Consider the following 72,089-nt stretch of genomic DNA (forward strand, 5'->3'; position numbering starts at 1 on the left):
AGTTGGTAGACTATTAATTGCATTCGGGCGTGTTCATGCACTACCTATTAAAAAACGCATTATATTATATCTATACGAAGTAAGTGCATTATAATATATATATGTGGTACCTACTGTAATATTGTTGGCTTTTTTGCGTGTTTTTGTCCTTGAGATGGTTAAATTTTTTTTAAAAAAAAGACGAGTCAAAGTTTTTGAAAAATCAAGCATAATAATACCCCAGGTCTGTAAAAAAATCTAGTCTTATATATTATTATTACTTTAGGATAGAGAATATAAAACTTGAATTCACATATTAAAGAAGATCGTTACGACTCTATGAGTATAAATTATAGGTAATCAGTATACTAGGTACTCGTATGAGTAATTTGTATATTTTTATTATCTAATATCATAATTTAGTATGAATAAATGAAGTTATATTTGCATTTACTATGATTTTTTTTAAGACTAGTGAGTAGGTAGCGAAAAATTGAATTTACAATTTTAGAGTCACTCATAAAAGGTTGAGAGCACTGCAGTTTAATTAAATCCATTTAAACATAATATCTAGTATTAAATTAATTTAGTATAGGAATAGGAGGTACCAAACCAAAAAATGTGTGATTTCTAAAAGTCAAAATTTTGTTTCATTTTTTACAAGGTTCTCTTCCCTTTTAAACTTTATAGGAAACAAGAATATGTATATAGGTACCAAACATAAAATATGAACCCGTTAAACTCAATTAATAACATATTTAGTAGACAAGGCCGTAGTTTATCGTAGCCTAACAGTCTTTTCGATAACGTATTATATTAATACAATTAATTGACTATCAGAGTAACACCAATTAAAATAATGAACCATCAAACTGTATACAAAAAATACTACTATAAATTGTAATGAATTTATTATGATTATATTATACTCAAATTAATGACACGAATGATACGAAATATAGGTAGGTACCTAACGTAGAGGATCCAGAAGTCTCCCAAGGGAGAGGCGAATTTTCAAAAATTAAATTACCTTTTTTTAGTCAAATATTATAATAAATAATAACGAGATACGATAAATATATAGCTTAGTCTGTGTTACCTAACCACGTAGCACCTAAATGGCTAAATATATACGTCGAATTGCGGGCACCCATTGGTAAAATTATAGAGAGGGAGCAAAATAAAAAAGTGGGTAAGTGGATGTTGCTCTGCTGTACAGTAGGTTATATATAATAGGATATAATATCAATGTATAAGAAAAACGATTCTGAGCGAAAACGGTTAGTCAGTCTATGATATTACCAAGTATATTTGATGATATTATTGAGAATAAAGTAATTTATATATAACCTATTTACGTGAAGCCTTGTTTTCAATTTTCAATCCTTAGCTATAAAAGTTGAACATTTTATAAATTTTTAACTACAAAATAATTATTAAATTATAAATTTGATAAATTTTGTCAAAATTTGAACTTTAAATGCTTATAAAAAAAATGTGTGCCTATGCGTATTTTTAATATTTTTCAACTGCTATTAGAACGATATATTATCAGGAGCCTTATATTAAAATTTCACGCTTTTTTACCCAACAAATATTTTATTAATATTTATAGAAATATAAACTAAAAAAATTGAGAACTGACAATGTACGTAAACAGCTCAAAAAGAATCAAATTATTTTCAAAATTTTATCGTGTATAGAAAATGTTCATATAATCATTCAGTGAAATTTTCAAGTATTTACAGTCATACGTTTTGTAATTACAACAAATAAATAGGAAAATCGTTACACGAGAAATCGAGTGAATATCAAATATTGTAAGAATATGAATTTCAAACGCTCATAAAAATTTAATTTCACTTTCCGGTAAACATTTTTTTTTTAATATAGGTAGATAAACTTATGAAAAATCTTGTATTACATTTTCCAATCTTAGATTTAAAAAAGAAAATTTTTTATGAATTTCTAACTAAAAATAATTTGCTAATTTTCGTGATTTTTTCGTGTTTTGTCAACATTTGAACTTTGAATGCTTATAAATAAAAACTGTTACTAAGGATTTTTAATATTTTTCAAATATCATTGTAACAACTTAATAGGAGCTTTGTATTAAAGCTTTTTTACCTAACAAATAAAGTTTTATTGACATTCATAGAAAAAAAACCTAAAAAAGTTGGAAACTGAGTATGTCCGAAAACAAGTCAAAATATTTTAAAAATTTTTTCATGTATAGAAAAGGCTAATATAAACATTCAGTCAAAATTTCATGTACCTACAGTCATTTTTTTTAGAGTTACACCAAAATCCAAAATCGATTTTGTCAAAAACCGATTTTGCGTAAAAATTCCCGTTTTTCCTTAATTTTTATTTTGTTTTTTTGGGCGCTTTTGAAAACTATTGGGAATTTTGACCTCCTAAAAGTACCAACTAGATTCACTTTCCCATCAAACATGATACTGATGTTGAAAATCGAAGCATTATTTCGACTACTAATCGTGTACACAGACACAAAAATAAAAAAACGCACATCATTGTAAAATCAATACATTCATCGTTCCGCTCAGAATAAAATTTCTCAAAAGTAGGTAAGCAATAAGGTTTAATGAAATTTCAATTCTTATTTCATATTCTAATAGTGATCAAGAAAAACAATTTATTTTTTGCTGTCTAGGTAAATAGGTACCAACCTGATAATGTTTATTATATTATAAGTTCAAGTGCTCCATCTTGTGCCCCCATCGGGACCAATGGGCCCCTGGTGTATTTATATCATATATACCTACCAGTAACCAGGGAAAACTACAAGTACCCTCGATCCTCGTTTCCAATTTCCGAATCATCGCTGCCAAAAATAAAACCAGATAAATTATAACTCTCATTTCCCATTTACAGTGGATTACTGGATAACTCGAAAGCCCCACCTTTTATAGGTAATCACCTTACTGCCAGCTGACTTACTAGGTAGGTACGATGCTTCCAAATCATTATGTTTCATTAATGTATCTTTTAAATATGATTTATTATTATAATAATCAAACTATAACAACATCAGTCATATACAAGTTTACAACGACGTGAAATAATAATAAATTTATAGCAATTAGCAAATACTTTGAAATTACAATACTGGAAGTGGCCCTTACTTTGTTAGATAATTTATGATTTATCCCCATATATCAGTGCTATCAGAAAATAAATTGAAATAAATATACATTACACCTTACACTGTCTTATGATTTATGTTACGAGAGAAATGTTTAAGAAACTAGAAATCTTTAGAAATAATAATTGTGATTAATAATAAAGATGTCATGACAATAATAATTGCGCTTTACGCCTATACCTGTTATAAAACTTTTGGAAATCACTGGTTCTGGGGGACTGATTTTGACACTAGTAAATTAACACTGGTCTTCCGGTATATAGATATTATTATTTTAAAGTATTTGGTATTTTGGTTATAGCTGTTGCAGTCAGTCTTCAGAACAAGAAAAGTACCGGTAATTATAAAAGTTAAAATAATTCTTCGTGGTTAGACAAGGTTCTACAATTTCCGCATACCTACTACATATAATTATATATTATGTTTACAGAGTGATTCACCAAGCATGCGCTATTTTATATTTTAATTATACCTACATATTTTATAAGAGCTCTGATTTTTAGAATTTTTTTTTAGTTATTTTAATATTATCATTTATCAGTAGCTACTATACTTTTCTGACCATATATTATGAAAATATTAATACCAATATACCATAAAATAATTAGTTCATTATGTTTAATAATTCAGAAAACAATCGTTCAAAATATTGAATTTGGACTTAAATAGGTAAATAAAAAAAATTCACATAGGTAAATGAAAAACCTCCACTTCTTAAATGGGCATAGGAGTGCGCATGTAATTATTATAAATGGCATAGGTACTGTATGATACTGTATGATACTGATGTCATGATAAAAAAATAAGAATTTAAAAAAATGAAAATTAAAGGATAAAATTGGGTCACGGAGGCGAAAATGCTTAGTGAATCACTCTGTACCTACCTATATATTATAAGTTATATAATATATACCTAGCTACTATCCACGCTGTCGTGCCACACTGCAGGGAAGTACTGTAAGACCCAGTCCTTGCTGTTATTAATTATAATGCAATTTATTCACCGAAGACATTCACGCAGTACGACACGAACCAAACAGTACTTACATAGCCTTACTTTGCTAATTACAAAAATTAAATACCTAATGATAAAACAAAATAATAATTAAAATAAAATTACGAAATTCTGACCACAAAACTATCCGATGCGGGAAAGAATCTCGAAGGCTGATTTATATTCATATAGTTATGAAATCAATTTTTACACAAGATAAATTAACAAAAGATAAGAAAGAAATCTATCAAATATTCAAATGTATTATCTAGGTATATTTATTTATTTATTATTTTGGGTTGAGGCTTCGACCAGTGGCGTAATTGCGGGGGGGGGCACTTGCCCCCAGAAATGTTTTGAAGGCAAAAGTATCATTTTACCTCTCCAAATAATCCACATTTAAAAAATATTCTTAACAAGACTGTTAACATATTATTATAGTATTAAAATATTTGTTTCCTCAAATTACTTTATAAAAGTTTATATTTATTTTAGGTTTCTCTTGTTGAATAATATTATGTGACTATTATTATCCGTGATTCGTGAACACATTATTATCTTGAAATCGCGATTATGACTGCAGGAACAGCCGAACGAGAGGTTAATCCCCCCCCCCCCTAGATTTTTATCCAGTTACGCCACTGGCTTCGACAACTGAGGTCATTAGCCAGTAGCCTGTGGAACTGTAGGGGATACTGTAGGTTTTGAACACGTGAGTGTTTGTTTTTGGTAGAATTTTGAAGTGGGCACCCGTAGGTATCTGCCATGCCCGGTGGGGGATGGCGGCCACTCTATCCGAACACCATGGCTGCCCGAAGAAAAATGCCACCCGTGGACGAGTTCGAATCGGCGATGGTGCGCGTCGCAACCGACGCCTTAGTCCGCTCAGCCACTCCGCCCCCCCTCATATTTATTATAAATATGAATTTATTTATGTAATATGTAAATATGTAGGTAATACTAGACAGCTAGGCATACCAATATCTATGCAGGTATATACATATAGTACATAATTTTGTAGGTAATATTAATAATATAATATTATAGGTATTAGGTACTAAATACTATAATACCAGATAGCATAGGGACTCTCTTAACTTTTCTGATAGGTATCTCTAAAAACAATAGGTATAGAATAAAGAATATAATAAAAAAAGGTGGACAAGTGGGTACCACTCTGCTGTACAGTAGTTGTAATGGATGTGTTATATTTGAATACAATGATAAACCATTGTATGCGAAAAACGATTCTGAGCAGTTAGCGTAGTAGTCCTTATAATATTATTATTTTTTATTCGTTGCTATAATGATAGACAAATCGTTAGAAATGAAAATCCCATTTTTAGCGGTTTTTCGTAATTTGTCGATAGTTTTTCTCGACGCTTTCTAAAACTACTTGGAATTTTCAATTTTGACCTCACAAAAGTACCAAATAAGTTAATTTTTCTATCAGAAAAGATGCTGATCTCAAAAATTGAAGCATGCTTACTAACCGAGATGTTTCTGGACAGAAAAAAAAACTCACATCATTGTAAAACCAATACATTATTTCGCTCCACTCAGAATCTAAAATTAAAAATTAAATTTACAACATTTCAGACAGGGGGGTTGTGCGTGAAGTGGTCATCCATTGATGGAACTTTATGACATGTAGAATATACTATATACATATAACGCATAATACATATTAAGATATAGTTTTTTAGAGAAGACGTTTCTCCCCCTTTTTTTTATTATAATGCCAACTATAATATAGATAATAGTATATTTTACACATTTCCATTTAAAGTATAATTTATAATATGCTCTTAGAAGTTAGTACAAAAAAATCGTTGGGGTAATGCCACGTGCGTATTATGAAGTGCACATCTTAGAAAATCCAGAGAGAAAGTGTACTAAATGGTCTTTCAATCGTAGGTACATGTTGCATGATGGTCATGTAAATTATGATATATTTTTTAATTGATGGAAAAAAGTCGCAATCTTTTTTTTCTATAAATGTCAATAAAATGTATTTGTTGGGTCAAAAGGCATGAAAAAAAATTAATACAAGGCTCCTCATATTATATTGTTACAATTATAGTTGAAAAATATTAAAAATAAATAAGAACAAATTTTTAAATTTTAAACTTAAAATGCTTATAAAAAAAATTGTGCCCATGTATTTTTAATATTTTTCAACTGCTATAGTAACAATATATTAGGAGCATTATATTACATTTTCACACCTTTTCGACCCAACAAATCACATTTTATTGACAATTACTTATAGAAAAAAAAAACTAAAAAAATTGTAATTATATTGTGTCCGTATACAGCTCAAAACAAATCAAAATATTTTGAAATTTTTATCAAGTATAGGAATTGATAAAATAAAAATATGGTGTAAATCTTAAGTATCTGCAGTTATTTGTTTTTGAATTACAACAAAATAAGAAAATAGCTACATGAGAAATCAAGTGAATATCCAATGTTGTAAAATCATGAACTTATTCAAACGCTCATGAAAATGTAATTTAACTTTTTTGTAGACATTTTTTTTTTTTTATAAAAGTAGGAAAACTTATAATGTATCTTGTATTACATTGTCAAATCTTAGATAAAAAAGAAAATTTTTTATGAATTTCTATTTTGTCAAGATTTAAACTTTAAATTCTTATAATCCTCAAGCAAAGAGTCACTAGTGGGTGACTTCTTATTCACGTTTACCATGTTATTTATTAACTCTCTTATCACATATACTTATTATGCTAAGTAACTAGTATAGATCGTATATTTCTTATAATAATAAAAAAAACAATTCTTATAAAAAAAAATTGTGACTGAATTTTTAATATTTTTCCATTGTACTTATAACAATATATTAGAAGCCTTGCATTAATTTTTCAAGCTTATTTATAACAAAAACTAAAATAGATATTGTCAAAAACCGATTTTGCGTAAAAATTCCCGTTTTTCCTTAATCTTTCTGTTGTTTTTCCCGGTGCTTTTGAAAACTATTAGGAATTTCAATCTCCCGAATGCACCAACTAGATTCTATTTCCCATGTGATGATAGACACAAAAAAACACACATCTTTGTCAAATCTATAGCTCCGCTCAGAATCTAAATAATAATAATAATTAATTGATTATTTTACATTTTTTCTTCACAGTTACTTTGCTTACAAGTTACAAGTTATCAAGTTACAATGGTTTAAATTTGAATACTTAATTTTGTGGCTAAGGTGGCTAAGGTGGCTAATGGTATTCGATTAACGATTTCTATTACAATAAAATTAGAAATCTGTAATTAACTTAGATTAAAGAACAAGTTTAGGTAGGTGCTTAACGTTAATATTAATACCTATAAATGATATTGACTATTTATGTAATATTTTTAATTATTCTTATACAGCTAAATATACGTCAGGTAATTTTAGATTCTGAGCGAAGCGATGAATGTATTGATTTTACAATGATGTGTGTTTTTTTTTATTTTTGTATCTGTCATCACCTTTTAGGACAGTAAAAGTGCTTGGATTTTCTTCAACAGTAACTTTTCTGATAGGAAAGTGAATCTAGTTGGTACTTTGGGGGGTCAAAAGTAAAAATTTCCCAGTAGTTTTCAAAAGCGACGTGAAAAACAAAAGAAAAATTAAGGAAAAACGAGAATTTTTACGCAAAATCTGTTTTCGAGAAAATCGATTTTGGTTTTTGGTGTAACTCTAAAAAAAATGACCGTAGGGACATGAAATTTTGACTCTTTTTGAGCTGCTTACGGACATTGTCAGTTTTCAATTTTTTTAGTTTTTTTTTTCTATAAATATCAATAAAATTTTATTTGTTGAGTAAAAAAGCTTGAAAATTTAATAGAAAGCCCCTAGGTTATTGTTTCAAAGGCAGATGAAAAAAATTAAAAATCCTTAGTCACAGTTTTTATTTATAAGCATTTAAAGTTCAAATTTTGACAAAATACGGAAAATTCACGAAAATTAGCAAATTATTTTGAGTTGAGAATTCATAAAAATTTTTCTTTTTAAATCTAGAATAGGTAGGGCGGTAGAGTATCGTTGACAAACAGACAAAATAATAATAAAACAGTTCCACTCGATCAAAAACCAATTAAATTTTATAAGCGCTTATATTATTAAGTTACTAGTTATTAAAGGTAAGTACTAAATACTTGTACTTAGGTATTAGGTAGTTGTTAATAATAAATGAATAACAAATATAGAATGCAGATCATAAACATAATTCGTTTACAATTATTCTTATTAATATGTTTTTATTTTGCCAATATCGAATATAATATTCGTACAAATGTACAATATTGCATAAACTATAAAGTATAAAACTTTTTAAATTATTTTATAACTTATGCATTGTATTTTATAGGTACTCAGAATAGTCAAAAATACAATCATACAATATAATATTTATTTTATAAATATGAATTTTCTATAATGGTATAATTCTTTATTATTAAGTACCTGTAAATGTTAATTTAGTAAAAAGTTTTTGTAGTTTCAATAACTTGTTAAAATCAAAATATTTTATTAAGTAGTAGGTAAATATATATTGTATAGGTACTATATTCAATTTTTATATATATGTATATTTCTTAACTTTATAAAAGAAACTATACTCTAATTAGTAATTTCTAATATTACGTTTAATATATCAATATAGTTTAAAATGATAATTAAGATTATAATTTCTATACAAAGACACAAAGTACATAATGACATTCATATTTAAATATTATTATTATTATTATTATTATTAAACAAATTAAATATTACTAAAATATCAATAAAAGACACATAAATAATTTAAATATAGATTAGGCAACACATATATAATATATAATCCATAAATTATTTGTTAGTTTAAATATATATAAATACATTTTGGCACAAATCATGTAGTATAAAATAATCCTTTAAGTTATAATTTTGTAAAAGTGGGAAACATTTAATTATGATAACCACAGGCCAATGAAATTAAAATTAACTAAGTTTTTTATTCATTAGATTCTATTATGAAATTATATGAATTTGATTACCTATAATAAAGAGTGTTAATTCTTATAACAGTAAACACTTATTATCTTTAAAAGCATGAACGTTTTTAAAAAATATTTTCTTTACATAATTTGAAGTCAACATTACAAAATGTCTGAAAAACAGACTGTTTTTTTTTTTGTAATAATTTTTTAATTTCCTATTCTGAACAAAAATATCTTTCTGAGAATACTAAATTCATAAAAATTGAATTTTAAAGTACCTAGTTATTTAGTAGTCGGTTGTCAATATTTGAAGTTTTGATGAGTGAAATATGACTTTTGAGTAGTGAACCAAAATTTTTTGGAGTAACCCTGCAGTGGTACCCTACCAGTAGCAGATCCTAAAGTCACTCAAAGGAAGGGGGGGAGGGAATTTTCAAAAATTAAATTACTTTTTTTTAGCCAAATATTATAATAAAAATAACGTTTAAAAGACAGCCTAAGGGGGCAAACGCCCTTTGGCCCCGCCTTTTATCAGCCACTGTACTGCACTAATTAACAATAAACATTAAATAGTAGATAGGTACCTATAAGACATTATAAGTTATAACACTTTAATTAACTGGTTAAAAATTTAATTATTAAACAAAGAAAGTATTTCACTCATAAAAAAAATACCATACCTAACCCTACATATGTCAATCAAAACAGTAAAAAATTTTTTTTGAAATCGAAACAATTAAATTGTTTACTAAACCTTTTGTTTGATAGTTATATCAAGTTATGTAAAAAAAATATTTTTGCAAATTTAATATTTGTTGAGGTAATGAGTAATTTTACTGTTAAAAGCATAGTCCAGTACATAAGTATATATTTATATATTATATACATCGAGTTTTATAATTTTTGTGTGTACTTCAATAATATATATTAATTTTATAAATGCTATAAACTATAAATTGCATTAAATAGAATTAACAAACATGATTATCTAGTATCTTTAAGCTGAAATTGGAACAAAATATTGGAACAAAATACCTATTTTATCACTCATTAGTTTTAAATTGTAGGTAATAAACTAAATTATTTTATAGTGAATTTTCAAACTGTGCATGAACAATATATTGTGTTTAAAAAATGTAGGAACAGAAAAAAAATTGAATTTGAATAAAAATATTATAATAATTTAAAGATACCTAATAAATACCTAATAGGTACAATAATGTATCATGTATATATTAAATAATTCAAATAGTTAAACATCTCATTGGTTATGGTGATTATTTGAATTTTAATAATTAGATTGGCGTCAATTTAAATAGAACTTTATACGGATCTCAAGTTAATTCATTTTTGTTAAAATGCTTTTATTTTTGAGCATAGGCGTGCGCGGATAGGATTTGAAATGTAATTAAAAATTATATTATGCTCACATTATTGTTTAAGGTAACTTTAGATTATAATTGGTCCTTAATAATAATAATTGTATATAATATAATAATATATGATATTGTTGTTTTCAAGTAAAATTCATTTTAGTAACCATCACAGTCTTTTCATTAGAATAAATCTGATTGTTTAATGTCAATAAGAATTTAATAATTATAATTTATAATTAATTAGACGCAATATCTAATTAATAACAAAATGGAAGTTTTTGTTTAAATAAAACCAAGGTTAAGGCTAATGCGCACGCCTATGAACTTGGAGTTCTCTCGGATCAAGTTTTGTCAGAACCAACTAGATCGCTAGATCCAATGGAGCTAATAGTCGAGCTGGAACCATGATGTGTGCCCGAACTTTGCACCGACATGGTTCTTTCAGCCGTTACGGTGCCAATTGTACTACTGATGCCCATCAGTCCATGATAATTACCCATTCTCAAGGCCCTCTTCAATTTGTCGGGATCGACACAGGAGGGGTCTGCCTAGAACAATAACATCATGAGCACTTATTCATGAACCAATAGAACTTGAGTAGGTACTATAATAATTATATTTTAATGAAATTTGTTGCGCACCTGATACGCTAATGATGTCATGATCACTTCGTATGGAACCAGTTTTAAAGGTTCCACTTCATTCATCAGTACATTAGCCGGTATTTTGTGGTATTGAATAGACGACATAAAATTTTCCACAAAAACTTCTTTCCAGTCAACATTTGAATTTGTATCACCATATTTCATTGTCCACATGAGTGCGGCCTTAATAATACAATTATATTGGGGTTATTGATATTCTTGAAAAAAATTACTTATGTTTCTATAATATAAGATACACAGCTATCATAAGGTACCTGAAATTTAGTGAATTCGTCTGCCTTTAGTTCATCTCTGCTTAATATCAACCGGACCACGTGTAGTGGTAATAGAGCGAATGATCCAAGGTTTAACACTTCGTTTCCATGTTCGTCAACAAACTCCAAAACCTATTCAACGTACGTGTTAAAAATTGTGTCAACCAAATATGGTGAATCTTTACAACAGAAAATATAATAAGTATAAGTTACCTTCTGAACGAGGCTTTTAGTACATTTGTATTGAATATACCGCTCTGCTGATGACAAGAGTGCGCAGACCGTGTCAACATTTATGCAGCACTGAACGAAGCCTGTGCACGCCTTCCGTAGATCTTCCAGGCCATAATAATCCGCTGCATTCAGTACTCCTATAAGCATATAGGATATCATCAAAAATACAATTTATTTTAGTAGTCGTTTTTAAAATACACTTATACGCTAGAGCAGTAATAAAGTCTATACAACAGTATAAAACGCTCCTGTGAAATATAAAAATGTATAAATATAATATATATAAATTGTAAATCTTTAAAATTTAAATGAATGTATATTTTAAATAGACGAAAAACACTTAAAGGTGTTCAAATAGTACCTACGTATATAGGTTATTACAATGCATATTTAACTCAACTCACCCAATAATGTTCTGGGTTGCAAAGTTACACAACCAGTATGAATATATTCAATAAGTTGGCGAAATACGTCTGGTTCAAATTCATCAACTACGACTGTTTGATGTTGATTCGATTGAGTCTAAATAATACATATTATGATAATATAAAAAGAAAACACTATACAAAATTGAAAAAAAAAAGGGTGTCGGGTAAGACAGAAATATACCTAATTTAATATTTATTACTTTATAGTAGGCACCTTACTTTAATGTTAAATCAAACAACAAATTTTAATCATACTTGTGTATTGGCATTTTTTACATTGAGAAGCGGTTCACTGCTTCGTTTTAGAAATGTAGGCCGTCTTAGTTTTGTAGTCTCTTTAGGTAAAACTTCTTTTTTTCTTTGAGGGCTCGGTGGCTGATATAACATTTTATGGAATACTCTAAAAGTACAATATTTGATAAACAATATATTAGTTAAATAAAAAATGTTTTTTCAGAAAACTTTTATATTTCATTATATTAAATTATATATTGTATTACATGCCACATGGTCTATAAAACATATTAATTATTTATTAGTTAATAATTATATATATGTATAGACTATAGGTACCTATATATTATATATATTTTATAAAATTTTTAACTACAACGGTGACGGTAGCGATAACATTATAACAATGTCATAAACATTAAAAATATTAGTCAGTTAAGCTCACCGATTTAACTAGATTTAACACCCCCGTGGCCCATCTCATAAAAAAATTAACTTCACTGCACCTAAAGTATGACTTATGTGAGCCCAGATCATTGATTAGAATATATACATAATTATTATAGTATATTTAATAGATGGCCAAAGTCCTGCAGACTTAATATGAAATATATTTTTTTTTTTTACTACAATCTTTATTAATTTTAACTTTTAACTAGAAACCCTGAAGTTTAATTATTTTCTATATGATAATTATTAATTACACAAATTTAATTTATTTCTCTACTGCGAATTACTTAAATAGGCTTATTTTAACAAATAGAAGATAATATGATTGTATTGCTCAAGCATGTTACCAATCGGCAATCCCCATTTTCATCTTTAGGCTTTAGGTCACGTATAAAAGTGAAATATAAATATTGTAATATTTTCGGTATTTAAAATATCACACACAAAATACTGAAAAGTAATGATAACTGATAAGTAATGATGATTAGTATGATACAATAATATAAATTACAAAATATTTTCACCAACATTTTTTACAGGAAGTTTACTAAATTCGTTTAAAAATCCATGTGTTTTTGGTGTACATGCACGTGTTCTTATATTATAGTATAATACCTAGAAAAAAAATGATGGCGTTTTCTTATAATTCTGACCATCACTGCCAAAGACACCTCTGAGTTATATAAACAAGATAATAATAATTCTTAGAATTTTATTATATTGTGTTGACTGTTGACATGTAGTAAAATAATTAAAAAACTATTATTGAAGTATTAAACATGGTGTATTGTTTTTCATTTTTATACTTCCACACTACCACGTTGTTGTTTTGATCTCTGTTCTATTGGAATGCATACGTTATGATCATTTTAAAGTGAACAGTTTAAAAAAAGTCATAACTTACTTAAAAATAATAATATCAATACAAGCTTACGTGGGGCCCTAGATAATAATCATTACCTTTAAATTTTATAAGAGGTCAATTCACTCTAATTTATTTTTAAACCAACAGAACTATACGTGTTTTTCTCACGTTCTTCTTTGCTATGTTAATGTTACTTTAATGTTACGCACGCACTTGTAAGACGCGTAACATACCAAATTTACGTTCAGAAATTCAAGTTTTATGCCGTTAGCTTAAAAATTAGAGTGAATTGATCTATTATGAAACTTGATGGTAAGAACATTATCTATGTTTCATTGCAAGTTTTTTTACGATAATTTAGTTTTTGAGTGAGTTATAGCGTGTATAATAAATGTAAATTAAAAATTTTCATAACTCACTTGAAAACTGAATTATCGTAAAAAAAACTTGCAACAAAACACAGATAATGTTCTTACGATCAAGTTTCATAATAGGTCAATTCACTCTAATTTTTAAGCTAACGGCATTAAAAACTTGAATTTCTGAGCGTAAATTTGGTATGTTACGCGCTTGTAAGACGCAGACAACAATTCTGATTTTTGGAATTTTTAAGTATATTATATGTAGCAAAGACTATAGTTATTGATAAAAATATAAGACTATATTACTAGGAACTGTGTATTTTCAATAACATGTATTTTACGTGACGTTTAAAATTATTAAAAACTATATAAGGCTTTATGACGATTTATGACTACTTTAAGATATACAAACAATTTACAAATTTAAAATACTCATAAGCTCGCTTTAAAATTAAAATATAATGAAAAGTCCATGAGGTTATCTAGATAATAATCTTACCTTAATATTTTATAAGAGGTTAATTTACTCTAATTTTTAAATTAACGGAGCTACATATGTTTTGCTGAGCGTAAAATTTGGTATGTTACTCACTTGTAAGACGGAGACAACACATGCGGGTATCACGTCCTTTTAATAAACTTCTTTATAAACATAAGTATTTAAATAGCAAAAACAGTTTAATACCTATAAATCTATGGTATCCTATATCTATGACCTGTGCATATAATTTTTGTGAATCAGAAATTTAAACGAAAACACAGGATTAATACAATGCCTATTGCCTGATCTCGCTTAGAATCTTAAAAATAGTGTAGATACTATATCTATATGCGATAATCTATACATAATATTATAATGTATTTCACAACTATAATTTTTTTTTTTATTATTAATTATAAAAAACTATACAAAGTACATGACAAAAGACAAAATACTACATTTATGATTTATCATCGTGGTAATTACTAATTTGTATCTACTATTTTTGCTATACGCGGTGTAGTAATATTTAATAAAAGAATGACAATTATATTATTTTAAGCTGAACGTATATGATTTTATATTTGTCTTTCCTTCAAATATGGCCATCACCACATCATAAATAATACATTTATGTGAAATAAAAATAGTATTTTAACTATAAGACTATAACATAGGCCCATAAAAATATTACGCCAACGAAAATTGTACGCCCGCGGATCAATCCCCGTCTTCACTTTCCTAGTTCCACTTTTGATGACATAAAGATTTGTCTAAATAATGTCTCAAAACTATTTAAACATCATTTAAATTTACAAACAATTTTTTTATTTTTTTTGTCCAATTCGAAGTCAAATTTTAATAAAATAGAAAACCAACATGTCATACCCTTAAAAATATTATACCTTCTAAAAATTTTTTAATAGGTGATTTTGCTCTAAAATTACTCAAAAATTATAAAAAAACTACTTTAGTAAAAGCGTTTTGTCTATGTTGTGCGTGGGTCTGAGAGAGTAAACAAATATTGTGCTGACATCCTCTTAAACGCCTTTGGTTTAGTTGTTTCTATCGATTTATTTTTGTTTATATTAGTGTCAGACTTAAAATACGTATTTTTCCTTTTTACAAAGAACTAAACGTTGTATGTTATTGTTATATTATTTATGCAGCATTGCAGCCACCAAGAAGTGGATTTTCCAAATGTTCGACTATGGATATCATCTGATTAAAATCATATCATACCATTGGTTTTTATTAATTAAATCTAACAAATATACTCCCGTAAAATATTTAATGTATGTAGGTACAGTATAATACATAAATATAATGAATTTTTAAAATCAATATCATATTATATTCAAAAGCTTTTGAAATTAGATCCTCTTAGTTCTGCTTAAACAACCATAATTTAAATATTATATATTGATATAAATTATAAATACATATTTATATTAAAATAGTAGCTACATATTATAATATTTATTTTACATACTATAGGACAAAAATAATTAAAAATGTAACTATCTTACCGACTCCTTGCAGCTAAGACTGCTTTTACAGCACACACTGGTTCTCTCGTATCGCCGACCAAAAAAGTTACATCACATAATTCGGGCATACTGGCCAGGAACGCCATATCGTCAGCTAGGCCATTTTTGTTTTCGAACACACTCTGGTCAAGCTCGTCATCGGTTGATTCCATGTCTCCTTGTAGTCTCATTATTTAACACATATCTATAAGAAATTAAAAAACCAATAATTTAACTTATAATAGGCAACAGCAACAAACTACAATAGTTTTGAACTTATTTTAACCCACTTTGCCTCTTCCCGCCCAAAATTCATCGAATATTTATCTATAATTTATAGTACATTAAGCGATTACTAGTTATTATTAATCAGTGGAGTTTTTCTGTTTTCGTCACCTTAAAAACAGAATGCATCTACGAATCAATACTTACCCAATACCCACTATACGTGCACTATTCAAAAATTAGGTGTGGCTCACACTAAAGTTAAATTGTACCTACATTTTTAACTCTTGTTCTTAAGTGTGGAAAAAAAAGTAGGTTGGTCATAGGTTTAGTAGGTACCTGTATACATATTGTTGAATAAATGTATATTGTATACTAGGCCTCCACACGAGTTTTACTCAGTGAGGCCTAGTAATCTTTACCGATATTAAATAAAATAAAAAAAATAAATAAATAAATACAGGCAGTCTAGCTAATATTTTATAAAATGTTCATTCTTTATTAACTAATAACCAATTATGTATTATAGCACCACATTTTCAACCAATATAAGTATAGGCGTTTAGGTAGGTTATAGACTTATATAACTTATAGTTAAAAAAATGCGTAAGTTGGGCAATTTTTTTTTAAGTACATTGAGGATTATAATAAGACAATCATAATATTTTGGTTTTAGGTGAGTTACGTTCGTTTTCTCAATAATAATTTATAAATGTATAATAGATCGTAATTAAAGGTTTTAAAAATAATAAAATATAATATACAAGTTAATAATAATAGGTACGTAAAATATTGTAAAAGACCAACGTAAACAAACACAGATATTGTTCTTGCTTTAAGTTTGATAATATAGGTCAATTCACAGTATAATATAAAAATTAAAAACTAACAACATACAATTGAGATTCTGTTCTACGAAAATTTAATATGCGGTTATTATTTTTTACAAACAATACAATATGATACATTGATATTTTTTCCTTTAGGAAAAACTGGAGTTTTGACGCTGACGCATATCAGTTTTCGACCAAATATTTATTATTTAATAAACGAATAACCGTAGTTACTTAAAATATTCATCAAGTGCTTGTGGCATAATTTACAAAAAATTGTTTGCTCTGTCAAAAAGCGTGAAAATTAAATACCAATAAAGTTTTTTTCATAAGCATTTTAAGTTAAAATTTTGACAAAATTCATCAAAATCAGGAAAATGTACAAATTATTTTGTATACTTAAAAATATATAAAATGTTGAATAAAAAAGGTATACCTCATTAGGTACTCATTAGTCACTAGTATACTGAAACAAAATTAAAGCACAATTTTTTTATAGATATTTGATGTTAAAATTTTGATTAAATTAGATATTTAAACGAAGAATAATGATTTTAGTTAAGTATTTTGTTGTAACTCAAAAATATTATTCGTGGGGACTTGAAACTTTTATAGTGAGTTTTTCGTATATTATTGTAATATCATACTATATTAATATATTAGGCAGTGACATTTATGTTTAGATTAATTTTAAGCGTATTTATATCGTAAAACACATATAACGTTCTATAATACTAATACCTAGTAAAATAAATTAAGTATAATAGTATAATAGGAATACCGAATATTAATAGGCATATCATTATAAAATGTACTTAGTAATATAAATGCTGACAATCGCCAAACCACCGAGACAGCAAATGTTTTACTAAAAATATTATTATAATATTATCATTTCAAAATGCTGTCTGGGGCATATTCGTTCGGAATGATTGTTTTTCGTATATTCAACGAATGATAGTTATATTATTAAATTCAAATTTAACAGATAAAATTGTTTAAACTACAGTGACTTATCAATGATGTGTTAAACACTTACACTCGACACCTACAACTGTACTGCAGTACCTACTACAGTGCATAGGCGCAACTTAGGATATTTGTCTGGGAAGGGCTAAAATTGTATCAGCAACACAAACTCTGATAATTAAAATTTCAAACTAAAATGTGATTAAAAACTGGGTGAGCTACCGATAAAACTGGGGGGCTTATCCCCCCTAATTGCACCTATGCTACAGTGTAGGTACAGTAGAAGTTGGAAAAAAATCCACAGTATAAAAGTGACAGGCACTCTAAATTGAATACAAATATAAATAATGTAAAAAATGTAAAAAAAAGTAATAGGTATTAAGGGAACAAATGAGGACGAGCATGTTAAAATCACTATCTATATTGTAATGCAAATAGGTAGGGGACATTCAATGTCATCCACAGGAATTTGTCAAGGGGTGGGGTGGGAAATAATTTCACTTTCAATTTTTCTTTCCACAATAAAGCACGCCCCGATTTCCCCCTATAACTTGCTAATTGCTACACTATATAAGAAATAAAATAAATTAATTGTAGCAGAAAACTTTTTATTTATTATTTATATTTTATAATACGTATATATTTCAAAATTATCATATGGTCAGACTGATTGCTTGTAAACAAGTGATAGTATATTTTTATTTACCATAATAAATACCCATTGTGTTTTTTACTTGATAGTTGATAATATTAATATTATGAATCATAATAATATGATCAACATTCAACACTGAAAAGTGAACACATTGAACACAATCACAATTCACAACCACGGATAAAAAAAAACAATCATTATTTAGATATTAATTAGTTCTTGTACCATAAATTGGCCAGTCTTTAATCTTTATCATGATTTTTGGTGTAGCGTTTATATAATTAATTGTGTCACTCAATTTATTTCAGGACTTGGGATGTAAAATATTGCTGTTCAAATATTTTAATACTATGTGGATTTATAGATACCATATTTATATTGGACACTAGTCTATACGAGGTGTAAGTATTGATCTTATAATAATATAATACATAATATATCAGTATATATCAGAACACCAAAATTTAGGTCAGTTAAGTATAGGTAACGTACATGTAATTTGTAAGTTATACGTGTTTTTATCGTAGTCAGAATATTTTTTAAGGTTGGGCTTAAGAAGTTAGAATGTACACATACATTTAAACAATAGCATTTTGAGATTCACCTATTTAGCATTAAGTAATCATCCTAGGTAAAACTTGTATTTAAGACTAAATGGAATAACCAATCTATGTCTAGGTAAAGTAATTGCAGTACATGCTTTATAAGTAACTAACTAATTTTTATAATTTTAAGTATTTGTTTTTTTATAAGCATGTGAAAGTACTATTTATTTAGTGGGAAATCTCTGTTTAACAATTAATATTTCAAACTAATGTGTTTATATAAAAATTATGTTTAGTACATATAATTCAAACTTAAGCTAAGGTGGGATATATTATTATTATAAAGTTTAACGTTTGATAATGGTGTGTAATAAATAAATAGTTATAAGTGACTAAGTGTTTACAAATTACAGTAGCTGGGTTCATATTAGTGGTATACAGGGCTTGTAAGTTAAACAAGGGCTTAAAAATTCCTAAACTAGCAGGCACTTATGCACTAACTGGAAAAATATGCCTTAAAAGGTTCAAAAATATGCATTTATACGCACTAAATATAAACGGATTAAAAAATGAATAAATTATAATCAATTTTTGAAATCGCAAGAAATATCCATTCATAATTTGGCTATCTTCCTGTATGCGCTCTACCCCAGATTGCGGTCTACCTGCGATTATCGGACGATTGTTGTATGCGCTCTACTATAAAATTTATATCTTTATTGTTGAATGGTAATAAAGATTAGAACTCTCTTTTTCTACATCATATCATATTTTTTGATCGTATAATATTAGTCGTTGGGTGACAATACTTGAGTTCATACACGGTTTTATACTTTCATCACGTTACGTTCAAAATGTTAGCAATAGAATTTTACAAAATCATACAAAATGAAGAAACAGTTACTAATTTTTTAATTGCGAAAAATCTATTAGTAAATCTAGAAAATATATTATGCAATAAATGTGATAGTAATAATAATAATTACAGGTATCTCATTGAAACGTGGTGGAGAGGAATTAATAAAAGTGACACATTTAACGCTTTTCTGAGGGACATGGCACAAGTATTTTAATATTTATTTAAAATATTATTTAATTTTTTTTATTTCATTTTATATTTATTATTTATAATTATTATTGAAACAAATAACGAGACGGCGACAAAACAATGACGTGCGTTGATATTATAATATAATCATTTTCATTACTTTATTCATAACAATTTTTGTTCGTTATTAAAACTACTTTACATCATCCCACTTATACTTGAATATATTGTCTATAAATGAAACATAGTTGTAGGGTGGAAAAACACAGTAGAGCGCATACTGCAGTCGCAATGCTGCCGGTAGAGCGCATACAGGAAGATAGCCCATAATTTTAAGTTTTATTTTTAATCATTTTACGTTATGACAATTCCCGTACATTTTACACCGTAAAAAAATATAAACTATTGCATTTTTCATCAAATTTTGGTTTTTTATAGTATTTTAATAAAAAAATTGTATGTAAGAATAATAAGATAGTAAGCACAAATTAAAGATATACCTATATTTTAATTTGTGATAGCTTATACAAATATTTTAGATTGCATAGGTATTAATATATTTGGATCAAACAATTTTTGGTAGACAACATGTATTAGACTAACTACTTGTTTCCATTTTATTTCATATTAATTACCAAGTATTACCTATTTGTTTTTTATTTTTTTCAAAAATTTCATAAATATTGTGTTTTTTTTTAAAAATATATATAGAAACTTTAAAATATATTATTGGGCTGTTTGGCTTATTGTAACAATAATTTTTTTAATTAAACAGCCTTTCCCATTGTAAAGACCACCATGGGTGAATATTTTATTGGATTTTAGGAAGGGGACTAAAATCTTACTACACAAAACGAGCCAAAGCCCAAAAAAAATTATTATTTTAATTTTGGGGGTGCCAATCTCCAACCACATTAATCAATGGTAAATTAAAAAGTACTACTTTTTAGGACACACCCTTTTAGAGTATGCATTTATCACAATTGGATTGCTTAAAAACCAATAAAATTCTCTACTTATAACATTAAATTAGGCTAATAACATTTATTTTAAACACTGGTATGTGTGTTAAATTATTTTTAATGTTTAAATTATAAATTGAAACCTCTTAGTATTTTTCATTTTAGTACTTCGGGATTCCAATTTTGTAGTAATAATTTCTATATAACATTTTAAAATCAGTTTTTAATTTATAACTCGACTTAATTTAGTTTCTTCAAATATTGTTTTAACATATTTCTTTTCTTTTCAGCAGTTATCAAATAAATAAATAAGATGGCCCAATTGGCCCAATCGACTACAGTTGAAACTATTACTATCACTAGACCTTTAAAAGTAAGCTATTTTATATTATTGATATGTAATGAATTCTATGCTGGGTAAATACATATTTTTTTAACAATTATATATCTTTAACAAATTGAGGTCTGAGATTATTAACTAATGTGATTGTAAAAGTTTAGTATTTACTATTAGAAGAGGATAGTATTGTAGTTTTTGCAATATGACTAATTACTTTTGTGCACAGGGGATGTGCCTGGTCACCTTATGATATTTTATAATTAGGGCCCTAAAAATTAAGGCCCTAAACCTGGGCCTCATTGGCTATATTTTACCTGTTGTAACTACATAAAATGTAATTTTTCTATTATATGTGATAAATTATTATTATTTTTATGATTATTATATATTATATAAAAATAAATTAAATTATTAATATCAAAACATTCATAATAATTTACTTGCCTTTTTAGAAGGGGGACCAAAAATATTGCAGTTGGCATCACCTGAAATTCAGGTCTACGCATGCATATGAATATATTGGTAATTTACTTGGTTAAATAAATATGAATATGATTTTCAAATGTCCTTCAACAATATGATATAAAATGCATAAAAATAACTTCGGATTGCTCATAATTAAAAAGTTCTAAAAAAATGGGTTTACTATTTCTTCTAGACAATTTCAAAAACTACAAACATTATTGAGTAAGGCTTTTACTCAAAGCAATCAATTATTGTCCACTTTGGATTACAACCAACGCATACAGTTAAAATATTATGAAGATGACAGTGTACCATACTACCATATTGATATTATGCTACTTTAGTGTGATATAATGTGATGACTTCATTCAACTGGTATTTTAGCTAATTTACGATTTAGCACATTTTTACACATATCTATTTTGTGATTGTTAGAATATGGTGTACCCTTAAATAGATATAATTATAAATTATAATTGAGAGCCGTGGTTTTCGGAACGTCATCATAAATAAAATAACTGTGCATAATATGTATAATTATAATATAATAATATAGATATCTACTACTACTGATACTACTACTACTACTACTAATAATAATAATAATAATAAATTGTATGTATTAATTATAATAGTGATAATACTGACTTTGGACCAATTTATTTCCGTCTATAATATATCGTTGCTGCTGCAGTCGTCAATAATGTACAAATTATTGTAAATAGTTCCAGTTATGATGCTGCACGAGTCTATAAATAAGTGTATGAATACGCGGTATGCGTCCGTTTTAGTTCGATCCGTCAGTGGTGTATGGATGGTAGTTGCGTGACGGGTGTAATGAATATAATATATATAGATATGATATGGGGAAGAAAAAAATCACAAATTTACGTTAAACTTTGTGCAGTTGCCCTAGATAGGCGTGGGAGGCGTGGTTGAAATGTATATTATTGAGAGACTGGAAGAGATATGCGAGTGAAAATATTATGTTTATCTTGGACTTCGCTGATGGAAATATAGGGCACGGTAACGATGCAACGCGCGTAGGCTGTAAAGTTTTTATATATATATATATATAATAATAAAGTACAATATCTAATACGTGTATTATGATCACATATATATATATATATATATTTAAGGTAATAACCAGTAACCACCCTTAGCGGCCGTGTAGTCATCGCGGCGGCGCGTTCGGTGGCCCCGTCTCATCGATCGAGCCCATCTGCGTCGGCGTTCGTCGAAATGGCTTCTTATACGCGCGAATCGCCGCTAAATGCAATCTGGGGGTTGCGGGTGGGGTAAACTCTCGAGCGTGCGCGTGCCAATCGCCTAGATCCGCACAGGGAGGGACAATATTATACATTTATACTGTGTGTTATTGTACGTATGTATGTGTGTGTGTGTTGTGTGTGTGTGTGTGTGTGCGCGTCTACGTATATTCTCGCGAGTGTTTTTATTGACGTTCCGGATATAGGTAGAGTCCCATAGAGAAATCGAACGTTCATAGATATTATTATACACGGAAACCGAACGCGGGCTGAAGGAAGTAAATTTTGTTCTCGGAATAGCCGCAAATACGTATTGCTGTATTATCCTGATCGTTGCTTTTGTGCACGTGCTCGCGGAATAATACTGACACGCGTATCTTATAATATTATACCTACTATAAGATTTTACTCTTTGTCTCTTTATCACCCCAAATTCGATATATTTAATAATATAATCCTCTCTATCTGAATACGCGCGTCATATTAAACACGCTCGCGTGTGTGTATAATACATCTTACAATCCATAAAATCGCTCTGGGCATTTTGCCCAGAAACACGTATACAAGACGGGCCCGCAATACGGCGGCAAGCTGATCCTGTCACGGACGGCCGTGGATACTACGTGGCAACGGCGCCAGGAACTGTCGCTCCATCCGGCGACGGCGACGGCTGCAGAAACGGAAGACTGGCACGGCAGGTCGATGCAGTCCGACAAGGGTTACAGTGCTCAGGTTAGGACGAAGTATAAAGGGCAGGAAGAGCTATTAATATTTACTCTTACGTACAGACCTACTTGCAATTATTATCGGTAAAAAGGTATAATAGGTACATAGAGTGTCAGAGTGATGGTGGGTTAAGATGGATTGGGGTAACAGGTCATGCAGTTTCCTCTGTTTATAAGATCCAAAGTCCCACTTATGCATTTTGGGACCAGGTGCTAATTTTTTGGTGGAGTCCCTTAACTACACTAAATTCAGTTATTTTGCTATATTGTTTTTTTTTAAGATTATTAATAAATTATTTAATGTTGATTGGTATAAATAAAACGCGTATAACTGTATAAAATGTATATATAGGGGCCCCTAATTATGTCTGAGACCGGGGCTGCAGGGGGCCCCTCAAGTTGTGCTCTGATAGGACCAAAAGCGTATGAAAGTTATTGTCTGTATGACCACAAGCATGATGGTTATTGTTTTTAGGATCAGTTTATAATTTAGAAACCCACACATGGAAAATATAATTTTTGATTCGAGCATTTCAATAAGTCATTTGATATTTCCCTTGGTATTTATTCTATTGAAATAGATCCTTACTGTCAGTACCTACTGCTGTGAAATAACATAGTAGTCTTATCACTCTTATTTGATTTTAAAAGGAAACTAAATTTATTAATGAATATAGGTAGGTAAATATTTTGTTCCTAATAATAATAATTGATATTGAATTTGTTTGTTAATTATTTTATGTTTTAAATATATTTTTTTAATTCAGGTACTTGTTGATTGTAGTTTGCAACAATAAATTAAAAACCAAAATATTAAAGTGCTAAGTAAATAATAGTATATGTATTTATCCAAAAAATATGTTTTTATGTTAAAAATAATATTTATTTTTTTTTTATATTTCATCACAAAAACAACTCATGATATTATATCTTGTTTGTTCGATTTTAGGGCTTTTATAAATAATATTATGTTTTGTTTTCATAGGTGATCGCTTTGATATGTGGTCTAATTGTAATTGTTCTGATGCTACTGACGTTGACGTCCACTGATTGGTTATTGTCAGCCGGTTGGCGTCAAGGTTTGTTTTCTCATTGCATTGCGGTCAATGCTCCTACACCGTTACCATTTAATGTACCTGATAACGGTCCAGATTGTTATCCAACACGTGAAGTTGGTATGTATCAGGTTTAATTTTGTTCACCTGTTCAATTTTAACTAATTGTTTGTAATAACTTAGGATACATAAGAGTAGCTGCAGCTTTGTGTATAGTTACGTTGGTCACAGACATAGTGGCTACTCTTTTAACGGGGCTTGGGTTGAGAAGCAAAGATCAACGAACCAAATACAAATTCTACAGAGTAGCTGTTTACGTTATGTTACTTGCATGTATGTATACCTCAAGAATCTTTATAATTGCATCATACAAACCATTGTAATTAACTCTAATATGTTTTGTTTTCAGTATTATCCTTATTGATAGCGTTGATTGTGTATCCAGTATGTTTTGCTGCTGAATTAAATTTAGGTAAGTTGTCGACTTATAACTACTGTTGATTTAACTTTAATTAATTAAATTTGTGTATTAATAAAACATTTTAGGGAACCGCACTGTGTGGGAGTTTGGATGGGCCTACGGCGTTGGATGGGGTGCCGGAATATTTTTGTTTGGTGCTGTTGTATTGCTGTTATGCAACAAAGAATCCGAAGAAATCTACTATAAAGAACGTAAAGTGACTTCGTCCGCCTAGTGTGCGGCGCCCCTGCCTGACGTAGTACTTTAGTGACCTTCCGCCGTTGGTCAGACGACGGGCAGGGTGATCTTATTGTTTTTATGATAAGACAGTCATTACCATGATTTACTAACTAACACGTCACACATGTCAAAAACCATATTACATCATTGGTTTTTGACAGTAAATAACTATTCTGGTGGGGGAATATTTGCTTTGCGCACATTATACTAAATAAAATTGTAAAAGATTCTTTCAGTAATCATAATCAAATTAGCATTAGGTTTTTTTTTTATAGATAGTTGAATGTTGTATTTTTTTCATATTTTAACCATAATAACTTGAGATTTTTGTGTATCAAGTGAAGAGTTAAGATAGAATTTTATATTAACTTAATAATTATTAACATGTGATTATGGTAGTTTGTATTTTATTCAAATTATTAACATTATTGTTTATGACTTACACTTATGAGTATCACAAATTAAATTTACTTAAAACATTTCCCATTGTTCCAAATTGGCAATGAGTTATAATTTATAATATTAATTCAAGTTTAAAAATTGTCTAATTTAAATTGTATTATAGTTATTACTTATTAGTAAACATACCGATGACACCATGTAAAAATAATACTAATTTTGTGTAACACGAGTTCTTTTATAATGTACTATCTGATCAAGTGTAATAAGTAATAACATGTTCATATCTAATATTATCTATTGTTAAAATATTTAAATTTAGTAGTAACAAAAACAAATGTAAATATTATAATATTTTGTATATCATACTATGTTTCGGCTTGTGTCTTACACAAGCAGTAGCCAAAGAGAGTTGACCCTGCCAAAGACCAAAAAAAAAAAAAAAAACTAAAGAAAAACTTCCTGTATAATTGACATTCCTATATGCATATAATTTCTATATTTTGTTGATTGTATATAGTATGTTGTCACCCCAACCTTGTTAAAGACTATCCCGTTATATATTTATCAGTGTTTATTTTCCCGTTGATTTTTTTTATACAAAGCATTTTATTAATATATTATTGTATTCTTGCCTATTATTATAATTTTAATTAAATATAACTTAGTGACACACAATAGATTTTATATTAGTGTATGTATAAAAATTATTTCATATTCATGAGAAATGATAATCTCCAACATAACATGCTATTATTTTAAGTTTTTTTTTATATTTTTTAACTATATATATTAAGGACGTTTGTTAAAACTACATATCTTTAAATTGAGCTGTTTTTATAGTGCTCCTAATTTATTTTACCCTTAAGATTTACAGATCAGCCGTCCATCCTAATATAACTCTCCCTTTAAAAATGTATTTTTATGTTATTTGCACATTTTGTTACAATTTATTTGCTACAGTTCTATTATAAATAATTGTAGGATCATTTATGTTTGTTATCATTTACTAAATTAGCTGTGTCAAATAATTCATTAAATAATATTTTTAGCCTTTTAGGACATATTATATTCTTTCTTATAATATACACAATTGTATTTTACTTCCAAATGAATGTTGTAAGTATTAAAATAAATATAACATTAACTGCAATTTATTTTTTAATTTAAAAATATATATTCATACCTATTATTTAAAGTATAAGTTAAAATATCCTAATGTAATTTTTGTTAGTAAGTACCTACTTAGTCTTAGTGTATTGTAAAAATAAATATATTGGTTATTTTTCACCTAGACATATCACCAGCAATTAGGGTGCATTCGGGGAGTAGAACGTGTGCAAACCACCCATGACCAATTTGGTTAAATTTGATTAAACCGGCCTGCCCTGATAATTGTGTCATTTATAATTTACTTTTAATCCAGGTATAGGACTGGATACCATAGGCCTTACCGGCAATTGACTTACTTAGGGCTTTAGTGATGGCCATATTATTCACTTAAATAGTAAATACTGAAACCCAAAAATCTAATAAATATAAAAGGACAATTTTATTTTAGACATTGAATTTAAAATGTTGCCTAAATTGAATATGTAAGCGAATATTAACGATTTTAGTTCAAAAATATATATAAACGCGGGATTTAAAATATTAACGTAAATTATTACTATATTTTACTATACACAATGACATTTTCAAAATATTTAGATTAATTTCAAGCTATTGCAATTGCGAATCCAGTATTTTTTTTTTTGGGGGGGGGGAGGGAGTCTTATTCAGTGATTACGCCGTGAACTAAGGTAATATTATGGACTGGAAACGATACTATTATAGAATCAGTGGCCCAGTTTACGTACGGACATTTCGTAGAAGGAGAAATTGGAAACTATACGGTTACATCTAGGTAATCTGTCCTATCCTGACGCCTATTCCCATAGTCCATACATATATTTAATTTTTTATACATTGTCCTGTATATAAACGTTTATAGGTTTATGCAAAATCCAAATCCCTATAGCAAATTATAATATTGTAATAATTCACCTCCAGATTCTGGGAGCTCCATGAATTTTCCCATCCACACAAAATCCGTAAACTACCTAACCCGCCAACTACATCGTTTCCAGTCCATATTATCTTAGTTCACACATAGTTGACTTAACTAGGCCACTATGGTCACGGTCTCCCATTAGCGTAGCATACTAATATTGCGTTTTATTTTAGGTTTCGGTTCCTGTATGAATATACAAATTCGTATTTTCACTATTTGTAGCAAGTTTCATAAACAATAGAAATAGTTTTTTAATTTTCTGAAATTTTTTTTTCTGGGGGGGATAGGGCCACTGATTTATAGTTTATATCACTTTATTAATTGTAAAATAAATAACCATGGTAATTAGTAGCAATATAAGTCTATAATAATCTTAGATACTTAGTAGGTATAGGCTTCAGACTGTCTGCGCTCAGAATAATTTTTTTCGTTTATGATTGAGTTGAAATTTAACACATGCCTTACAGTGATATATTTTCAAAATGCACGTCTGTATAACACTACAGAAAAGTGGTTGCCTACCTACTTTCCCCCTTTTTTAAAAAAAATGTAATTATTGTATTTTATTTTCTATGATACTAGATATTATTTGCCTAGGTATGTACAAAGGTCCTACCTATTAAAACAACACCTCGGAAGTTTCTCCAATGGGAGGATACTTCATTTAGTGAACCATGTATATTTTTTTCATCCAGTCATCATTACATTCGCTTATTGTTCAATATAGGTATATTATGAACAGATTGTAAAATAAATGTTTAATTAAAACAAAAGGGGGGAAGAAACTGGTAAACCGCTCGGCGGGAGTTATCTGTTAATTCGCACACAATGATTATCTGACAAATGTTAAATTCTTATTGTTTTTGTTAGTGAATGATGACATTTCTAATATAATAATATTTTCTTGCAATATCAATTAAAAATGTCATGTAAATCCGAACTAATTTAGCACATTTTCATATTTTCATAATTATTTACAATACATTATGGTTAGTTAATGCATATTATAATATACCCTTAGTTTTTTGTCCGGTGTTGTACGATTGAGAGAATCTTTTTAGTAACACGATTTTCGGCAGATCAAAGAAACAATATTTTATAGGTACTATATATTTATTTAGAACATAATATAATTATGTAATATAAAATAATATAATTTAATTATAAAATTTGACTAACATTTTATTTTCAGGACTCAATTTAGGTAAGTACCTATTATCTTTTTTTTTCCAGGACCCAATTTACCAATCCCGGTTAGGTTATAAAAACATAAAGGTACAAAAATGAATTTGTAAATTCCATCAGGAAAAAATAAACATTTTTAAACTAAGCGTTCCGTGGCTGTACGACGCAAAATATAATTAGAAAGCATAGAAAAAATTAAATATCTATGGATGATTAATATTGATTATGTAAAAAACGTGGCTCATTCATTTTAGGATTTAAAAAAAAAATAATATATAGAAGTGAATTGATTTGATTGATTATAAATTTGTATTTTAGATTTTTGGATGATTATATTTTGTTTTGTCTTTATCATTATAATCATTACTATTTTTACGATTTTTATTAATTATATATGACTTATAATTATGTGATAATTATTGACTTAATATGTAAAATATACATTTATTTAAATACTTATAATGATTAATCTATGTTATGACTCATATTGTTATTAACATGGATAATATGACACATTCACAAAATTGTATATTAACAGTAAGTAATAAATGTATTCTACTTAAACCTATTATGATTTATTTGTTACATTATGCCTGTCCTTTCTGCCAACTAGATCTACAACTATGGGTACACCCGTTTAAATTTACAAATAAATAAATATTAAAAACTACTTTGTAACAAATACACGGTTTTGGTTGAAAAATAAACTAACTTTAAACTTTTAAACTTAATTAAGTAATAAGAACTTCTTACTTATAGGTAGGATGTGTTTAATAATTTTTTTTCGGGCAGAATTTACATGAACCTTTTTTCACCTGTAGTTTTTTCGGGTGGAATTTGCAAGTTTTTTATTTTACCTGTAGTTCATTTCGGGCGGAATTTACCATTTTCGGGTGGAATTTACATGCGCTAAAATTAATAATGTATTTATTCAGAATCTAGAAATAATATAACGTTACTTAATTGAATGTGAAATTTTAATTGATTCTTATTTTTATTAATAGTAATAATTTATTATTATTTAGTTAACATAATTTTATAATAAATATATGTACTTAAACAACTTTATAAATTAAATTATTGTACAATATAGGTAGGTACTTAGATTTTTGGTGTGTATGTGTAAGAGTTTGGTACTGTAGTAAGACCCTCTCTCAAAATCCTTTGTACACTATATACTCGTTTGTTTGTTAGGATTAAATATAATTTATTCCAATTTAGAAAATAGCTTACCTATATAATAAAACATCTAAAATCTAAATCATTGTTATGTATGAAATATATCAATAAATAATAATTATTTAATAAATTATTATAATAATATGCAGGTAACGTAACTAATATACAAATCGCGAAATAAATATACACAATAGTCAATAAGTAATAATTAATAATATGATAGCAATTTAATTTTTTCAGTGTATCTGATTAATATATGACTAGTGAAATTATTATTAATTGTAAAAGTACATATTAATTATGTTTATTAATTATTATAAATATTCTCCTAAACTATACTAATATACTATTAAAATGCATTAAGGTTTATTAAAAAAACGTAAATTATACATGTTACTAGCTAACATGACATTATTTATAAACAGTGTACATATATGTGTGACTTTTGGAACTAACATGGAATAGCATTTTAAAAAAAATACTCAATTCTAATCAAAATAAAAATTGTGGTCAAAAGCATAAATTAAAATAATGATGATACATTTTTGTGTTTGTTATAATTGTTGATAAAAAAATGAAAAATAATTATAGCTATTTTATTTTCATTACACAATCATTAAACTTTAAAATCTTGTAATTGTTTATTAGTTGAAGTTTTTCTGCAATTAGTGGACATTTCAACTGCATCTTTATTTTTGGTATTGGAACTATTTCCAGAGGTGGTGCTATTAGTTGTTCTAGTAGATGCAGTAGATGTCTTAAACAGTTGAAATCGCGGACAAAGTTTTTTGTTTAATAAATTTAAAACACGTTTTTTACAAACAAAAATTAAAAAAATCAACACTCCTTGCAACGAGTTCCCGATGTCTGTAACGTACCAATATTTTTCAAAACCATTTGAACCTGATGCCCATGATATAATTTCCGCTAACCAATTGACACCCATGACGATGAATAATTTCAAATACAGCATGAATCTGAAATACAATATATTTCTAATTTCAAACACAATTTTTCAATTTTTTCAATTATTTTTGTATCAAATTCATTAAGTAAGTAAATATCATAATTTCTATTGCTATAATTATGACCATAAATTATTGTATAGATACCTAATGTAACTATCAATAGTACAATTTTGTCTGTACAACTTTCAGTACTTACCGTTGTTTTTCATGGTCCACATTCCTACGGCTTTCAGTTCCACTGAGTACTCTAGCATCACTCATATGTTTCACAATCATTATTGCCGTGTGTATAAACATCAATAGATTACTTAATAATAGAATACCAATAGGACCATAAAAATATAACAACGTGGCTGTAGATGCTAAAATATAAATTTATAAATAATTAAATAACAACATGCCTAAATGATTTAATAAATTAAAATGTTAACTCCATGTATATAATTTAAATATATTCTAATAATTCAATAAAGGGAATAGCAGATTTTATTTTATTTTAATATGTGTTGAAAGTGCGTACGCATTTTCTATGCCACGTGTATTGTTGCACTGTGTGTTTTTTCAATACGAATAAATGAAAATATTTTCTATTTAGGCTTTTATCGTATTTCGTTTTGAAAAACAACGAAAAAAAGGTGGATAAGTGGATCTCGCTCTGTTGTACAGTAGGTTACAAGTGGGTCACTGTAATGGATGGTGTTAAATTTGAATTCAATGATATAACATCATTGTATAAGAAAAACGATACTGAGCGAAAACGGTCAGTCAGCCTATGATATATTTGATGATATTATTGTGAAGAAAGTAATTTATATATAACCTATTTACGTGGAGCCTTGTTTTAAATTTTCAATCCTTAGCCATAAAAGTAAAACATTTTATACATTTTTAACTACAAAATAATTAATAAATTATAAATTTGATAAATGTTGTCAAAAATTGAACTTTAAATGCTTATAAAAAAAAAATTGTGCCTATGTATTTTTAATATTTTTCAACTGCTATTAGAATGATATATCAGGAGCCTTATATTAAATTTTCACGCTTTTTTACCCAACAAATAAAATTTTATTGATATTTATAGAAAAAAAAAATAAAAAAATTGAAAACTGACAATGTCCGTAAACAGCTCAAAATAAGTCAAAATAATTTCAACATTTTATATTGTATAGAAAATACTAATATAAACATTCAGTGAAATTTTCAAGTATCTGCAGTCATTCGTTTTTTAATTACAATAAAATAAGAAAATTGTTACATGAGAAATCGAGTGAATATCAAATGTTGTAAAAATATAAATTTCAGACACTCATAAAAATTTAATTTAAGTTTCTTGTAGACATTTTTTTTTTGATAAAGGTAGACAAACTTATGAGTAATCTTATATTACATTTTCAAATCTTAGATTTAAAAAGAAAAATTTTTATGAATTCTCAACTCAAAAAAATTTGCTAATTTTCGTAATTTTTTTCATCTGCCTTTGAAACAATAACCTAGGCGCTTTTTATTAAATTTTCAAGCTTTTTTACTCAACAGATAAAATTTTATTGATATTTATAGAAAAAAAAACTAAAAAAATTGAAAACTGACAATGTCCGTAAGCAGTTCTAAAAGAGTCATAAAATTTTATGGTGTATAGAAAATCCTAATATAAACATTCAGTCAAAATTTCATGTCCCTACGGTCTTTTGTTTTAGAGTTACACCAAAAACCAAAAACGATTTTCTCGAAAACAGATTTTGCGTAAAAATTCTCGTTTTTCCCTAATTTTTCTTTTGTTTTTCACGTCGCTTTTGAAAACTACTGGGAAATTTTTACTTTTGACCCCCCAAAGTACCAACTAGATTCACTTTCCTATCAGAAAAGTTACTGTTGAAGAAAATCCAAGCACTTTTACTGTCCTAAAAGGTGAAATAAATAAAAAAAAAAAAACACTCATCATTGTAAAATCAATACATTCATCGCTTCGCTCAGAATCTAAAATGTTGATAGAATTGAGGGTTGGTCATAACATTATTAAAAAAAATATCGTAAAATGTTGATATTATCAAACGTGAGTTTGAAAATGATAAATTTAAAGTCAAAAAATTTCATTGGTCCTTTTTTTGTGATACTCATTAGTCATCATAATATGAGTTTCAAACTTCAACCAGTTTTTCTTTTTAGTATCAACCATATTTTATGTACTTTCTAGCAGTATAGGCATACCTAATATGGTATTAGCCAATGGCTATTAAAATAACTACCTATAGTTTTGAGAAAATTTTATTTGTAACTAATAATAAATATAAGATTTTTATTTTGAGGCAATTTAAAAAAATAACACTTAAAATATGGGAAAAACTTGGACTTTAAGATTAAAATAAGGAATAAAGATACTTAAAAATGTATTATGTTCCCACTGATTAATTATCTATTATTTTAGACTGTGAACAAAATTTTCAGTATAAAAGTAATGTATTTTGACTTGACAATTTCGTCTTTATTTCGACGATATCACTTATAGAAACAAATGTTATTCAAATTGGATAAACATAAAATTGACAGATTTTAATAAAACAATAATATTTTTCGTGCAAGTGATATCATGATATCGAAACTGTCTAAAAAATTAAAACGACTCAGTCAAAGTTAACCTCTATATTGTAGTGCATATTTGATATTTTTTTTTTTATGCAAACTGTATGTATTGTACCTATAGTTTTATTGGTTTCCTTCCCACATGAAACTGCTTTTCATTTTAACTTTGTAATAACGGAACCAATTTATGGAACTGAAATGAGATAATAATATTATGCAATAGTTACTTTGAATTAATAGGTATTCTTCTTAAATTTCATTAAAATTGCCTTAACCAAACGCCTTAAAAAGCAGTTATTGTGTGGGGTTCTCTCTAATTTTTATAAACTAGCGCTAAAATTTACTTTATTGATACGTCTATCAGCAATGAATAATGACGACACATTTGTGTAGGTACTTTCTAGTTTATTATTTAAAATAATATAACATCGAACACACGTCAACTTCGCAAGTATTCGAAAGTACATCGATATGTACTGTAATTTGTACATAATTATTATTATTGTAATAATATAAAACCGCTGAATACTGTATATAGAGAAAAAAGGCGAGGGAAATGTATTCCTTTTATAAATATAAATTTAAAATATGTGTATATAATTTTTTTTAAACCCAAATCCTAGCAATAACTAATATCAACACATTTTATTATGCACACTAATATTATACGTTTCAAGTAATTATTTAAAAAAATTTAAAATTGCTTAACTAGAAAGTAACATAAAATATTATTATACATAACTCAGCTTGATTTAAATATAAATAGCTGTCATCAAAAGTACTTACATGAAAACCAACAACTGTGATTTCCGAATTCTGGACGAATTGGATCAGCTGCAGGTAAGTATTTCTCCATGCCATATGTAATTATTGTTATTAAAGCGGTACTTCCCCAAGCATAAATGGAATAGATTATAAACTTTTTTGCTTCATGTTCATGTACATTTCCTCTTAATGGTCTAAATCCACTAAAATTAAATTATTTAAACATTTTAATACTTATTTATTTTATTATTTTTAATCCAAACGTAATTTCTTGTAGTCAATTTAGATGTAGTCTATGCTTTATTAATATTAAGTTAAGTACCTACATAATAACTTTTTGGAAGTATTGATCAAATTTTTGATAAAAAAAGTTTAAAACAATAAAATATGTTGTTTCTATATTTATCTGAAAATGTAATGCAATATCGAATATAATATAATATTCTAATGGTATTTTTTTTTTTTTATTTAACTTCTTATTTATAAATATTTTAAATTTGAACGTTATCCATATATTCAAACTAACATATTTAAGACAACTTATAATAGATGTGTACCATGAGAAAATTAACATTTAAAAGAGGATATCGGTGCACAATTTTTTCTCTGTTTGACTCACACGCTGCATATAGCAATAATGTATGTTTAGTAGAACCAAATCTGTGTTATTAATTATTACTTTTAATATTAGTGAACTTTACTATAATCAAATTTTAAGTTAAGAACATTACCTGTGTCATAACGTTGGCTTTTTTTACGAAATTTTATTTTTTACGCAGTTTAGAATCAATGTTAAATTATAATAAATTACACACTCATAACTTACATATAAATTAAAATATCATAAAAAATCCAATTTAGCGACACAGTTAAATAGGTAATGTTCTTAACTTTAAGTTTAATAATAGGTGCATTCGATATAATACTAAAAGTAACAATATAGGGTTGGTTCAGCTGAACATAAAATTAGTACCTATGTTGTACGCGGATCATAGAGAGAAAACAAATAGTGCGCTTACATCCTCCTAATAAGAATTGTTGACAATACAACTATATACATTTGTGATAATTAATTCTTTTTTTTTACAATTTTTTAGGTGTATAATAATGTAGATATGTAGTAATGTAGCATAAATATTCAAGGGCGTTGTGACGGGGTATGCCCTCTGCCGATATTATTGTACATAATATGATGGTGGGAGCTCTAATATACCTACACGTTATATTACCTTGTAATGTCATAATATAATATACCTACTGTATATTATTTTATTGAACATGTTAACAATTTACAACTTTTGAGTTTTGAGTTTAGATAGCATCTCCAATTACATAGCCAATAATACGCATTATATTAAATACATTATAATAACGAATTCTATATTTCTATAAATAATGTAAATAATGTAAATTAACTACTTGTTATACATCATATCAAACTATATATAAAACTAGAAACGATTGTGAATAATGCGCATATCAAATCAAAAATGTATCAACTGTTAATAGTTAATTATTTTATTATCATTACTAAAAATAAAATATTTTAATATTGTAGTTACTCCACACAGTATAGTACCTACGAACGGGGTAACTTTAGCCCACTTCCAAATATCCATATAGATTTGCCCTACAACCTACTTTGGACCAAAGTTAGCCTATGCTGGGCTAATTAGCTAATACCTGAGAAGTAATTAAATACATTTTTATGGTAAAACAAGCTAAAATAACGAATAAAAAGGCCACTTTTAGGAAAAAGAAATTTTATTTGATGTGAACATAGGTACATGAATGCACTACAAAAAAATCTACACTGCTTGCTCAAAAAAAAATTATATTTTCATTTAATAAAAAAAAGAGAAGTTATTGAACAAAATCTTCTAGCTCTAGAACACGGAAAAAACTTCATTTGCCTATGATAAAATCACGTAGTTCGGGGTAACTTTGGCCAGAGTTCCCCGACCTCAAAAACGTCTTCTAACAAAAAAAAAAAATGGTTTTTTTTTAAAAATTTTTTGTTAAATATTTTATTAGTACTATGTATTGTGTTAGAAAATATCAAAGTTACCGAGTTCTACGACGTTTGAATCTCTTCGGACCAAACAAAAGCTAAAATAGGTCACTTTTACGGTACAAAAAAACATTTAGATATTGATAACAAGACAATTAGTGATGAACGAGGGACGGATTAAGATACATCCGTGGATAACAGTATAGACAGGCCCAGTTTACGTTTCCACCAGATCAAGATAGGTGGCACTATACAAGCTATATTATATAAATATTAATGATATAAATGCTCTCTAGGTGCCATTTTTTGGTAACTGAGCTACTCTGATACGGTAAAAATATATTTATATATTTATACTTAACGGGCTGGCATCACTGTGCCATGTCGACTCGCAAATATATATCAATGCTTTTGGAAAAGGATGGGCCGGTCTATAAGTAAAAGGTCTATCATGGTTGATTGAGGCAAGAACTGTTATCACATTCGGTATTACGGTTACCAGTGTTGTTAACTATATAGGAAACCACCACAACATTTTGATAATAGTCCAAGTTGTTCTAAGTAGTTCTAAGTGTGAACCCGGCTTTATCCGCACATAAACGTAACCACACGGTCAAAAGTTGAATATATTCAACTATGCGGTATCGTTTGGTAACTGTGGTAACCGTGATTATTTTATACGACACGGTGTAGTGTGAACCCGGTGTTATCACAGCATACAGAAGTATTTAAAATTCCAAGGATGGGCCAAAGTTACCACGATGGCTGATTAACGGTAGCAATTTTAAAAATTTAAAAATTATGAAAGGTAATTATTATAATATAAACATTAATATAATATAGATAAGGCTATAAACTGTATCCAAGTAATATACATCGTTGTTCCCAGCGCCAAGGTTCTATAATTTTGGCCACTTGCCAACATCACATGAATAAAATAATAAATAATGTGTAGGTATTCATATAGTTACTTATAGTTACATATAGTTACATACTTAATTGCTTACGATGAAGAAAGTAAACATTTTTTTTTGCGTAAACATTTTACTTTCTTAACAAATAATAAAAATATAGAAATTATTAAACTGAAAATTCTATAATTCACAATTTATACTCAATTATAGGAGTTAATTTAAAGTAAATAAAGATATTCAACTGGTCTAGAATCCATCCCCCCTCGAAAAATCTTCCATTTGTATTTTATTTTAATTAATGTATTATTTAGATTTTATTCATGGATAATTAAAAACACGTACAAATGTACATCTGTGCAAATTGTTATTACGGAATACAGAAAACCGCCGACTAAATAAAATGTAGCATTGCATATTTTATCATAAATTAAAAACAAATTAATTTACAGTCTTAACAATATGTGTATAATATTACCTTTTTTTTTATAGAAATGCAATATTAACTATTACCATTCACCTATATCTTAATCTGTTAATCATCATGCCTTGTGGTTGTATATTTTTTAAGATTCATTTTTATTTAAAAAAAGTTACACTAAAACCAAGAAATTTTTTAACAGTGACAACTACAATAATCGAAGTTAGGTTTTCGATTGTTTCAATTGTTTCAGTTACAGTAGTGAAGTAGTACTACCTAAACATACATCTAAATTAGGAAAAGGAAAATAATAAAGTATTGTAATTTTACCACAATCAAGAGGAGATAAAAAGCACCGGAAAATGATAGCAACATAATTCTTAAATATATGATAATATATATAGTAGAAGCGTATTATATAATATAGCATTATAGCCGACTAATTCGTAAATGTATGATATCTGATTTATTTATCTATCTAACATACATAGGCGCAAATTGACTAATTTTTTTGGGGGGACTCAAGCTCTCCTCCCTATAGGCCATATTGCTTAGTATCACAGAATATAAAAATTAGTAATAATTACTATATTTTGAACTTGGGGGACTTGACCGAAATTTGAGGGGACTAAATCCCCCAGAGCCCCCTCTATTTGCGCCAATGCTAACACACATATATATATATATATAGGTACCTACCTATAAAATCTAAATAATGCACAAATACAAACTGGGCGAATCTTTTTCCCCCAAATATTGTCTGAAAGATTCTAGACCAGTACGGCAGAACCTATCCCTCAATATTTTATTTACCTGAAAGTCCACCATAAGTCGAAACACATAACATTAAGCCAGAAAAAACTTGCCAAAAAAGAGAATTGAACAGCATACGCTGAAACAAAGAAAACCCACAAAATTATTTCATTTATATTATGTATAGAGTTATCACCACCCACAATCTAACCTTATCCATTAATGCCTATTGAATTTATTCAAATTCTGATTTTTGGAATTTTTAAATAAAGGTACTTTAAGACCTACCATTTTAAATTCTTGAATTTTTTGTAAGTATTACTATTAAGGCGTATTGTGGTAATACAAGTTCTATTTTTTTATGAGACCCCCCTCCCTTTTACTGTGTAAATTATTTAGTGGATAATTTTTTTTTAAGATTTTGATGTACCTACCTAATTTAAATTTTGAACGAGTTGTTTCTTAGGTACCTATTAAAATATTTATAGTAAGGATAATATTAATAATCTTTAAAAATATAAAATATGTAATATTAGATACTTGGACCATTTTTATAAATTATGTATATTGATAGATTAATAACTATAAGTTACTAAAATGTTCAAATCAACATAGCCAATTATCATGGACCTATTGTCCTTAGTTCAAAAACTTAAATTAATCAAAAACTTTTCGTTCTAATTTTGATTTTGATACGTCAACATTTTTAGAAAAATTATCTGTTAAATAGTTTACAGTAGTAAAAAGGGTTTATGTTTAACAAATAGAACTCCATAGGACACTCCTTTTAAGTAGCACAAACGATCCCAATAATTTGAAATAATGATCTTAAGTTTATTAAAAAGTTCCAAAAATCAGATTTTCAATGTTTTTTTGAAGAAAATAAGGGTCGAGCATGGTGGAGAATCATCAAAACATACATATTAAAATTGTATGAAATTAAATTAAATATAATAGGTACAACTTAAATAATAATTAATAATTATTATTTATTTCATTAATTTCTGAAAATTACCTAATTCTGAATGTTTTTATTTTAAAAACTTATCTATAGACGTATAATTGCAAAAACGTATAATTATCAATTGACGCAGCAACGATCACTACTATACGCGTGCCGCGTGTTGTAAGTGTACCAAAACATAGTCGGAAATATATGTACCGATTTGAAACCCTCCAAGCGCCAAAGATTAACTGGACCCATCAGTCTTATCATTAAATTTGGGTACCCAAGTACATGTATATAAAAACATGTACCCAAGTACATGTACATATGTAAAGAAGGTAAACAGACAAAAACATGTATACATTTAAACCAAAATATTAGTACCTAAATTCAAAACATTTTTTTTTTATATTGAATATCATGCAATATATAATTCAATAGCTGATTATACAATTTAAATATTAAACATTACACATTATGAGAATATTTTGTTGTTTATTTTTATTGATATAATGAACGCATATTTGGCCTATTTTAATTCAAGAACTAACAAATATATTTAGCTCTATATGCTTTAGTGATTTTGTAATAACTCTATTGTTGTACTAATATCACATATTTAAAACTAAAATTGATTATAGTTATTTTTACAGCTTAAAAAATCCATTGATTATATAATATATATTCGTTAAAATAAAAAAATTATGTGCATTTTTAAAATAAACTGAAAATCATCTAATTGTTGTCAAACAGTTAATTATTGTGATGTGTACCGTGAATAAGACCTTGGTGTACATGGAGCTTTAAACTATTGTTTTCACACTAAAAGCTATAATAGCCTTAACATTTTCACACCTTAATAGTTAATTTCCTGGAAAGCTACTATTTTCTGCCTGATTGGTATTAACAAATTAATTTATGAACTTATTTGTTTTCAAAAATATATTTTCATCAAGATAATGTTAAAATAATGAGTTAAATTAAAGTTTTATCGATTTATAATCAATATTTTATACTTTAGATTTAAAGTATGTAAACTGTACACTTTTTGTGTATATAGGTAACTATAACTGATAATATAGAACTATAGCAATAGAGGTTGATTTTGTGTACATTATTTCATAGGTATTTATTGTAAATTTAATGAATTTTTAAGGATACAAATTTTATTAGTTGTTATTTTTACATAATATCCTTTTGCATCATATACCTAAGTAAATATTATTAAGTAAATCGTATTTATAATGTTTAAATAAATGTAATATTAGCTTGGGTAGCTCATTGCTCATAGCTTTGTAGGTACATTCAGTTTCTTAAAAAAGGTGGATAAGTGGATGTCGCTCTGCTGTACAGTAGGTTACAAGTGGGTCACTGTAATGGATGGTGTTAAATTTGAATTCAATGATATAATATCATTGTATAAGAAAAACGATACTGAGCGAAAACGGTCAGTCAGCCTATGATATATTTGATGATATTATTGTGAATAAAGTAATTTATATATAACCTATTTACGTGGAGCCTTGTTTTAAATTTTCAATCCTTAGCCATAAAAGTTAAACATTTTATACATTTTTAACTACAAAATAATTAATAAATTATAAATTTGATAAATGTTGTCAAAAATTGAACTTTAAATGCTTATAAAAAAAAAATTGTGCCTATGTATTTTTAATATTTTTCAACTGCTATTAGAATGATATATCAGGAGCCTTATATTAAATTTTCACGCTTTTTTACCCAACAAATAACATTTTATTGATATTTATAGAAAAAAAAAATAAAAAAATTGAAAACTGACAATGTCCGTAAACAGCTCAAAATAAGTCAAAATAATTTCAACATTTTATGTTGTATCAAAAATACTAATATAAACATTCAGTGAAATTTTCAAGTATCTGCAGTCATTCGTTTTTTAATTACAATAAAATAAGAAAATTGTTACATGAGAAATCGAGTGAATATCAAATGTTGTAAAAATATAAATTTCAGACACTCATAAAAATTTAATTTAAGTTTCTTGTAGACATTTTTTTTTTGATAAAGGTAGACAAACTTATGAGTAATCTTATATTACATTTTCAAATCTTAGATTTAAAAAGAAAAATTTTTATGAATTCTCAACTCAAAAAAATTTGCTAATTTTCGTAATTTTTTTCATCTGCCTTTGAAACAATAACCTAGGAGCTTTCTATTAAATTTTCAAGCTTTTTTACTCAACAGATAAAATTTTATTGATATTAAAATTTATTTTATATAATTTTTTAAAATTTATTGATAGAAAAAAAAACTAAAAAAATTGAAAACTGACAATGTCCGTAAGCAGTTCTAAAAGAGTCATAATATTTTCAAAATTTTATGGTGTATAGAAAATCCTAATATAAACATTCAGTCAAAATTTCATGTCCCTACGGTCTTTTGTTTTAGAGTTACACCAAAAACCAAAAACGATTTTCTCGAAAACAGATTTTGCGTAAAAATTCCCGTTTTTCCTTAATTTTTCTTTTGTTTTTCACGTTGCTTTTGAAAACTACTGGGAAATTTTTACTTTTGACCCCCCAAAGTACCAACTAAATTCACTTTCCTATCAGAAAAGTTACTGTTGAAGAAAATCCAAGCACTTTTACTGTCCTAAAAGGTGAAATAAAAAAAAAAAAAAACACACACATCATTGTAAAATCAATACATTCATCTCTTCGCTCAGAATCTAAAATAATAATATTAAAAACAAATACAAAGTACTAGTGAATTTTACCTAATTAATACATTTTATAAGTGGATCTTTAGCCATCAAAAACCGACCAGCTCAACGTAGGTACATATTTGTCTGAATATTATTTTATGTCCATATGTAACAGTTATTATTGCGTATTTGCGTGTTACTATTATATTGTATAATATTATTGTAGTCAGGTATGTATTTACTGGGCTTATGAGGGTTATGTTATTAGATAATAATGATAGTTTATTGTGTTAGTAGATAGTATATGCAGCTTAAATAATTTTAATGAATAAACTAATTAATGTGAAATTAAAAATGTGTACATTAATATAAAAATATGTTAGTACAAATAATATTTTTATTGTGTAAACAAAGTTTGTTGTGGATCACAAATAAAAAATAAAATAAAAAGATTTACTTACCTAAAAAAACGCACCATTCTTCATTAACTAAATCGCTAATGAATTGAACAGTTATTAGACTGGTGTAGGCTACCATTAGCGTTGCTACATGACACATTAGAGACTTTCCGTGCAAATTCCGTAAGTCTCTAATGAGCGCATAAACGAGGAAAGTTGAAAACAAAAATGGTAGTGATAGAATCATTCCGATCGTATACACTATATTTCCGCCTGTTGCTTCGTATTCCATTTCTAAAGAACAAACAACTGGTAACGTTTGAAAATTGTCCGCGGCAAATGACTCCAAACAAAATTTATCCGGTGGAGCAATAGTGGCTCCGGATTCATTCAGTAACCACCCACTTTTGGTTATTCGGAAACTATCAGTTTTATTCAATGATGGAGTCAATCGGTATTTGTCAGCACACTTCAGTTTTCCATAGGTTAGATGAAACAGGCCTTTCTTATATACACTGACCGTCCCGTTTTCATTTACAAACTCTGGAACCTAAAATATAAACTAAATTAATTCAATCCGGAAATGATATAAATTCTTAAATTTAATTTCAGATTTGTATGTAAGTATAAAATTTTAAAAAAAAACCATTTTTCAATATGTATATAGTTAGGCGTCAATGAGTACGTACATGTGGAGAACCAATGATGACCTATTGACCTCAATAGGTTCTATATTCAACCGGGAAGGCAATAATAATGAGGATAAGAATTGAATGTGCATGATACATATCACTATACCAGGCGTGCAGCAGAAGAAAAAATGACTAAAAATAACTTATTTGTATAAGCCAGATGATCGATAATCAATACAGAGAGAAACCCTTGATACGACCAAGGAAAAGTGGTCGTGTACATCAGGACCAGCTGAGTTAGATCAGGAGTATGGTCAGAGTAGAAAACTCGGAATATACTATGAATGATAATATATATGCCCAGAGAAGTGGATATCAATGGGAAAACATGGAAGTTGTCTATATTAAGCCAAAAAATAATTTTTAAAAACCAGTAGGCATACCTAGATGTTTTTAAACTTTTGTTATGCATTGGGTTATATTAAATTATAAGTACCTAGGTATATCCTATAGTCTATACATACAGTACATTGTATATATAGTGCATATAAATTATAATAATATGCCTATAATACATAATACAATACAGTGTGTATCTTATGTCATTGTACGCGGGGTTTTTTTAACGATTATGGAACGATGATATGGAATTTCGTTAAAACGAAAAAGACGTGTTTCTTTATTTTTAACAGGCAATTTTTTATAACAATTACAAAATTTTTAAACACGCAGGTGTACCAATAGCAAAATTAACTTTTTTTTTGAAATGGTAACTATTATATTTTTAATGGATTCCGATAAAGCTTTTCTTTCTAAAAATGTTGATAGGTTCAAATCATCAAAATTGGTTCGCCAGTTTATTAACTATGGTCCTCTAAAGTTTGGTATAAAAAACATTAATACTTTTAATTGAAATAATTGATATAGGTTTAATTTACAAGAGCTAAATAATTTTTTTTTATAACTACCTTTTTATACACTTAAGTAAATTTATTCGGTAATCTAATGACACTCTCAAAAAAAAAAACATAAACAAAATTGTTGGCAAACATAGTTCATTATTTTTATTTTAACATACAATCATCAAAATCATTATTATTATTTTAATTTGTTACTATAGGTAATCATAAATCGTAAATAATTACTTCACAGTTACTTTTCTTACAATATCATAAATTTGGATTCTTTATTAGGTGACTAAAGTAATAATGGTAAATTGGTAAATGGGGGTTAAAAAAATTATGTTATGTTTTGTGGTGCTCTTCTCGTAGTGGGATAAACTTGAAATTTGAACCATATAGGTTCCCTATATTGGTAGGTATCACATGTAAAGTATGAATTTAGGAATTGAAGTTCATAACCCTTCATATTTTTTAGTTTTGTACATTTACATTTTATTTCGTACTTTTCCTATCATAAATTCCAATGATACTTTTCTTACAATAGCATTAATTTGGATTCTTTATATCTAAAGTAATACCTACCTAATGGTATTTGATTCTTGTGATAATAATATTGGAAATCTGTAATTAACTCGGATTAAAAGTATGCCCAAGTTAGCCGTTAGGTACAATCCTATATTTAGATTGACTAATTATCTAAATTTCTTGCAAATTGTTTATTTTAAATCACGATTATTAAATAATTATTTAAGAATTTTAATTGCTAAATTCATACTTTGCATGCGTTTATTTCAAGTTATAAAAGTTAGTTATGAGAAAAAATTATTTAGCTCTTGTAAATTAAACTTATACCAATTATTTTAATTAAAAGTGCCTATTAATGCATATTTTACTAAACTTTAGAGGACCATAGTTAATAAACTAGCGAACCAAAGTTGATGATTTGACTATCAAAATTTTAAAAAAAAAAGCTTTACCGAAATCCATTAAAAAATATAGTAGTTAGGTACCATTTGAAAAAATAAAGTTAATTTTGCTATTGGTACACCTCCGTGTTTAAAAATTTTGAAATTGTTATAAAAAAATTGCCTGTTAAAAATAAAGAAACACTTCTTTTTTCGTTTTAGCGAAATCCTATGTCATCGATCCATAATCGTTAAAAAACCCCGCGTACAATGACATAAGATACACTCTGTACAGTATGTACTATATAGTAAATAAAATCTGAAATAATATTATAATTATATATTTATTGCATTTCAACTAAAGACTTTATTAGTTTTTATATATTTAACCATCTCCCCCGTACATAACAAATCACACCCTCCACACCGATCTCCGTCAAAAAACCGTCCAAGAAGAAGCAAAATACTTCTATAAGCGTTTTCATGATCGTCTCATAATAACCCACACAAATCCTTTAATCCGTGAATTAGCATAAAACGAAATTCCTGGTAATCCTCATTGACGACTAAAAAGAAAATGGTGCAGATATCTCCTAAACAACAAAAAATTAATGAAAAAAAAAATGAACGGTTAAAAAAGTAGTTAGTCAAGTCAATAGGAAGTGTCACTACTGGCTTCTTTCAACAATCCCATTCATGTTCACGTAATATTTTAGCCCATATTCTTATTGTGCTCCAAGGGTACCGATTGTATATTTCATTTAAAAATAAAAAATAAAAATAAATATTTAACTAAAATTAATTTTATGGATTCTTTGAAGGTAATAAATAATAATACATTGTTCTTGTTTCCTATATTATTTGATTATTATAAAACTATTTTTTAGTGAGCAATAATAATTATTTATACCTACAGTTTTAAATAAATTAAACAATTAGTTTGATAAATATGTTAATCAATGTTGACGTTTTAAATATGATAAGTGATTACCTAATACTCAATAATCTTAAAAAAAAATTAATATTATGAATGAGCTAATGAGCATATAAAGATATAAATAAAGATATTATGTAATTACTAATTAGGTATGCAATTAATTTAGCAAGCTAATTTTACATATCATGCACTAGTTGATTTTTATTTATTTATTTAAATTTGCTATATTATTAAATATTATTCATAGGTTCAGCACGTCCATTCTCTATTTTTACTACGTTAAACTATCCTCCTATTTCTCATAAATAATTAAAAAATGAACATATTTTGTATATCGCATGCAACAAATTTTGCTTATCACCCATGTATAGGTAGTTGGTCATAACTATTAAAAAAACGAAATTTACATATATTATATTGTTACTTCAGACTATACTTATGAATTATGAGTTTTAACAATTGTGTATAATTATATAATTATGTTTAGGCGTAGGTCATAGGTATAAATGTATCATAAACAAAACTATTCAGTATTTGAATCTATGGTTCAAAGTTAAATTTAAATTAATTTTACGCATTCTACCCACCCAACTTGGGGCGATGAACCTCCAAAATCTGTTAACTATTATAATACACATATATTATATCAAGAATATTTTGGTGAAAAATTAATTTGAAAACTAATGGCCAAAGTTAATGTTTTTTTATAAAAAGCTTAGCTTCTTATTAGTCATTATATATCATTATCCATTTGTATTAATTGAATACACGTATGTAATAAAATATTTGCACCTAACTAGGTATTTTAGTGTTTTGTATATTATTATGTTTTCTAGAAAATAAAAATAAACCAAGGACAAAATGATACGCAATTATTGAGTATTTAGTTTTAATATTTATTTATTGTTCGTTGTTTTTAAAATTGGATTTGGCACACAATTGTTATGTAATATAGGTAATTTTAATCAGCTATGTCAATTGTCAATCAGTAGGTATTCGGGTGCATTTCTGAACTAAAACGATGTTGTTTATTATAAATATCAACGTATTGACGTGTAAAATATTATAAAGATAGATATGGAAAACACATTTAAATGTGGGACAATGGCGTAACGATTCTTCCATACAGTACACAAGTATGCTGTATGCCTGTATAGCCTATCAGTGGTTAAAAATGTTTTGAAATTGTATAATTCATTTACACCATTTACTAGTAAACACGTATCTTTTAGTTTTCACAAATTACATAATGTTGAGTCTTCGTATTATAAATCGTGGGACTATAATATATTATTATTATGGTATGACACCTACGTAAAATCTTCAACAAAAATTTTTAAACAGATTATTACACATATTTTCGACGATATTGTTATTATTCCTATTTTTGCTAATGGTTTGCACAAAAATGCGATAACTATAATATCTCCATGCCATAATGGTCGCTAATAAAATGGTTTAATCCAATTTTTATCGCACGAACGAAGTGCAACAGTTTTGACCGGCCGGATTATAATAAATAATAATATGTATTTATATTAGTCTCGGTGTACACGTATCTATTGTTATTTTGGTGGAGATTCCCGCATTTACAAAACGAATGGATTTTTCGCAGTGTAGTTGGTGGGTCTATCCTCGTATTAATAATGAATAATAATATTAAGAGGAAGTAACATAGCAAATTGTACGCTCAGCAGAACACGTGTAACTACGGACGCTACGGTCGTTTAAAAATCATAGTGAATTGTCCTCTTATAAAATTTAAAGTAATATTATTATCAAGGCAATGTCACCGGATTTTTATAATATTTTTATTTTAAAGCAAGTTGTGAGTATTTTAAGATGTACAAAGCTGTCTGCACGTCTGCTGAGACCCGAGCGTACAATTTGCTATGTTACGCTATGTTACAAGTGTAACACGGAGACAACAAATGTCGGTGTAACATACTATATAATACGTATAGTAAATAATATTATATTCACGATTAAATATGACTGGAAAAAATACGCTGATATTATCAGAGTACGCAAAACGTAGGACGCCGAGACAAAACAGGTTTCCTTGATATTCGAGGGGCCGCGTAGTGCAGTGTAATACATTAATACCATAATATTTAATATTATTAATTTTACTAAGAAAAAAATATATATATATTATTAGTCACGGCGGTGCATTACAGCAGTTATTCTTCAACAGCAAAACCGGACTGGGTAGGCTCACTTGTTATACGGCCCTTCAAATTTCTGTTAGAAGTTTCTACACGGTTTTACCGGGGACCTTCCGATCATTCGGACTTACCCGGCAGTAGGTAATCAACTTCGGTCTGGAAAATTTAATATTTTCAAGTCACTTAGAAATAGAAAGTCGTCAATATTATATTATTATAACAGTCCGTAAGTTTATATAGCAGTACAACAGCACTCTGAAGACTTCAGCGGACGGTCAGCGCGCATGTATTAGTCCTATCTGCGGCGGATAGTTGGACTACCAATTCGTTCGGCACCGATACGGATAATCCAATTCGGTCAACATAATACGTTGTTTTAGGGGCTAACTATTTTATTTTTATTTTCCGAAGATGTACGCTATTATATAGAGCCGTCTATATTGGCTTCGGAATCGACAAACATGATATTATGGATTATGGAATCATTGCGGTTTCGCAACTTGGGAAGGTGACGTCACCGTTGCGTTTACTGCTTAGGATATACCGAGAGGACGACGACAGACGGTAACCATTTAAAATCAAATAACAAGTGCATCAACAACAACAAACGAAAAAATTGCGGATGGATCCATGTTATGTAGGCTTAAAAAATAAAGAATCTCATACGGTTGTCTCGCATAATAATCAAGACCTTAACCGGTTACTGCGTCCCTACCTCAAACATGTCGCCGAGCGATGCGTTGAGTGCCGAACATTTCCCTCCTTCTACGTACGCCCAGTTCTCCGGGCAGCACTTGCGTATGCACGCTCCCGTTTCGCACGTGCACAGGACGAAACCGCCGCCCTGGACCGGACGGTACGCTGCCGGTGGATACGATTTCGTCGGTTCCCCGGCCCACAGTACGTCGTTCATCTGGTAAGCGTTTTCGGGCGCCGGACTGGAAACGTTCATCGGACACTGTTCGTTGGCAAAGGCCGCGGCCAGCAGCAGCAGAAGCAGCCACAAGAGCGGACGGCGGCCCATCTCGCATGTGCCTCGGTGTGACTGGACGATTAATAGTCACGGGAAGCAGTCGTCGTCGTCGGCAAACGACGAATAACACGACGGAATAATAACGTTTTGCCGCGCACACGTGTCGATCGGTCGTGACGCGCGCGATGCGACTGTTTGGTGTGCCTGTTGAGTGTTCGCTTGTTCGCTGTGCGGATTGCGGGCCGCGCCGAGGAAGGAAACCGTCGGCCGCGCGTATTTGCGCGATACTCGCCGTCGTTACGATAGCCACACAAAGAGCAATGCGATTATAATTGTAAATGTATAGTTGTAAATAATAATATTATATTCAAAAGAAATAACGATGATTGCGTAATGTTTATAACATACAATGCCACTATATTCGATATTATCTACATTATTCGTTCATCGTAGAGGCCTCGTTCCGTACTGATGACTGTGACATATCCGTAGCCTTTATTTAGTTTATTCCCTGTATGACAGACGACAGTGGCGTATTTAAGAGGGACGACGGGGGGCAATTGCCCCGGGGCACCAAATTCGGAGACCCTGAAAGCGGCGCCGTCTGTAGAGGTTAAATTATTTTCAAGTAAAATTATAACTTATTACAAAAAAAATATAATACATTTTTTTATTTTATTTGATTTGTTGAGAAATTATATTAGTGTTAAGGGGATTCGATACCGTGATTTTCTGTTTTTGTCTAACACGCGCGCGACATAGGATTTTTGACGGATTGTTTGCCAAACATATCAATTGATCTAATGAAGTGATGAGAATTCTGAAAACATATTTGAATTCGTCGTCAAGTCTACTTGAAATCGATTTTCCCACATTTTTGATATTATCCCCCAAATTCCAAAAAACGTCATATTAAAAAAGAGTATTTAAACATTTTTGTATTTCAATTTTTAGAGAAGCTAAAATCAAAAAATCAAAATTGTGGGAAAATCGATTTCAAGTAGACTTGACGACGAATTCAAATCTGTTTTCAGAATTCTCATCACTTCATTAGATCAATTGATATGTTTGGCAAACAATCCGTCAAAAATCCTATGTCGCGCGTGTGTTAGACAAAAACAGAAAATCACGGTATGGAATCCCCTTAACTGAAAAGTGATAACCTGTATCTTTTCTCATTATATCTTTTACATTTCTATACATATTTCTACATTTATATAAAAATAATGTATTTTATTATATTGTCATAATATAAAAAAAAATAAGGTGGATAAGTGGATGTCACTCTGCTGTACAGTAGGTTACAAGTGGGTTACTGTAATGGATGGTGTTAAATTTGAATTCAATGATATAATATCATTGTATAAGAAAAACGATTCTGAGCGAAAACGGTCAGTCAGCCTATGATATTACCAAGTATATTTGATGATATTATTGTGAATAAAGTAATTTATATATAACCATTATAACCTATTTACGTGGAGCCTTGTTTTAAATTTTCAATCCTTAGACATAAAATTTAAACATTTTATACATTTTTAACCACAAAATAATTAATAAATTATAAATTTGATAAATGTTGTCAAAATTTGAACATTAAATGCTTTAACAAAAAATTGTGCTTATGTATTTTTAATATTTTTTAACTACTATTAGAATGATATATCAGGAGCCTTATATTACATTTTCACGCTTTTTTATCCAGCAAATAAAATTTTATTGATATTTATAGAAAAAAAAACTAAAAAAATCGAAAACTGACAACGTCCGTAAACAGCTCAAAAAGAGTCAAAATATTTTCAAAATTTTATCGTGTATAGAAAATGCTAATATAAACATTCCGTGAAATTTTCAAGTATCTACAGTCATTCGTTTTTTAATTACAATAAAATAAGTAAATTGTTACATGAGAAATCGAGTGAATATCAAATGTTGTAAAAATATAAATTTCAGGCGCTCATAAAAATTTAATTTAAGTTTCTTGTAGACATTTTTTTTTTGATAAAGGTAGACAAACTTATGAGTTATCTTATATTACATTTTCAAATCTTAGATTTAAAAAGAAAAATTATTATGAATTCTCAACTCAAAATAGTTTGCTAATTTTCGTGATTTTTCTGTATTTTGTCAAAATTTGATAAATGTTGTCAAAATTTGAACTTTAAATGCTTATAAATAAAAACTGTGCCTATGTATTTTTAATTTTTTTTATCTGCCTTTGAAACAATAACCTAGGAGCCTTCTATTAAATTTTCAAGCTTTTTTACTCAACAGATAAAATTTTATTGATATTTATAGAAAAAAAAACTAAAAAAATTGAAAACTGACAATGTCCGTAAACAGCTCAAAAAGAGTCAAAATATTTTCAAAATTTTATGGTGTATAGAAAATGCAATTATAAACATTCAGTCAAAATTTCATGTCCCTACGGTCATTTGTTTTAAAGTTACACCAAAAACAAAAATCGATTTTCTCAAAAACAGATTTTGCGTAAAAATTCCCGTTTTTCCTTAATTTTTCTTTTGTTTTTCACGTTGCTTTTGAAAACTACTGGGAATTTTTACTTTTGACCCCCCAAAGTACCAACTAGATTCACTTTCCTATCAGAAATCTATTTACTATTGAAGAAAATCCAAGCACTTTTGCTGTCCTAAAAGGTGATGACAGACACAAAAATAAAAATAAAAATAAAAAAAATAAAATAAAAAACACACATCATTGTAAAATCAATACATTCATCGCTTCGCTCAGAATCTAAAAATGCTAGAATCTACAACTATAATTTGTTTTATTTAATTATAAAGGTAGACTTTTTTATTAGGATTAAATGGAATACTAATCGTAAAATAAAAATGTTCTCTAAACTAGTGGAAGCATTAGTGCAATAAGTGGAAATATATAAATTTTGGGAGTATTACTTTTAACGGAGAGGAAATGTAAATTTTCTCATTAGAGGGGGCTTTAAAGTTTTTTGTAACAATGAGTAAAAGGAAACTGTGAAAAAAAGTGGCGCCACATTTGTGTACCTAGGGCGCCAAAATTTATTATTATTACGCCTCTGCTGTATGGCTGTGTGCGACGGTACACCGCGACCGGCGCCACCAAGTCGTGACAACGTCGCGTTATCTCCTTCCCTCCCCCACTTATTATTCGGCGGGATTATGTTTTTGTGCAATAATAATTACTAGGTAATATTATTCATAATACAGTGGACAGTGATGTAGAGTGTAGATACAATAAAGTCTTGTACAAGGGGGAGGGGATTTTATTGATATACGCAGAAATAAACATATGTTTATTGGAATTTAGGAGATCTCAACCACTACAATTTAGTACAACCTTCACACAATCATATTTTTAGTCGTATAATATTTTAAAACAACTACATCAGAATAAAAATCATTGGCAAACATTACAACAGTAATATCCAAATGTCTGTTTTATTTAATAATTATAAGAAATGTTTCTGGTTTATTATTAATGAAATTTTGATTTATGAATTATGGATGGTATATTATGGTAAAGCCAATAGGTCAGTTTCAAATATTAAAATTTCACTGAACTTTTGTTAAAAATGTTATATCAATATCTCATTATAGTGTTCACAGTAATATAAAATGTTAGTATATAATCTTCCATGTTGTAAACGAGACTGCCCTGGAGTGACTGATTCATAACAACATCTCGGATTGCCTACCAGGTGGCTGAGTTGCACTTACTGCAGCGAGTTACACCCAAAAAGAGTTGAACAATCATAATTTTTTTAAGAGTTTTCATTTTTTACGGGAAACAAAGAACAATCAGCTAGTATAATATATCATAATAATATAGTGATTATACAGTGATTATATAGTGTTATAAATTATAAATACCTTAGATGTAGAGTTTTAAATCTAAGTCTCCTGCGGCAAGTTAGAAAAGAAGTGGTATATAGACTATAGAGTGTTTTATATTTGTGAAAATTCAAATACATTTGAACACATGTGACTTTGATGTATAGGTACAGAGGTACCATTCATTCATTTTTATCAATGTACTATATCAACATTTTGGTTTTCTTTGCCAAAGTTTTAATTCATTTTTAAATATTTCATTAACGGTTCTGTAAAATAAAACAATACTGTCTTGTACAATGTACATTGATACGATCTTCGTCATAACTGTTTTCCTTGAGTATAGAGAATGAATTCTTTACAACGTAATTTTCTTGCCAAAGTCTAAATTGTTTTTTTAAATATTTCATCAACAATTTTCAAAACAAAACAATAGGACGTACTGTCTTGTAACTTTTAAACATTGATACGATCTTCATCATAACCGTTTTCTTCGAGTATAGAAAAATGAAAGCCTTACAACGTTTCTTGTTATAGGTCACTTCTCAATCTGTTTCCAATCTATATATAGTAACGGAATAAATATCGATTCTCAGTGGTAATATATTTCCGTGTTATCAAATTAAATATTGGCTGCTACTTGAAACTATAATGTAATACATTAGATAATGTATACCAATCTTCCTATAGCGTTTTATATTTTCAGCTGAACATCCGGCGCATAATCATAATTCATAAGTCATAACGTTGTAGTGAAATTGCGTTTTTCGATCAGTATCTTGGTTGGCCAATGGCCCACTGCAAGTTATATTATTATACTTTGTATATTATGAGGTTAAGATGGTGTGAAATGACCGTGTTCTATTAAATGGCGTATTCACGGGAATTGTGCTTTCACCTCCCCTGCGACACCTATTCCTCATTATAAATTTTTTAAATAGAGATCAAACGATTGGTACATTTAATGTTGACGAATTCTGTATTCTTTAAATATTTTGTTTATTTAATTCGTACTAATGTCCGCAGTTATCTATATTAATTAATCTGTATTATTAATTAGGCTACCATCTCGTACTCGCCATACTATTAATAAAAAAAACATTTATATTAATAAAAGGCAATGTTTATGTATGTGTGTGTGTAAGTGATCCACAAGTCACAACCAAGTATATCGCACTTACGGTACTAAAATTTGGTACATAGGTAATCACTAGAGCGCGGATTTATATGCATTTGCATATTTGTTCTGGTTGATTGTATGATATGCTAATTGAGCACAACATTTGTTTCGTGGGATAACGATTTAAAAAATGAATTATATCATATTTGACATTTACCCATTTTTTTCTATTTTTTTCTAAGGGCTTATTTTACAAATGTATTGCCTATTTCTTCTTTTAGTGCATATTTCAATGTTTTATTAGAAATTATTTTTCTTTCTTTTTTTTTTAACTAACCCGCGGCTTCTTGGGCCATTGGATGGTTTTTTCTGACACCGAGGTTCAAACCGGCGACAGTGCGCGTCGCAACCGACGCCTTAGGTATAAACGGTTTTCCCAAAGATGACCTTAGATCAATAATCGGTGAAATAAAAAACGTATACCAAGATAAGAAAATATCGATAACGACCATTCACCATTGACATCATTCCAGAAAAAAATGAAGAAAAATATTCATAGTAGTGTTTTATAATTTTAAATATATTGTTTTAATTAAATGTTCAAAAATAAAATTTTTTTGCTAATTTTTTATGCATAATTATTATTTTTCATGCATATTTCAACATTTTAATGCATACATTTATGCATATTCAAGATTTTTTAGCACTTATTTGGTTGGTTTTTATTGCATATAATTCCGCTCACACAAGGATTTATTATTAATTCACAAAAACGAATATTTTTTTGTTTATATTATAAGGTTTCCATTGCCCCTATTGGTTGTATAAAATAAAATAATTGTATTCAATTTTAAACACGTATTTTATAATTTATATTATTGATGAACACAACCGAAATAACTGTGTGGAAAATCTGTGCAGTTTACATTTAACGGAGTTTAAGAAGAGGGATTTCCACGAACATTTAATTTGGCACAGCCCACAGACAACGCCATGCAGGATCATGCAGCTAGTAAATCATAAATGTAAAATAATATGGATAATATTATACTGCAGTGGTGTACATATAGGTACAATACACTTCGCTTAACAATAATAACTTTTAAAAAAAAATCTATTTAAAAGATGAGTGAATTTCCTAGTGATTTATATGCAGACGAGCTTGCGTAGCCGACATATAATTTTCTATAATTATATATTTCACTAGTATATATCGCAATTATATTTGTTATGCTCATCATGACATTTATACGTTTAATTTAACAAAATATACGTCTTGTCGTGTTTACGAACAACGTTGTTGAAGTTATTGATTATTATTTTTGCTTTGAATAATTTGCCACACGTGCATTTTGATTTTTGTTACTTGATTTAATTTATTTTTTGTCTATAGGTATTTATCGCAAGGTATAATTATTATTATTATTAATTATTATATTATACAATTTTAAACTCGTTACAACATGCAGTGTTCGAGATATTGGCAAAATAAAAGTATCTATATCTGTATCTGTTCTTTATTAATTGTGTAATAAACATATTATATTTTTGATTTTTTTATCCATTATTGTAATTCATCGGGGAAGACATACGTCAGTACGTCACACACGTCTGACGAGTTTTTCGAAATGATTTTATTTGATATGTTGTACGAAATTACAATTATTTTATGAAAAAAACATAGTAGGTACTTATAATATGATTATATCTATTACAATTATGTATTATAATTCCTAATTATAGGTTTTTTTAATTTGATTAATAGTTGTTCGTTGTTACCTACATCACTTATTTATATAATATATTCGGATATTCCTAATCACGCATCTGCTGCTTCATTACTGTTTACTATAATACTAACATAATATATTAAATTACTTACCTTTGCGTCTCCTTCATCCAATACCTATTCAGGATTTAAATTCGCATGATATTACTTTGGAGTTTTTTCGTAGAATGTCTATCACGTTTCACGTCGCTAGGCAAATAGTTCCATCTCAAGCCGAGATTGCACGGCGCGTGGAGCGTCTATATACCGCGCACATCAAAATCGACGCGTCGTTAGATTGGATAACACTGCAAAATGTACAAGTTAGATAACTACTCGATAAACATAGTGTTTAACACTGTTCGCCATTGCCAATCGCCCAGAAAAAAAAAAATTTACTAGTAACACCTATATTTTTTACACTCACCGCTGATATGTAGCGTCTAGTAATATTTTAGTGACGTGTATCCGTTTTTACGCTCGACTTTATGATACGCATCCCTTTACTATTCACCGAGTATAAGCTACAAACATAATGATAGTGTTTACTGCATACAGTGTGTGCATTCATAGGTATCTGTAGCTGGTATATTATGTATTGGAATTGCGTGGCATTAGCACGACTAGACCTGATTTTTACATTGTAGTCTGTAACTTAATAAGGTATATATTGTACTGTGTATACTCATTAACAGATAAACATTCTAGTTGGGAGTTTGGGGGAAATTTATTTTTATTTTTATTAATTTTAACCGAATAATTGGGCCGTCCGAACGTGCTCGCGGTGTGGGGGCCCACTAAGACTTATCTAACAATGTTTTTCTTAATATTACGTAAGTTTTTACTCATTTATATTTTACGTTGATTTTATTTACTCATAGTTAACCAGGTAGATACTTATAAATTACAATAAAAATATGTTAGATTGTATGATAAAAATATAATGTATAGTAAACTACAGAACAATAAAAACATTTAACTAATATTAAAGGATTACTTAGTATTATTTAATCAACTTTTACTTTATGAATATATATTATGATTTATGATATAGTACGTCCATTAAATCCAGTTTGTTGCAACTTGCATTACCCATTTATTTAAGGCTAGTTATCTTAAAATGAGAGTTTCCCAAGTCCATCTCGAAATGACCATTATTTCGAGTGCGTTCCATAAAAAGATGTCATACTTTTGACGTAGCCTAGCTGAGTCTGTCCCAAGAAAAAAAGGACATATTATATTTTTGATGTAGCCTGATTGCGTCTAAGATCATTTAGAGTTGCTTCCATAAATGTATATTATAATATATATCGTCGGTGAAAAGCATATTTGCTGTAGTGACATTAGCTATTTGTGTTATAGACGACGCTCTACCGAATCTATACATAGTTTTCATTTAGTGATACAATTATAATATAATATGTTATCAATGGTCAAACTATGTTGTGTTAAGCACCACAATATTTTTTATATTGAGGTAAAAAGTTCACTAATAATTATTGACCATAAATTAGTAAGTTGTAGTCGCGCTTGATTATTATTATCGAAGTTAAAATAAAATGCAGTTTCCCCACTATTGTCAGTTTGCCAGAGTCATAATTATACAAATTTCGTATCAAGTATTTCAGTAGTACATTTGAACCATGATATTTGAATATTCGATAGTTAGACCTTAAATGTTTTTAGTCTATTAGTTAATAGTTTATCTTAAATAGGTACCATAGATCCCATAGCTGTGGATCGAGGACTATTCAATACAATAAATTAGTCAATGTGATAATTTTAAAGGGGTGGGTGCCGGATGGGTGAGTACTGGATTTAATGAGAAATTGTAGTACCTACAAGACAAACTTCATTTGAATATGATATTTAATAAGAATAATAACTTCAATAAATAATAATAAGTATTATATTAACACGTTTGCTGCGTATTATATTATTGTGTATAGTTTGTCATGACGCTGAAAAAATTGGAGTTTTAAGAAAAAATTTCCTAAAAATTGAAAAATTAAAATGTAAGTGTATGGTTTGCACTTGTTTATAAAATAATGCTTATAGAATACATTGACAAAAACCAAAAAGTTTAATGGTAACGCTGACCAAATTGTAGTGCATTTAATAACGAGGTATATACATTTTGACGCCAATTGGCGTTTTCAGCATATGCAGACTTTGTAAAATGACGCCATTTGGCGTCATCCTCAGTTAACGTGGTAAGTAGTCAATGGGTGGTAGGTCAAGTGGTAGGTCATTCAAAAATTAATTGCCACATAAAATATTTCACTTCGACACGCCACTGCCATATCAATGTATTATATTATGATGATGTTGCTATTCAATCTACTTTTCTTATTTATTCTGAAATCCTCTCAATTCTATGCATGGCCATATGGGTGATGGGTATGTGACTGCCATTAAACTATTTATAAAATCATTATTCTAATTGGGCGTGAGGCCTATTTCCCAGGATAAAATTTCAGATTACCCATGTATTAAATATTTAAATGCATAATATATCGTTTTTATATAGAAAGTTTTTCTAATAAGTCAAAAATAACCTTTTGTTCTTTTATATTATATAAATATATATTATATTATTAAAATCACTGAATTGTTGCGTACTATAAGTATAAATAGTATATTATAATCTGATACATATATTATAATATTCACTTAATTATAGGCATACAGGCGTAACTTGGGTTAATTTTTTTTTTTGGTGTGGGAGGGGGGGGGGGGGGGGGGGGGGTAACAGCTTACAGCCCACCTAACAAAACTATTAATTTAAAATAACATAAATATATAGCTTCTACATCAGTAAGGAATACCCCCCTCCCCCCACTATTTGCGCCACTGATTATAGGTACCTATACTAATACAAAAATCTAATACTTGGGACTAGTAAAAAATAAATAAAAAAATTATAGATTAAAAAATTAAAATTACATTCGGCCTCTTAGCTATTTAGCTCCTTGTATAATACTGGATACTTATTACTTACTCATCGTAATAAATAATAATTGCTGATGACATTTATTTTAGTAGTAAATGTTAATAAAACGATAAAAATAAGCAAAACCAGCATAATCGTAAATCAAACTGTCGGAAAATATCTACGCTGCAGCGGTAAAAAAAACCTATCCGTACATCAGCCGATACGAGCGTGGCCGTGATTAGCAGCTTGGAGACCGTGATGATCCGCGTTTCAGATTACACGCGAATAACGGTTGTCTGCAGCGGAACACGCGGTCAAAGTCTTCGACGTGTTCGGGTGTTCCGGTTGTATAGTTAAACGCGTCGAAAACGTACACGCCCTGGTTCAGCGGGTTCAGGGCCGAGTTGTGCGACGTTTCTGCAGTCGGTGACCGCGCCGACCAGCACAAACACCCACGAACACCCACGGTTCTATCTTCTGCTGTCGATGATGGCCGTCTGGACAATCCACCGCCGCTGGAAACGGGCTACGAAGAACGACGCGTAATAATTGTCAACGATCGCTGTGCTGGGTGGAAGCACGAACAGCGTGTGAGATGTAGCAACTGCGCGTGTGAGTTCCGGACCGGTATATTAAATATATGTATCTATAAACTTATAGTCAGGGTGCCCAACAAATGTATAACATATACACAATTGTATCTTGTATCTTGTATCATGATATATCATTTTAAAGTATCAAGTATCATGATACATTTTATACTATTATCATGTATTTTTTTTACTTATTTCTTTGGATTTTATCAATGTTTTCAATCAAGCTTGTTCGCTGAGGATTCCAACTCTGCGTCAGAGCGCACCAATGCAAACTGGATAAAAATCTAGGGGGAGGGGGGCAAAAAAATTAACCTCCCGTTCGGCCGTTTCTGCAGTCATAATCGCGATTTCAAGATAATAACGTGTTCACGAATCACGGATAATAATAGTCACATAATATTATTCAACAAGAGAAACCTAAAATAAATATAAACTTTTATAAAGTAATTTGAGGAAACAAATATTTTAATACTATAATAATATGTTAACAGTCTTGTTAAGAATACTTTTAAAATGTGGATTATTTGGAGAGGTAAAATGATACTTTTCCCTTCACAAACATTTCTGGAGGGGCAAGTGCCCCCCCCCCCCCCCGAAATTACGCCACTGCGTTTCAGCGTTTGAATCTCAATAGTCGGACGATAAAGTTCTACCGAGATCTCTAACCGCGAATGAGGCTTATATAACATTGATTTTAGAGTCAACTAGTAAAGTATAGAGTCTAGAATATAATCGAATAGTGTTGGTGAGCGTTTGTGATGATGAAAGGATATTTGCTACATTTATCTGTATTTATATAAATGTAATCCGTTATCCGAACACCATGTTGAGAATCGATATATTGTTATGTTACAAGAAACATGACTCAATAGCGAGTCACGGTTAATATAAGGTTTTTATTTTGTGTCACACATCATAATAATAGTATATGATGTTAGATGTTGATATCAAGAAATATGCAGAAAATCGAATGTGAATATTATAGCACTCGTATTTTTTTTTTATATAATCCATAATTTGTATATTATTGGTGATATAATAAACATGACCGCTAAATGAATAATTTAGGACATGTACAATTTTATGAAGGCAGAAGGAACCATCCAGCGACAGCACTTCGGCAGGTGTAATGTTATGACCCATATAATATTTTATTAATATGAATCTCATGGCAGTCTAAATAAATATTAAGCAAAAGGCCATGGCACTGTGGTCTGTGACAATCGATCTGCTATATATAGTAATATATTTTATATAGACATCAAATAATCTGTTCGTTATATGCAGGCTAACTATAAACTATAAACTTCAGGAGTAGGTCTTTAAACAATTTTATGAAAAAAATAATATTTTTTAGGCACCAATTCTTTATAATATAAGTTATAACACAGCATAGTGGATTTTTAAATCAGGATATATATTAATAGGTATCTACATAGGTACAGATAATATTTCGTCTATTTCATTATTCCAAAAATATTATAATTGTTCTACATAATATTATATTAATTATAATATTAATATATTATAAATAACAGAAAGTACAAGTAAACAGTAGATATACATTATACATAATTATAATTTATTGTGAATATTATTTGTTCTTATATTAATGTTTGTACTAGCTCAACGTACATAGACTGTCGTTTAAACTTTATTAATACCTATCCCAGTAAAACTGTACAAATTACTGAATACTGAATAGTGAATATTTAAGTTGATGTAGGATTGCCGTCTGCTGAAACGAAATTACGTCAATATTAATAGTAACGATTTGACCATGGATATAATATGTGAAGGATATACCATTATATTACATTTATTTATAATATATACATAATACCTACATTTACCGACATAGATAAAAAAAAAAAAAGGAAGGAATGTAAAACAACCTACAGGGTTTCGGATTAATCATATTTTATACAAACCACGAATAATAACATGTTGTAATAACTATATAGTATTATAGTGAGTAGTAAGTATAGTACCTAACTAATGAAGTAATATTATTATGATGAATAATCAATATATATATATAAATTAATGTTTGTGTATCCTTTATGCATTCCTGAACCGTTCATCCGATTGCGATGAATATACGCTAATTTAAAAAGAGTAAATTAGAGGTCCTGCCTTAGGAGGTGCTCAAATAGGGATTTTGAGATTTACGATGGAAATTATACGAGTTTATTTAAATACTTATAATGATTGATCTATGTTATGACTCATATTATTATTATTAAAATGACGCATTCACAAATTTGTTTATTAACAGTAAGTATAATACATTTATTCTATTTGTTATATGTATTAATTTGCATGTATGTTTCTTTAATTATTTACATGTACATTATTTTACCCGTAGTTCATTTCGGGTGGAATTTACATGCGCCCAAAATATAATATAATTTACCCTTAAAAAACATTGCTTCCATAGCGTGTTTCACGAAAAGGAGTTGAACAATCAGATTTTTTTACCGGGTAATTCAGCTAGTAATAAATAAAAACAAAATAAAATAATCATCAACGCGCAATGTAAACATAAAACATTGTCATTTTTTTTTACATAATATCTACTCTAAATTATTACTAGGGTAAAAATGTATTTGATTTAATAATTTGTGATGATTTTTAATGCGCAAACAACCTGTATTATTATTAATTGCCATGGATATTGGACAATGGATATCGTAGGTATAGGTTAGGTTAGATTAAAATTATTAGAAAACAGCAAATTATCTTTTGTACCTACCTACCTACCTTTATACATTTATTTAACAACACGTCATATTCACTATTAACTTTTATACAGTTATTCCTTTTAATAAATATAGATAACTATCATGCATATAGTGCTGTATTCTCTATCAAATGTAATTCTATTAACAGTAGGGAGGGGGTCGTCCGGGACTAAACTTTTGTAGGGTCGTATTAGCATTTGTAATTATTTTAATTATACATATTATGATTATCATTGTTGAACATAAACGTTATTTAACCTTTTACATAATATTTAAAAAATAAATATAAACGCACTAATGCATTAGCTCAGAATCAACAATTAATATAAGTAGGTGAATTTTTTTAGGAATTTAAAATTTTAATAAAAAATTATATAATATACTGTGTGGTCAGTGGTCATAAAACTCCATTAAAAAAAAAAATAATCAATGTAATTAAATTTTAGGAAGTAGGAATAGCATAAGAATTTGTTTTGAACTGCTTTTTATAATAAACCAAAACATAATAATTATACTGAGTAATGAATATTAAATAGTATAACAATCATATAATTATATAAATGACGAAATGCCTACTATTCCATTGCCCGTTTTAATTTAAGATTTTTGTATACAATATGTATGTTTGCTCAACAAAAAAATCAAATTTTTGCACCGAACGTTTAGTTTTTGATGACGGCTGAAGCGTTGGAAAGCGACCTTTTTCCGTTCTGCGGGCGGCAAAATGAAAATCCCCAAATGTGCTGGGTGGTAAACTGGAACTCTCCAAAAGTGGTGGGCGTATCCCCTGCACAACCAGACACTGATCGATGAACGCAGAGCGTGTCAAAAAAATAGTGCGTAGGTATATATATTATTATCTATGTATTATGTATGTATTATTTTCACTAAAACGAAGATATTTTATTTATACTATTATATTAATATTTTGGCGTAGGAGTATACAAATATGGAAAAACAGTAGTAATCGCCGGAACACCAGTCGTCCGGATATGCGTAAATACCTAACTTTTTTTCCTTCCATAATAGAAAATTAAATTACATCTCGTGTACTTGCATCTAGATAGGACTATAGGAGTTAACTCCGTTCTTACCCGGACTGGGATCACCTGGAAAAAGGCACCTACTATCAGTTGTCTTTGTTAATAAAATTAATAAATTATGTAAGTTCGAGTAATATCCACGAAGGATGTGGTGCCGTGACGGGCGTGTATTGGATTCAGTCGATGCGTTTGGATAACGATAACAGTAGTGCCATCTACAGCTGTCGTTTTAAACTTGTTGAGCAATGTGGTCATGATGTAGATAAAACAGTGTTTGTATAAAATAAAAAAAAAATAGTCACCATTGAACTATATAATAACGTATATACTTATTAAATAATAACAAAAACCATTGAACAATATAATAACTTATTATATAGTTCAATGGTAGTCACTCAGCGACGAAAAGTGAGTCGTAATTTGATTATGGAATTAAGTTCAGTACGTTGTCCACCAGGAGCACTAAAAAGGCATATTAGCAATTAATTTTGTATAGTTATAATCACATCGTCACAGAATATAACAATCATATGACATCGTGGTCGTAATATTATATTATTATGTATACCGATTGTACACTTTGAGCTGAAATTTGTACTGGGGAATCTCGATATTTTTGTGTGCTTAGATTATTCTTTTTCCTAGTAGATTTTGACATTTTGGAAATTTAACTTAGCGTTCCCGTACACTTTCTCTAGCCCAGATATGAAGTTCGGTCGACTACATCAACCAATCCTTCCACCACAAACACCAAAAATAAGTACCTAAATTACACATTCAAATGGTAATAAATAATAATCAACAGCCCCTTGATCAAAAAAAAATTAAATTGTTCGATATTTTTTATATGTCAACATCTAGGTCGCCATTCACATGCATTTGCATTTGGAAATTCTCATAATACTTCCTTCCCCTCGAATTCAAAATTATATATAACCCGTCTGAAACACGACTTTTCCACAATTAACTTAGAAAATATTGACATTTTGGAAAACTTTATTTTGCAAAAAATGTAACTACCATTCCCATTAACTTTCTACCCTAGATATGAAGATCGATCGACAATCCTTCCACTACATAAGTCAAAAACAAATTAATTACATAGGTATCCAAATGACAAGCAAATAGGCCTCACCCCTTGATAGAAAAAATTTAAAATTTTACGATATTTTTTATACATCTAGGCTGCCATTCACATGAATTTGCATGCCTGGTTTCTAAATTTTCATGACACTCACACGAGTGTATTTAATTTTGTATTTGTTTTAAATAAGTCCTTACGACCGTGTAATTCTTTGTAGTTATTACAGTCAATTCATACTTTATAGGCCTAAATGTAAAACGCAACACCGTCGATCTGTCAACTGCAAAGCCGGTAAATTAAGGCTCTTGATTTAAAGAAATATTGATTCTTCTACCATTAGAACTTACGTCAGCGATGTTGTATTTTATTTTATATTTTAGATTCAGATTTCCAACTCTCAGCCAAACGATGAGATTGTGACGTTCTCTTTTAATTTTTAACATAATTTTTTTTCAAGGTTATATTAATTACGATTAATATTACTGTCGTTTAATAATTTTTATTGTAGAATAGAGGTGGCTAACTAATAATATAATAAGTGATATGAACCTCAAAAGTCAAAAGTTTCAGACAGCTATTCTATAGATATTAGATTGTACTTCATTACCTACTTCAATAGGTATGTCTTTTATTGACAGTAATATACTAGAGATTAAACAATAGGTACAAATTGTAACAATATTATTGTACTTACCTCATATCCATGTGATTTGCTTTAAATTTGAATAAACTAATAACATTCAATATTAAATATGTGTAATGTAGGTATATACATAGAAGATAGAACACTACTGTTCTATGGCATATAATATTAAATAATTAGGTATTATATTTATAATAAATTATCATACCTATTTACATGTTAACAATACTCAATGGAAATAATTCAATATTGATATCATGTCTCAATAATTGTATATTATGTATATTTAGTAGCCACTATTTACGTACTAAGTACCTCGTACGACCTACATATTTCCTATTAATAAAATTGTTAATTGTATATACCTTAACGCCTACCTATATTAAATTACAATTATCATGCGTTTAACTGATTTCCTGTTTTTAGTTTTTTACATAGGTATAAATCATGAACTAAGATAGTATATACTAACTAAGGTATAAATTAACAAGAAACTGCTACATGTATGATAAGAAAATAGTAAATACAGAACAAACATAAGTATTTGGAGAAATAAATTAATTTCAATACAATAACAAAGTAAATATTAATAATTATGGTTAAGTGAGTAGGTAGTAGGTACCTAGCATTGATTAAATATTGTATATTTAATCAATGTACCTAGTAATAATATTATTTTAATAAACATAATATGCAAGTATTCCAACTATAATATTATTAACAATAAGTATGTAAATCATTTTTATCTTTGATTTAATATTTTTAATAACAATAAATAAAACGGTATTGGTAGAGGTAACCACTAAATACTGATTGTACAGTTTAATTTACGCAGATATATTATGTCAGGCGCATAGGTATTTTGGGTTTAATCTACGTCTACCTACCTAACCAATAGTTGTAACTTAATCGTAATAGCTAATTACTAATTTGGTTATGAGCTGTACCTATTATAAATATGAGTGAGGTATGCCAACTTTAATATACATAGACAATGATTACAGACTTGTAATAAACGTGCAGACTAGATTTTAAAATTTAAATCGGTTAAATTAAAATCACAGAATAACAGTTTGTGTTAAAATATTCTATATTTTTATTTATTTATAACCCAATAAATGTGTTGTGTGATGCGTATATATTTTGATAAGCGGTGGCTAAAGAATTGTAATAGACAAATAAGTAATAACTAATAAGATTATAGTTAATATATTATAATACCTATACTAAACTTAATGTCAACTTAAAATTATAATGGTCAGCACTATATTATATTGTGTAGGTCTACCTACATATAGTTAGGTACTAGTTCAGACTGTTCAGAGGTCGGACATGTTAGTAATTTGTACTTTGCTGAGGATACCTACTCAATTAATTCTTACATAGTAACATCAAACTATACAATTATGTTAATTGTTATAGTTTAGCTTAGAATATTATACTATTATGGATATTGATTCATAATAAACATTCAGTTTGGTAAAAAATTATAATAATATTTGAACCTGATGAGTTAAAAATTAGCAAAGAAACATTTTCTTATAGGTATAATAAAGTTTATATATTATATTGAAAGAGTAATAAGGTTTTTTTGTATTTGATTGAAATCCAAAACAATCAGGAACTTTACCTATACATATACCTAATATAAATACATACAATTTAACAATTTATTATTACCTTGGGATTACTCCTCAAATAAAAATACACAATAGCAAAACATTTAAAAACTAATTAAAAAATCAAAGACTCTGCATGGCTTTAATGTGGTTGGACACATTCGATTCAAATAGTCGCAACCTGTCCCAGAACACCATGCTTAGAACAACATGAGGTCCGAGTCGGAGGTAGCACGGAACGACGCCTTTGTAAAGCCCGTAGATTCCTTCTTGTCTGAAAGTCTTGGTCAAACATTCCATGTACGACGAATATAGAAGACCACGGCCTTTGGCGTCGACAGCTGCAGTTAAAAATTGAATACAATATATCACATGCGTATAAGTGTTGTACGATTTATATAGGTAAAGTTATTAAATATATACAAGGGAATTCACTAAGCATCCTCATCACTATTTATTTCTTTAAAAATTAATTTATTGAAATTCTAACTGTTGGAATTTTCAAGCAGGTATATTTCAGGACCATATTTTCAATTATTTAGATTTTTTATGTCATGTGTCCTGTACCCGTGGTGATACAATTTTCTGTTTTTTAAATGTGAACTAACCTTTTTTTCACTGTAAATTGTGTAAATTTGTGTTATGTTCAAATCATCGCATAGCTCTCCCTTCATCATATCTATTATTTATTTATCTTATCAACTTTTTTTTTCAACATCTCCGGTGCGACACCAGCTGATGCTTGACCTCAGAACACATTAGTGACTAAGGCCAACCGACGAGCTACACCAGGCCTCTTGGCTCTTATTAACTATTATATTAAGCTTATTTTATATTATCTTCCAAACGACTAAACCTATTATCATTAGTATCTACTACTTACACAAAGTCAAATAACTCAAAAGCTATACTCATTCGAATATCAATTTAGATACATCAACATTTTTAAGAAATCATCTAATTAACAATTAATGGGAAAAAGGAGGATTCTCATTTGAAAATAATAAATTAGTATCACTACAGGACACTTTTTAAGGGTAAATGGTATAAAAATCTAATTAATTGGAACTATAGTCCTTATAAGTACCTATACTTAGAAACTTCCAAAGATTATAATTTTAACAAATATATTCTGTGAATGAACCACTCCCAAGGCCGTATTCAGAAATTTTTTTCGGGGGAGGGTCCAAAACATGTATATTGTAATTTTATTGAATTTTGGTTTTGATAATTGGTCAAAAATAAGACATATTGAAGAAATTTCGGGGGGGGGGATGTCAGACCCCCTCCCCCTCAGATACGGCCTTGATCACTCCGTATAATATATTCAGTGTCGTCGAAATATTCAAATATATCGAATATGGTCTACGGTAGTCCAATTTTCACTCAACATGTATAGTAAATTATAGTTACTTGGTAGGTACTTGGGCACTCAGCCACCTCTCGCCCACGAAATAAACAATATTGGATTTAGGTAAATTACGAGGACGATTACGCGCGTTATATACCTTGGTTATAGAGTCTGGTGGATACTAGATCGAATGGTGCCATCACTATTGACATCAATACTCCACCCAGCATGCTGCATATGAGGGTGCTCAGGAATTTCTGATCCTTGGTCAATACCCCATGGTCGATGAGAGCTTCGTTAAGTAAGCTTATCGTACTCAATTGCGTAGCCGACGCAACACCAATACGTACCATGGCCCCAGTGGCCCCACGCCACAGCCCGTGGACAACGCCGTACTTACGGTACAACGTCAGCAGACCGTTTATTGTGCTTGTGGTGTTGTGCTGATGGCCGACCGCGATTGATTGTGCGGAAAACGATTGCAGATGAATTTTTAACTAAACAATCCAAAATATATATTTTTAATTTTTACATATTTAATTTTTTACATATTAATTGTTCAACAATAATAAGTCGAAAATCTAAAAATCTGTAGACTAATAAACTAATGCGCATTATCGTGAATAATATAAACAAGCTATAATGATTATTTATTAGGGATGACATTTTTTCCAGTATAAGGCCCACTAATATAAATTTCAAAGTAAAATAGCCTTATTGGGTGGAGCGAAACGTATCCCTTCTGTCCTCAAGTTCGACGCAAATTGTTATTGCTATCTCCTTCGAAAAAAATCTTCATTAATACCTAAAGGGTACATAGATTAAGTTTAGCGTTTCTAGATGCTGTCGTAAAGTAATTATGTTTAATTTGATAGACTATAGGCTATAGTTACCTATCGATCCACCTGACTTTCGTCCACGGACACACCTAGTTGTGTCGATGGGTAATTAATCATAATTACTTAATGCCAGCATCGAGAAACGCCAAACTTAATCTATACAGCCCTCAGGCATTGATGAATAATATACCGTAATCCCCGCTTATTGAACTCAAATGGTCTGGTTTAAAGTTGTAACAAAAAAAAAATCGTATATTTTACTCACTAGTCACTACACCTGTTAATGGGGTACTTAGACAATTAGTTAAATTTACAGGACCACTGTTGGGCCAATAAGTCGAGGATATTGTGAAAAAAAATGGGCAGAAATGATTTTGTGGTCGGAAAACATTTTGTTTGCTAAGCCGCATAGCGAATATAGGGAGAAGCAGACAAGATTGTGGATTCATTCAGAGTAACCTCTCTTATCACCTCTCTTATCACCCATTACTCAGTATTCTCCGTCTTGTGTGTTGAATGCGGATGAAAATGGTTTTTTTTCCTAGTATTACATTGTAAACACGTAAGTTTTTTTTTTTTTTTGAGGGTCTTTCGCCTTATTTACTCATTTGGTTGATGAACTCAAATGATCCGGTCCCATAGTGGGTCCAATAAGCGGGGACTACTGTATATTTTAGTTTCATGAAGATTGGTCCAGTAGTTTTGGAGGAGATAACAATAACAAATGGAGCGTCATTAAAAAAAAATATGTCCTGACTGATTAATTCACGTATACATCCAAAACTTTGATGGCTAAAGAGTAAAGACCATACATATTTTTCATGGTATCTTCGGACCACAATATACGGGTCACAAGACGTGAACTAAATACTAATAAATTATTTTTAAAAATTCAAATTTTGAAGATGGCTCACACAGGGATTTTGTAGTTAAATTTGTACCTATTATTTTATTCAATTACTCGTCTAAAATAAAATTATTATCCTACCATGGAATTTTTAATATTTAATTTAATAGGATGTAGAATATTTTTCTAAATAATGTTGTTGTATAATACACAAATGCACAGTACATCCTATATTGAATGATCAGTATTTTTTTGTATTAATAAAAATACCTATATACGAGTGTAAAATTAAGATGAGCATGTGCCCAAGCATGAAACTTTGCAACTTTGCTCGGTGTTAAAACAAGTCCCTCCAAATGTTTATTGGTGATCTGGAGAATAGCTACTGTCGCCATTTGCTGGCTATAACTCGGGACCCAAATTATGACATTAAAATATTGTTTTTATGATTTTTAATAAAATAAAAATAAGTTTTTATTTTTAATTTTTAAATTAATTAGTTTAATAGAAGGTATTACAGTTAAGTTATAAATTCCATCCCTCTCACCAAATAACGATTCTAAGACACGCCTATGTTTACGTATATAAATGTATATAAGAAATAAATATATTAAATAAATTGCACTCACCATGCCCAGCGGACTGCCTAAAAAGCCACCCAACGTGCCAGCTCCGGCTCCGACGAGTGCGGACTTAATCAGCGAAACGGTGCCATCACTTTTAAGTATCCACTTTTTTTTTTGCGCCAAATCGAAAATACCTAATCTTGTACCATTCAAGAACACTTGGTGTCCCATGGACGGTAACAGGCCCTTTTGCAGAGCCAACGGCCCTTCGTTTTTTGCCACAACGTAAATAGCGTGAGCAAAGTTTCTATAGTGGACTTTATAGTTGCCCACTTTTTTCAGCTCTCCTTGTAGCTGAAACCGGGTTTTTATTACTTCCAATGGATTGGTGAAGCACACAGCGCCACTGGCACCCAAAGCACCCAATATAAATTCCATTTTAGGCCATTCCTAAAAATATATAAAAGGTATAGTGACACATAGTACAGTAATACACTATATTATAAAAATAAGTATTTAATTTACAGATAATAATACGTACGAATCTGAATGCCTAAATTAATATATGCTCTAATATAAACTTTAATTAATATAAACTCTATATAATAGCTAGATGATCTATAGTAATGTAACTGTGTACGGTATAATTGTATAAAATTATAAAATTACAATTATTATTTTCATACTATACGCAATTATATTATTGTATATTGCAATCAAAATATTTTAATGATTTGATAAAAAAAAATGTATAATATATATGTATTATTATTCTCTATAGAGAATTAATAGAAGGAACACTACGGTTACTGCGAATTAATATTCATTTAGGTTCGCAGTGTTCGCACCAGATATGTAAATATCAGTATTGTGGATCATACCTTCAATAGTCTTAGTCGTCTATAATTATCTTAATTATGATATCATATAAATGAATCAAAAGGTCGACCACACATAAGGTATTTAATAACACGTGTTTAATATAATAATAATGTTGTATAGTTACCATCATTAAAATTAAACGATAATAAGTATTATCTCTTAGCCTAAATTAGGTATTTATTTTTTCTCTAGACGGGATCATAATTTTAATTTATGTCATAAAACTATAAAAGTTTATTGCTTCAAAATTTTTATTTAGTGGTAATGCTATTACGTGAACATTAAAAAATTAATTTATATATAAAATATAACCACATATTCTACCTATCCAGTTAATTTTAATATTGCAAATTTATCGAAATGTCAAACTATCTTACCTTTCTATTAGGATATACTATATAGGTAGTGTAAATAAGTAGATAAGTACCTATCTTGTTTTAAAATTGTTGATGAATGATAAATACAATAAAATACATTATGTACAAGTACAACAGTTGAATGTTGAATTTCATTTCAAATTTTAAGCTATGTGTTAGATTGAATTATTGAAGAATCATAATATATAGTTACCTACTGCCTACTATATAGTAAAAATCTATAGCATTAGTAAGCCTAGGCAATTAAATCAGTTAATATAATTTGTTATCTATA

At 28.7% G+C, this 72,089-nt stretch overlaps 4 protein-coding genes across 8 annotated transcripts in view; 1 reads left to right on the forward strand and 3 right to left on the reverse strand.

The window, feature by feature from the left end:
- Window positions 1-9,979: 9,979 nt before the first annotated feature.
- Window positions 9,980-23,206, reverse strand: LOC132940316 (serine-enriched protein). 2 transcript variants are annotated; one of them, XM_061007835.1, is made up of 8 exons: window positions 22,697-23,206; window positions 16,007-16,211; window positions 12,341-12,485; window positions 12,062-12,179; window positions 11,637-11,794; window positions 11,424-11,555; window positions 11,146-11,331; window positions 9,980-11,052 (listed from the first exon to the last, which is right to left on the reverse strand). In XM_061007835.1, the coding sequence occupies exons 2-8, from the start codon at window positions 16,195-16,197 to the stop codon at window positions 10,846-10,848; spliced, it is 1,137 nt and encodes a 378-aa protein (XP_060863818.1). In that variant the 5' UTR covers window positions 16,198-16,211; window positions 22,697-23,206; the 3' UTR covers window positions 9,980-10,845. The 2 variants fall into 2 exon arrangements, with proteins under 2 accessions (XP_060863818.1, XP_060863819.1); XM_061007836.1 differs by having other exon boundaries at window positions 10,880-11,048; window positions 22,697-23,202.
- LOC132940317 (transmembrane protein 47) lies at window positions 18,778-27,351 on the forward strand. Of its 3 annotated transcripts, none has more exons than XM_061007837.1 (6): window positions 18,778-19,089; window positions 21,534-21,616; window positions 25,030-25,219; window positions 25,283-25,432; window positions 25,509-25,571; window positions 25,646-27,351. In XM_061007837.1, the coding sequence occupies exons 2-6, from the start codon at window positions 21,557-21,559 to the stop codon at window positions 25,792-25,794; spliced, it is 612 nt and encodes a 203-aa protein (XP_060863820.1). In that variant the 5' UTR covers window positions 18,778-19,089; window positions 21,534-21,556; the 3' UTR covers window positions 25,795-27,351. The 3 variants fall into 3 exon arrangements, with proteins under 3 accessions (XP_060863820.1, XP_060863821.1, XP_060863822.1); XM_061007838.1 differs by having other exon boundaries at window positions 21,537-21,616; XM_061007839.1 differs by lacking the exons at window positions 18,778-19,089; window positions 21,534-21,616 and adding an exon at window positions 23,403-24,051.
- A 3,654-nt stretch (window positions 27,352-31,005) lies between these two features.
- Window positions 31,006-49,892, reverse strand: LOC132941475 (G-protein coupled receptor Mth2-like). 2 transcript variants are annotated; one of them, XM_061009552.1, is made up of 7 exons: window positions 49,311-49,892; window positions 43,457-43,601; window positions 43,115-43,345; window positions 39,085-39,163; window positions 34,950-35,131; window positions 31,780-31,945; window positions 31,006-31,592 (listed from the first exon to the last, which is right to left on the reverse strand). In XM_061009552.1, the coding sequence occupies exons 1-7, from the start codon at window positions 49,617-49,619 to the stop codon at window positions 31,232-31,234; spliced, it is 1,473 nt and encodes a 490-aa protein (XP_060865535.1). In that variant the 5' UTR covers window positions 49,620-49,892; the 3' UTR covers window positions 31,006-31,231. The 2 variants fall into 2 exon arrangements, with proteins under 2 accessions (XP_060865535.1, XP_060865534.1); XM_061009551.1 differs by having other exon boundaries at window positions 43,115-43,601; window positions 49,311-49,889.
- Window positions 49,893-66,527: 16,635 nt separating this feature from the next.
- LOC132941636 (solute carrier family 25 member 35-like) overlaps window positions 66,528-72,089 on the reverse strand; it is an 8,180-nt gene continuing 2,618 nt past the window's right edge. The window contains exons 3-5 of the mRNA XM_061009776.1: window positions 70,620-71,006; window positions 68,462-68,801; window positions 66,528-67,294 (exon numbers count right to left, since the gene is read on the reverse strand). Of these exons, the coding sequence (XP_060865759.1) occupies window positions 67,077-67,294; window positions 68,462-68,801; window positions 70,620-71,006 (945 nt within the window). The 3' untranslated portion in view covers window positions 66,528-67,076. The remainder of the gene's footprint in view (window positions 67,295-68,461; window positions 68,802-70,619; window positions 71,007-72,089) is intronic.

The sequence above is a fragment of the Metopolophium dirhodum genome, chromosome 3 (assembly GCF_019925205.1).
Source record: "Metopolophium dirhodum isolate CAU chromosome 3, ASM1992520v1, whole genome shotgun sequence".
Classification (NCBI taxonomy): Eukaryota; Metazoa; Arthropoda; class Insecta; order Hemiptera; family Aphididae; genus Metopolophium; species Metopolophium dirhodum.

Coding starts and splice junctions, on each gene's coding strand:
- LOC132940316 (XM_061007835.1), bottom strand. CDS start 16,197: ATGAGACTACAAGGAGACATGGAATCAACCGATGACGAGCTTGACCAG. Junction 11,556..11,636: donor CTAAAAGCCTCGTTCAGAAG/GTAACTTATACT, acceptor TACGTTGAATAG/GTTTTGGAGTTTGTTGACGA. Junction 11,332..11,423: donor ACGAATTCACTAAATTTCAG/GTACCTTATGAT, acceptor TGTATTATTAAG/GCCGCACTCATGTGGACAAT.
- LOC132940317 (XM_061007837.1), top strand. CDS start 21,557: ATGGCCCAATTGGCCCAATCGACTACAGTTGAAACTATTACTATCACT. Junction 25,220..25,282: donor TTATCCAACACGTGAAGTTG/GTATGTATCAGG, acceptor GTAATAACTTAG/GATACATAAGAGTAGCTGCA. Junction 25,572..25,645: donor TGCTGCTGAATTAAATTTAG/GTAAGTTGTCGA, acceptor AAAACATTTTAG/GGAACCGCACTGTGTGGGAG.
- LOC132941475 (XM_061009551.1), bottom strand. CDS start 49,619: ATGGGCCGCCGTCCGCTCTTGTGGCTGCTTCTGCTGCTGCTGGCCGCG. Junction 31,946..34,949: donor TCACAGTTGTTGGTTTTCAT/GTAAGTACTTTT, acceptor TTTATATTTTAG/CATCTACAGCCACGTTGTTA. Junction 31,593..31,779: donor GTGGACCATGAAAAACAACG/GTAAGTACTGAA, acceptor ATTGTATTTCAG/ATTCATGCTGTATTTGAAAT.